Consider the following 72,089-nt stretch of genomic DNA (forward strand, 5'->3'; position numbering starts at 1 on the left):
AATTAATTAATACTAAATGTGTGAATGCCAAATGAAGCCAGAATCCCTAAAGAGGTTTTGACTTTTCCTAAGAGAATCTTTACTAGCCCTAAGGAATATCTAGATTTTCAGGCCTCTGTAAAAGTTGGGAAGGAAAGAGGACAATGTCGGAAAGGCTTCTACTAGGTTATAAGCTATGGATTCCTGGAGAACTGAGGCCACTTTATTCCTGAGTGCTCAGTTATGTGGCCCCATCAACTGAACACCTAACCAATAGTCATTGAAGTGAGAAGAAGGTGAAATACAGAGAGGACAGGAGCAGAAAGAAAGAAGTAGAAGAGCAAGGGAAAAGACTGGGGAGAAAAGGTGGGCAGAGAAGAGAGAGAACAGGAAGAAGTCAGGGAAAGAAAGCAAGAAAGTCTGAATGAGAAAGAGAACTGAATACAACCCAAGTTAGGGCTTGGTTTCTAGTTTCTTTCATTAAAGGCCTTCAGAGAAACTGTACCAAGTAGAAAGTTAGTCCCAATAGAAAGAAAAAACAAAACAAACCCACCCCCACTGCTGCTTCAGTGTGCCAACAGGAAAATGGAGCCAAGAGATGCTGAGCTCTACAGGGAATATTGATCAAAGCCATATATTTCTATTTTCTATCACAATGGCAATGAGTCATGACAGATAACTGGCCACCATTGTCAATTAGCCTCCCCAAGGGACCCTGTACCCAGCGGAATGGGTCCAAGATCATCCAACAGTCACAGGAACTAAGGTTCTCCTAACCCTGATAGGTTATAAAATGAAGCTCTGTCGATTCAATATAATTAAGAAGTCTGTATTCATCCACAGAGGGCCACAGTGGAATTTTCCGCTGAAGCCAAACTAAAATGGACACTTGAGGGAGAAGTCAAAGTGAAAAGGCAGAGAGTTTGGACCACCAGTTTTCTTTAAGGTATCAGACAATAGAGGGTGAAACTTTTTGTTGTTATTGTTAGCTTCTAAAAAAGAAAAGTGAAGAAATAGACTCTGGCTACGGGGTACCCAAGAGACCAAATGTGCCAGAATCCTAGAGAAAAGGGGCCAGGGGCTCTCAGCAACAGACTCCAAACAAGATGGGCCTAAGAACCCAAAGGGATTGTTATCATTAGCCAAGATTACACTCAAAGACTATAATCTGTGTAATTCCTCTATCCTGCACAGGAATATCAGAGATAGTTCTACATTCAAAGCCAATAAAACTGTGTGCTAAGTGCCTGCCTCCGTCTGTACCAACAGAGAAACCATGGTGTGGTGGATATAGAGCCACACAAAATCCAGACCCTATTACTCACTGGTTGGTTTGTGACCTTGGTCAAGCTCCTTCATCTCTGTAATCCTCCATTCCTCATCTGTAAAGAGGGGGGAAAGCTTCTTTCTCTTTCCATTTTTTAATATTTTTGGTAGTGCTAGAGGTTAAATGCAGGAGTATTAGACTTCAGGGAGGTAGCACACTTTCCTAGCTCTTGTAATTTTTTATTTTGAAACAGGGTTTCACTAAATTGTGGACGGTCTGGAACCTGGGATCCTCCTGCCTCAGCTTCCCATCTCTCGCCATCCAAGGGTGTTCTCTACTGCGAGACACTACGCAGCTCTTATTGTTACTTGAAAGACCATGAAAATGAGGCTGAGAAAAGATTACCCCACACGTCCAGGGTCACGGACCTGGGACAGGTTAGAATTGAATAAACACTGGCTCAACATCACATTCCACAGCCTCAGACGGTCAGCACTGCCCCTCTGGATGCCCTACAACCAGAGCTGGATGAAGACGGAGGCTTACATGATTTGTAAGCTGAAGGAGCACCCTCTTCCCCCATCCCAGAGGGATCTGCAAAAGGGAAGCCCTCCCCTGTCAATTTTTCAGCTAAGAAAAAGGCTTTTTTAAATTTTAGTTTTGTTTATCTTGTTGGCCTAGAATTATCCTAAGCTTACAGAGTGAGAAACACCAGTCTCCGCGCCCTGGTCTTCAGCAAACAGAAATATTAGCAGGAAATGCCCTCCTTGCCGGCTTTCCTCGAACCCCTCAATAGAGCAAAGGCTTGGGCACGATATACCCCTGGCTCTTCTGTCCCATCAGGGGCTACCACCTTACAATTCAACTGTCCCAGCTTATTAAAACAACAAGTTGCCCTCCATCAGAACTGCAAAGTGCGTTTGGATGGAAAATAATGTCCTTTTTACGAAGTGATTTTATAGGACCAATTTCCCCATCAGCTCAGTTTTCCTTCTGGCCGAAGCAGCCACTGAAATGAGCTTCTGGCTGGGCGTGGTGGTGCATGCTTGTAATCCCCGCACTTGGGAGGCGGAGACAGGAGGATCGCACAGGTTCGAAGCCAGCCGTGCTGGCTTAAGAGACCCTGTTTCCAAGTATAAAAAAAAGTATAAAATAGGTCTGGGAGTGTAGCCCGGAGGTAGAAGGGCTTCCAGGAACCCCAGTACCACCAGAAAGAAAGAAAGAAAGAAAGAAAGAAAGAAAGAAAGAAAGAAAGAAAGAAAGAAAGAGGCTTCTGGCTGGTGTGTAGCTCAGTGGTAGAGTGCTTGCCTAGCATGTGTGAGGCCCTGGGTTCAATCCCCAGAGCCACAAAACAAATAAATGAAACATAAAATAGTACAAAATAAATAAAAATAATGGAAGAAAAAAAAGAAATGAGCTTCTGGTGTAGGCCTTCCTGCTCCCTCCCTTCTGCTGCCCCCTCTTGGAGAGAAGGAGGAAAGTGAAACCGCTGGGGAAAGAGACAGATCAGGCCTGAAGGCAATTGTGAAACATTCGTGGAGAATCCACCACTTCTGGATGATTCTCCTTTTGTCACTTGAGTCTCTGGTATACTCAAGACTCCCCCTCTTCCTCCTCCTCCTCCTTTTCTTCTTCCTCTTCCTCCTCTTCTTCTCTTCTTTTCTTTTGGCGCTGAGAATTGAATCTATGGGGCATTCTATTTCTGAGCTACACCTATTTAATTTTTTTTTTTTTTTTTGCGATACAGGGGATGTAATCCAGGGGCATTCTACCTTCGAGCTACACCCCCAGCCCTATTTTTTTTATTCTTTATTTTGAAACAGGGTCTCCCTGAGTTGCAGAGGGCTTTGTTAAGTAGCTGAGGTTGTTTGAAAACTACGATCCTTCTGGGATTACAAGTGAGCACCACCTTGCCCGGCTTTTAATTTTATTTTTAAAACAGAATTTTGCTACGTTGCTGAGGCTGGCCTTGAACCTGCAATCCTGTCTCAGCCTCCCAAGTACTGGGATTACAGTGTGAGCCACTGTGCCGGCCATGTCAAGTCTTGTGCTCCTGGTGGGTCCGTGGGCCTCCTGTCAGCTCCTTGCCCCAGCCACTATCTCCTGCAGCCCTGATGGCTGAGAAAACAAATGAATGTCAAAGGGATCCTTGCAGGAAGTGTAACTGGGAAGGATATTTAGGGAGGAGGAAAAGTGGGAGGTTGAATCCAGATGGGTCTGTGCTGTCCACAGGCTAAAAAGTTTCTAAAATTGCATTAGAAATCTGATCTTTTTTCTGATCCTATTTGGGGGCCATTTGATTTTGATATTTTTGTTGCCTTTCCGTCACATTTCCAACACTCAAATATACAATATTTTGACACGTATAAATAGATACTCTGCTATTCAGCACCACACATATGAGCCCCATCTCCCCCACCCTGGATTTGAAGCAGGTGACAAGAAGCAGTCCCCCAGCTGCAACAGGATTGTTTTCTTTTTTTGGCCACTTTCCTAGAAGGAAGGGAATAAGGATGAGGTTTAGACTGGATGTCTGAATGTATTGCAAACATGTACATTGGTGTTAAAGGAATAAGAGCCCCATGAGTTTAGTCTGGAAAGATTTCAGAGAAGATAAATTTTGAAAATATTTGACAGACTCGTGGCTTACTTTGTGCATATTTAATTAAAAAAAACACGCTGAGATTCACAAATTCTTTCTACTTATTTGTGGGTAGTCCCAGTAGAAATGTAGTCCCAGGGAAATATTTGTTCCCACTGTCATCCAAAAACACCCCTTTCTTCTGGTGTTCATCTACAATGGTGTGAATTATTCTGTGATCTAGAACAGAGTTCACAGAAGGCCAGCCCCGACTCTGACTGTGAAGTCATCTTGTTGGCCAAGAACAACACTTTTGTTGTTGTTGTTTTGGTACTGGAGAACAAACTGAGGGACATTCTCCCTCTGAATTACAACCTCAACCTATGTATGTATGTATGTATGTATTGGTTCTGGGGCATCCTATCTCTGAACTTCAACCCCAGCTCTATTTTTGAATTTTTTATTTTGAAACAGGCTCTCACTAAGTTGCAGAGGGCCCCACAAAGTTGCTGAGGATGGTCAAGAACCTGCAATCTTCCTGTTTCGTTCTCCCAAGTACTGGGTTACAGGTATGCACCACCATGTCTACCCAGAACCAGAACTTTTTTTAAAGAAAATAATCAATAGGGAGATAAGAGACTAGGAGCCTGGTGCGGTGTTGCACACTTGTAATCCCAGAGTCTCGGTAGGCTAGAGCAGGAGGAGCATAACTTTGAGGTCAGTCTGGGTAATTTAGTAAGACCCTGTCAGAATAAAAAATAAAGAGAGCTGGAGATGTAGCTCAGTAGTGGAGGAGACCTGAGTTCAATTCTCAGTTCTGGAGTGGAGTGGTGAGGAGAGGCACAGGGAGGCTAGGCAGAGGCAGGGAGTGGTGACGCATGCCTGTAATCCCAGTACTTGGGGGTCTGAGACAGGAGGATCACAGATTCAGGGCTATCCTCAGCAAGCATTGAGACTCTCAGCAACCTAATGAGACCCTGTTTCAAAACAAAAAATAAAAATTGGGCTGGGAGATATAGTTCAGAGATAGAATGTCCCTAGGTTTAATCCCCAGTGCCACAAAAAAGAAGAAGAAGAAGAAGAAGAAGAAGAAGAAGAAGAAGAAGAAGAAGAAGAAGAAGAAGAAGAAGAAGGAGGAGGAGGAGGAGGAGGAGGAGGAGGAGGAGGAGGAGGAGGAGGAGGAGGAGGAGGAAACTAGAATAGGAAATGTCAATGTTTCTTATTTGTTATTGTTTTTTATTGTAATACACACTGGCCGCCAGGGTAAAATGTAGTTGTGACAAAGCTTGAAATCAGGCATCTAAAAACCAAAGTTCTAATTTTGTTTTTTCCACTAGCTAACTATGTGACCTCAGGCAAGTACTTAATTTCCTTCTTTAAACCTCCCTTTCATCATCTGTGCAATGAAGGCCTCAGGTAAAATTGTAAGCTTCTGCAAGTCTATAAAATATGAAAAATTAAATACATATATTCCTGCCAGAATGTCCTACATCCCAAAGTCAACTAGAAATGAATTGAGGGTGTTTTGAATTACCCTTGTTATTCCTCCAATGACATCTTAGTGGTTACTCAAGAGTTGACAGAGATGGCCTTTTGATCCATCCAGCCACATAGAGGAATTTAGTGCACAGAAAGGATGTGCCAGGTCAAGACAACATTTCAGAAATAAGATACGTCAAAGATAAAATCTTGGCACAATAACTTGTTTGTGGTCTAAGCATCTCCTCCACCAATGACTTACCTCGTCTCACTGAAAAAAGAAAATGCGAAAAGAAAGAAAAGACTTGTGCAGCCGGGGGGACGTTTCCCATTGTGTACTGTCACATGCTGTTTCCCAGGACAGGAAGTTCTCATCCCAGGTTTCTTCCTTCTTTGCAGTTGAACAGATACCTGACTCTTGTCACCAAGGGCCGCTCTTCAGTTCTCCTGTGCAATCTGTAGTGACCTCGCTATGTGGACCGGTCCTCATCTGAGTCAAGACTTTCCTGAAAGATGATGACCATCAGTGAGTTCAGATGGTCCACCCAGTTTTCTGCATATCCTACACATGTTACATTGCCATGTCCTTAAATCTGGTCCCCTCAAGCATTTAAAATTTGGATGTAATGAAATTCTATTTAAGTCTAGAAACTGGAGTTTTGCATAATTATACCAATCACTGGGATGTCACACAATTATGTGTGTATGTGTATGACTCTTTGGTTACACTGTGAACAATTTGAGGTCTAGGATTTAGACGTTTGTATTTTAAGATTGCCCAGCAACAAGGGCATTAACTGGCACATTCTAGGCTCTAAGAGATGCTGCTGATGTTCAGTTTATCACTATAGGAGAGAAAAATGTTATCTGAAATAATATGTAAACTGTTGCTATAATGGTATTTGGGTTTGCAAGTATTCGAATGTGCCTTGGGGAATGGTGCTTGTAGCTTTACTTCTTAGCTTTACTGTGTGAGAGGAGAGCACACCAGCAGGGTTCCCAAACTATTCCCACCCCAGTGCTCTTGAAGAATAAGATAAGAACCACAGTGTTTTTTCTCACTCTCCTTCTCTTTCTTTTTGGTACTAGGAATTGAACCCAGGGCATTCTATCTCCTAGCTACACCCCAGCCCTTTCTACTTTTTATTTTGAATCAGGATCTTGCTAAGTTGCTGAGGGTCTTGCTACCTTGTTGAGGTTGGCCTCGAACCTGTGTTTCTCCTGTCTCAGGCTCTCAAGTACTGGGGTTACTGGTGTGTACCACCATACCTGGCTTGTATTGTGATATTTGGGAATCTTACATTTAAATGAATTTACATTTCACCTGAAGGAACTACTGAAATCTAAGGGGGCGTTGAAGTTCATCTAGCCCTGGGATTGGCAAACTAAGGTAGGTGAGACAAGTCCAGTCTACTGCCTGTTTCTGTAAATAAAGTTTTATTGGATTGTAGCCACACACTGTTGGCTGCTTTGGTACTACAACTGCAGAGCTGAGTAGTTGTGACAGAGGCTATTTGGCCCATAAAACCTAAATGTTTACTGTCTGTCCTTCTACTAAAAAATGTTTGCCAAACCCTGATTTAGAGCACCACTCTCCTGTGATGTACAAGGAAGTCGAGGCCATGGAGAGGGAATGAGTTATCTAGATTCATGAACCGTGTAACTAAGACAACACTTTTAAGTCAGTACCATCCCTTTTTTGAATATCCTTTTCTTTATTCCCTAAATAACAAAAACTCACTTTAGATCTGATTCAGAAGAAACCAGGAAGCATTCCCTGTGTTCCTCTGCTTTGCCAAGGACATATCCATGAGCTCCTTCACAGAGCCTGTGGGTGGTGTCCTGTTTCCCACCAGGTTCATTCAAGGAGTGACAGGGCCTCAGCCTGAACCCTGCCTTTGCTCTCCTTGTTTCCACATCCCTGGGCATGTTTGGATAATTATGGTGCATGCCCCCTAATAGGCCTTCCCACAGCCTCCTTCTTAGGCAGGAAAGGATAGAGTTGCACAAATCTGGGAGCATGTGAGCATAGAGGAGTTCAGATGATACTAGGGATACCTGCCTGAGTCCTAGGGAGAAAGGGCCATGGTTAGAAAGAATCAAGAGAGTTCCACAGAGCCTGGCAGGGTCGTAGCAGCATCATACAGCACAGGGGATTTGTGGTCCTAGTGCTTTGGTGGCTTTGGTACTAATGAACAGGGGGATCTATGGTTGCTTCCTGGTGGCTTCCAGGCATTTGCGATTGCTAGAGTAGAACTCAGTGCAAGCAAGTCAGGGTAGGGTTGGAGATAAAAAACGGCTGATAGTGATAACCCAGAGGACTGTTCTACAGACCCATGTGAAATGCTCCTCGGGTTGTCCAAGAACCACAGGGAAGAAAATGAGCAGGCTGGAGGGTTCTGAGTAGCAATGGACTGAAGCAGGGCCACGCTCTCTATGATCCCAGGCTGTCCCAGAAGTTAATCCTCTCACCTGCCTAGGCCAGTTTTTTAAAAAGTGTCATAGCGACAAATTTGGGCTCTTCTCAAGTCATATCCTCTGAGTTGAATAGTAAAGCCTCCATAACTTCATTGCTGAGTTTATTAATCCTGGTTCAATAGGGCAAGGATATACTCCAAGCTGTTCAACAAGCAACTCTCGCTGTCAGAGACCATTTGCCTATAAATGCAGTCAGTGGAGTTGCTGGTATTGGCATAGCTACCTTAAACTTGAGTGGGATCCAGAGAAATGGCTTCTGACCTGGGGGCTAAGGGAGAGCAAAAGAAAACAAACAACTGTTTAACAACTAAGATTCCCTCCCATAATAGAAAATGCTAGCTTATAAATCCAGGATTTAAGCTGGGTGTGGTGGTCCATGCATGTGATCCCAGTACTTGGGAGGCTGAGATAGGATCATAGGTTTGGGGCCAGCCTCAACTACTTAGTGAGGCCTTCTGCAACTAAGTGACAACCTGTTTCAAAATAAAGAATAAAAAAACAGGGCTGGGGATATAGCTCAAAGGTAGAATGCCCCTGGGTTCAATCCCTAGTACCACAATACATACATACATATATACATACATACATACATACATACATGACTTAAGTCAGACAGAGAGAAGTAAGCCTATTTACTCTCCCTAGGTAATTCTTCCCTCTGAACTAAACAACATGTTGAGAAGTATAAATATGGTAAAAAGAAAGAAAGAAAGAAAGAAAGAAAGAAAGAAAGAAAGAAAGAAAGAAAGAAAGGTACCAAAAGGATTTGCACTTCTTTTGCGGGTCTGGGGATGGAACCCAGGGGCATTCGACCTCCGAGCTACAGCCCCTGCCCTATTTTTGATTCTTTATTTTGAAACAGGGTCTCACTGAGTTGCAGAGGGCCTCACTAAGTAGCTGAGGCTGTCCGCGAACTGTGATCCTCCGGCCTCAGCCTCCCAAATGCTGGGATTACAAGTGTGCGCCACCAGGCCCGGCGGATTAGATCACTTCTGAAAATCATTTTCTGGGCTTAAATGGAATCATATGTGGTGACTTTATTGATAGGCAAGTGGTATCTTACCAAGAATAAAGTTGTGTTCAGGAAAATTATCCAGAACTTAAAAATAAGACAAAAATGTTACCAGTGGCACTTAATGTCACACATTCTCACTTTATAACAAGCCCACCTGAGGATCACTGTTGGGAAGAAAAGTGACTTCCCTAGATTTACTAATTAATAATGATTAGGGCTCAGGCTTTGTAAAGTTAATTGTTAACTCGAGGAGATTGCTAAGTTACAAATGACTTTTGTTTGGTTGAAATGCAAATGGATTCTGTCAAATAGAAAACATAACCTGGGAGGGCCTGATCTTATGGCTGTGTAGAATGTTAACCTGTCCTGTCTAATTCTGCAAACCTACTTTCACATCCTTGCTTCCAGTGATCATAGAAAACCTTCTCTTGCTTTCTCTTTTGATTTGGCTCTATCCCCTTGCCATCTCCCTCACTAATGAGTGAGATAAATCTTTGACTTATAGCTATATGAAAATCATATTTTAAGCATTGTATACATACCTCCTCTACCTCCTCCAAAATTCACCGTGGGCTTCCATGTTTAGGAACACCCATCTTATTTTTCTATGCATTATAATGCATGGGGCTCATCTGGCTTTAATTTCTCAGCTGGGAAATTAAACAAAGTCTCTTTATTTAAAAAGCAAAGCAAAGAAAGTTTCTTTCATGTCTACTTTGAGCCAGTTCATTTCAGCACATTTCTACGTGACCTTTTGGACCCAGCGTTGGGCTGGTTACTCCATAAATTAGAAAATAAAGGTCACAGCCCCTTTCCTTAAGTAACTTACCAAATGAATGGGGAGGTACATCATGGTAATAATCATTTACTTTGAGACATTGCTATCATATATATGGCCCACGTAGCTACCTTGAACTTTGAGGTTAATCTGATTTTAGTCTAGGATCTAGGGGGGGAAAAAACGTAGCAAGAAAGATGACTGTAGCTTTAACAAGTTTCAGCCTGTCTTGGCTCCCAGCCAAAGCAATCGGCCTAGGAGATTGATTCCCCCTCCAGCCAGCATCTTGTTCAGCATTTCTGCTCATCATGCTTCTGGCAGCACTTCCTCAGAGGACTGTCCATCATTCCTAAAACCTCTCTGGCTCGCGTGATAAATCAGCAGACACATGCTGGGGGTGCAGTAGAACTAAAAAATATACCTGCTTTACCTCCCTGTTACTTTGGCTTCTCACATCAGAGAGACTCATCACACAGCCTAGCAGCGAGTCTGGAGAAGCATGTGTGTGTGTGTGTGTGTGTGTGTGTGTGTGTGTGTGTGTGTGTGTTGGGGGTGGTATGGGAGCACGTGAAGTACAAAGGGAAGATTCCTGGGATGAGTTTGAGAGAGAAAGCTTCTAAACAGCGATCCTCAAAACTCCCTGAAGTCTTATAGGCCTGTCTGCTCCCCCACTCCATTCATTTATTTTTATTTGTTTGCATGTCTTTTTAAAAATATACTTCACATTGGTGCATTTTAATCTCATATCATAATGAAGTTCTGAATGCTGGGAACATGCATACACAGTGCTTGTGAGCTTTCCCTGGCTCCCACCCGACTCCCTCCCCTTCCCCACACATGGTATTGAGATTGGTGTTGATAATTCCATATATGCACGGAACGTCAATGGAAGGATTTCCTTCATCAGGTCTCCCTCTCCTACCTCCCTTCCCTGGACTCCCTCCATCACTCCACAGGGGTTAATCTGAACTTATAGGCCCATCATTAAGGAATGTTTTGGGGAATAATGTTGATTTCCCTGTCTCTTCAAGGTGGGAAACAAAGGTCAGTGTGTGTTCAGTGTTAATACAAAGAGCAAAGGGGACAGAGCGGGCTTCACGGCCCACATGTTCATATGGAGAAGAGGCCAAGAACTGGAGGCGGGATGGGGAGGGGTGGAGACATATCTGAACATACTTCTGCTAGACAACTTTAGAAATGAAAGCCAGCTGGGGTCTTCCAGGCAGGCCCTAGAGTCCAGATAAGACTGTACAGACGATGGAAAGCCAGAGCCGTCTCCCACATCCTGTGAGTTATCAGGGCATCCGTGTGGTCTTATGGTCTGGCTCCTGCTTTGCTCCCCCGCTGAGCTCTTGTTCTCTGCCCCCTACCTTGTGGTTGTTCCTCTATTTTCACCCTGGCTTTATCCCAGGCCTGAAAGAACTTGGCCCCATTTCCTTGCTGTCCACAAAATAACCATTCACACATGGAGAGGGAGATTTATATGCAGCAACACAAGCTATTTAAAATTGAGCAGCAGATATTCCTCTTCTTAAAAGTCCCTTGGCCACCCTACCTCCTCCTTGTCACCCACCAATCCATCTTCTTTTAGGCACAGGCAGTGTGCTCTGTGGTTAGGGGCATGAAGGGCAGCTGCTTGAGTTCCTGCCCCAGTTTAACTCTCGCTGCATGCACATCCCAGGTGGCCAGGTCACCCCTCCTTGCCGCATCTCTCTTATCTGTGAAATGGAGATAATAACCCACCTACCTCATGGAGTCATTGTAAGCACGAAAGGAGACCTATGCGCCAATGAGCATGTTGAAAGATGCTCGATGTCATGAATCATCCAGGAAATGAGAGTCAAAGCCACAAGGTACCATTGCACTTAGCTAGGATGGCTAGAAGAAAAAGGCCAGATAGTAAGTATCGATGAGCAGAAGAAGACATTAGAACTCTGGTAGAGCTGCTGGTGCTGCTTCTTGGGAAAACAGTCTGGCAAGTCCTCAAATGGTTACACAGAGCCAACACATGATTCAGCAATTCCTCTCCCAGGTGTAGGCACAAAAGAAATGGGAACAAATATTCATGCAAAAACTTGTACCTGCATGTTTATAACAGCATTATTCATAATAACCAAATGGTGGACACAACCCAATGCCCATCAACTGACAAACAGGAATATAAAATGTTATATCGAAAGAGCAGAATATTAATCAGCCTCAAAAGAGAATCAAGTACTTATATAAGCTATAACATGGAAGAATTTTGAAAATATTATGCTATGGGAAAGAAACCAGTCATAATAGACTCTATCATTCTATTCATATGAGAGAGACAGAATAATGCAATCTGCAGGGAGTTGATTAGTGATTGCTTAGGACTGAGGGGTAGGGGAGGGGAGAGGAGAGGAGAGTCACCACTAAAGGACATGGAGCTTTTTTCTGAAGTTGTAATAATGTCCTAAAATTGATGGTAGTGATATTTACACAAATCTGCGAGTATTCTAGAGAGTACTGAATGTACATTTTAGATGGGCGAATTGTATGGTATGTGAATTATGTCTCAACAAAGCTGTTTTTTTTTAAACAGATGTATATTTATATTTATAATTAAGCCTGGCACATAGGAAGGTTCAGGTTCCTGAGAGAAAACAGATGGCACATTGAACTGAGTTCTTAAAAGAGATTAGTGATGGGTTTATTCAAAGAGGTGTGGGCAGGGTTAGGGCACCTGACTGTGGCTGGTGGAGTGTCCCACGGGCCGGGGGAGGGAATCCAGAGTGGGCTGTGGCAGACAGGGTGGTCTAACAGGACCTGTGGCTTTCATGGGCAATGCATCTGCTTTCTACTGCATCCGGCAGGGAGGAGCCAGGAGGAAGAGTGCCTCAACACACAACACCGGGGCTCCTCCTCCTCATAGACCCACCTGAAAGCCTCAGGACCCCCCAGATGCAGTCCATACTCATCAGCCTCCTGTGGGGTTGGGGGGAGAAGCAGTTGGTATCACTTAGCCTTCCCTTCAATTTTGCCCCCCCTTCAACAGACCCAGGATAGGAATAACCTTCTAAGGCCAGCTTTCCCCACTAAACGGTCTAATGCGCTTCTTAAACACTGTTCACTTACTAAGAGGTTTGAGTCCTCTTCTGTAGCAAAATATTTGCAGCCTTTTGCAAAGATGCCCAACAGACTTTCCTCTAGAGTAGCTGGAGAAAGAAACCAAACCTCAGAATATCTCCCCAGGCTACTCACAGAGAGCAGGAGTGGGTGGTATAGGACCAGGGGGCGGAACTGAGGGTGGGGCCAGCCTGCTGTGGTGGCAGGTGCTTGTAATCCCATTACATGTGAAGCTAAGACAGGAGGATCGTAGGTTTGCCTCAGCAACTTAGCAACACCCTCAGCAACGTACCAAAACCCTCTTTCAAAATAAAAATAAAATAGGGCTGGGGATCTAGTTCAGAGGTAGAATGCCGCTGATTTCATTCCCCAATTAACCTCCCCTGCCCTCACCACAGTCTTTGTTGGTAGGAGACAGCCATTAAACCTTCCCTTCTAAACCCTACCCCCACAGGCCTGTATTCGTCCCTGACACTGTTTCCTCTTGGAGGTGTGGTCTCTTTCTTTCATTGGCCTTTGGATTAAGGTCTGAGCAGAAAGGGGGTATCACAACCATTATAGGCTCAACTATGTACCCACCCCATTCCTATCTTGAGATCCTGATCCCAAGTATAGCAGTTTAGAATGAGACAGTATTTGGAGATAGAGTCTTTAAAAGGGTAATTATGAGCTGGGCGTGGTGGTGCCTGCTTGTAATTCCAGCATCTGGGAGGCTGAGATAGGAGGATGTTGTTGGAGGACAGCCTCAGCTACTGAGTAGCTGAGGCCCTTTGCAACTCAGTGAGACCTTGTTTCAAAATAAAGGAAAAAAAAATAGGGCTAGGGGTGTAGCTCAAAGGTAGAACATCCCTGGGTTTAATCCCCTGTAAAGGTAATTATGGTAAAATGGAGTCATTGTGGCAGCCTCAATCCAGTGGGATTCATGTCTTCCCAGGAAGGGCGGGAGGCAGGCCTACCCAGATGGAAGACGGAAGACACAGAGAGAAGTCAGCCCTCTGCCAGCCAAGAGATTTGCCTCAGAAAAAACGAAAGGGGCTGACAACTTTCAGCCTCCAGAATTGAAAACCAACTTCGGTTGTTAAGCCGTGCACCCCACAGCTCTGCCGTGGCAGCTGAGCAGGAGAGGGAACTGCTCATCCCAGGGTGGCCGCTGCCCAGCGTCTCCTGCAGCTCATGCCTTTAGGGGGTTGAAGATGAGGCCAACTGAATCGCATGGGGTTTTGCTTCCAGGCTTTGCCCTATTGTTTCACTTCGGAAGAGTGCCTGGGGTGCTGCGCTAATATTTGATTTGTATACACTCTGCTCCAGAACACTTAGGAGTCTAAGCAATAATATATTTCATTTTATTTATTCCTTTCTCTTTCTTCCTTTCCTTTCTTTCTTTTTTCTTGCTCTCTCCCCTCCCAGAACTTTGTGTGGAGGGGGGTGAGGGGTCTGGGGATTGAACCCAGGAGCATTCTACCTTTGAGCTATAACCTCACCCTATTGTATTTGTATTTTGAAACAGCGTCTGTCTAGGTTGATGAGAGTCTCATTACTTGCTGAGGTGAGGCTATCCTCTAACCTTCAATCCTCCTGTTTTAGCCTTTCAAGTACTGGGATTACAGGTATTCACCACCATGCCGGACTCATCCCCAAATCTTTTAATTTTTAATTTTGAAATAGGGTCTAAGTTGCTTAGGAACTTGCTAAGTTGCTGAGGCTGGCCTGGAACCTGCAATCCTCCTGTCTCAGCCTCCCTGGGTTTACAGGCATGTACCAACACACCTTGCTACATATTTATTTCCTCCTCCTCCTTTTTCTTCTCCTTTGTCTGTTTGAACCCACTGGCATTTTACCTTGAGCTATACTCTCAGTCCTTATAATTATTATTATTATTTTTAAATAGGCTTGGTCTTGCTAGGTTGCTGAGAGATTATGTTGCTGAGGCTGTCCTTGAACCTGTAATCCTATGGTTTCAGTCTCCCACGGTACTGAGATTACAGACTTGTGCCAACATGCCTGGCTTCATTGTATTTATTTAAGATATTTGTTCTCTTCTGAAACTTCTCCCACCTAGTGGACTGGAAACAACCTCAGTCATGGTTAGGCCTCTTCCTTCCAGTTTTGTGCAAAGGTCCTGGAGGTCTCACAGAACCTAGGACATTTAGAGAGACCTTCTGATCTGGTCTGCAGGGTCTCTGGTCTCTATTCACTGGCTCACCATCCAGGCTTCTGTGGACTCTTAATGAGGGCAATTCCACTGCCTCTGTGCCAGGCTTGGGCCCCAGGGTACTTGCAGAGCCCTTCCAGTTTAGAAGGAGCCCTGAAAACTCTTCCTTGGGCTGCTCTATCCCCTCTTCTCCACCCACGGCCTCAACCTCCAGGACAAGCCAACCAAGTTCTTTGGCCTGGAAAATGGTATTTTACTTCTCCAAAAGTTCCCCAAGGGAAGGAGAACAAAGAACTGGTTAACTTTATGGAAATCTGTGGGAACATCTCCAGCAATAAAGACAGAACACTAATTACTATCTCAGAAGATCAACCTGCTTTGTTTTGATGGAGTGTAAGGAAGCCACCATACTCTCCACGCCAGGTTTCTGCAGTGGTACAGCTGGAATCCTGTCCCCAAAGGAGCAAGGACTCAGTTGGCATTTCCTCCGGTTCGAGTTCCTATGGGGCACCCCTACCAATGATGACTGCTCATTAGATTCCTTCCTGTGCCCAAGAGCCTCCGGCTTCTTTTCCCAACCATGGGAGTTAAATCATGCAGCCAGATTTAGTCTTCGCCTCAGGTTTCATAACAGACAGAACTGGGAAATCTCCCTGCATGCCCGCAGTTAGCTGGGAAGAACTCTGAGACAGGTGTTACCTAGCATCTCCCCCTCCTGCTGACATCTCGTCACCCTGTTGTGGCTGAAAATGTAGAGAAAGAAAAACTTCAATTCCAGGATGCAAGGTGGCCACTTTCTGGGAAATGATTAGGACTCCAGGGAGATGCTGCACTCCGACTCTGAGTCTCTCATTAAAAAGCATGAGTCTGCTAGTGTGGTGCTGGGGCTGGGGCCATGCAGGTGGCCGGCCAGGGGTGCCAGGAGCCAGGTGACCTCACTTAGCCTTTGCATGGCCTCCATGTGGAAACTGCTTCCTTCAAGTGGCTCCCAGAAATCTAGCCTCTGCACAAAGCCTTCTGGGGCTTTTTTCTTTTTTTTTCCCCCCCTCCCCCTTTCTTTCTTTTCTTTCTTTCTTTCTTTCTTTCTTTCTTTCTTTCTTTCTTTCTTTCTTTCTTTCTTTCTTTCTTCTCTCTCCCTCCCTTTCTTTCTGTCTTTCTGTCTTTCTTTCTCTCTTTCTTTCTTTCTTTCTTTCTTTCTGTCTTTCTTTCTTTCTTGATAATCAGGCTGGGTGTGGTGGAGCATGCTTGCCATCCCAGTACTTGGGAGGTTGAGACAGGAGGATTGCAGGTTCACAGCCAGCTCTGCAACTTAGTGAGACCCTGTTTCAAAATAAAAAATAAAATAGGGCTGGGAGTGTAATTCAAAAGTTGAATACATTTGGGTTCCATCCCCATACACACACACACACACACACACACACACACACTCCCTCTTGTTGGAAAATTTAGGTATTTATCATCCTTTGTTTGCTCTCTCTCTCTGTGTGTGTGTCTATAAGGATGTTCTATTTGTTTGGAAGCTTACTCCTTTGTCTCATCTATAGGTACCAGGATACCTGTCCCCTTTATTCCCCCTTTAAGCCCACAGTGAGGATTTGCCACTTACAAACTGGCCTGCCAGGTGGTTGCTTGGGGTGAAAGTGTCAATATATTGGGGAAGCTTTTTTTTTTTTTGGTGTGGACTATGTGACAATGAGTGAAGAGATCAGAGTGTCCTGGCCTCACAGTAAATTAGATAACAGGGAAGGGAGCCTAAATCAGAGTGGATTACAGTAGAGTAGACTGGGGTAACTTCTAGAGACTGTCATTTGCAGGGGGCCTTGAGGATGAATAGAGTCCAACAGAGGTACAAGTGGCCACCGGGCCTTGTGGGCAAGGGAAACAGGATGGTAAAGTTCTCTATTCTCTTACCCTGCTTTATTTTCTCCCAGCATGTAGCCATATCTGAAATTATATTTTTATCTAGCTTCCAATTGTTTCTTTTCTGTCTCTCCCACGCATTCAATGAGTACAGGAAACATGTCTGTCTCCTCCACTGCTGTGTCCTAAGGGCCTAAAATAATTCCTGGAACACTGCAGGTGCTCTAGAATGAATGAATCAATGGGCAGTCCAAGAGGAAGGGAACTCCAGAATTATGGATGTGGTTTCAATCTCACAATACCACTTGCCCCCAAGAAAGACACCATTATCTAAAAATGAAGATTTTCCAGAGGTCACACACCCAATAAAAGGTAAAGCTGGGATTGAGAATTCAGGCCATCAGGCCAAAGGTCTGGATGATGCCAGGACACTAATGAAAACCTGAGCCAAACAAAGCAGAAGGAAGGGAGTTGGAAAGATGAGCCCTTGCATAAGAGGCGATGTGCAGATGAGGAGGGAGAAATTGCTTTGCAGGCTTACCCCATCTGAGTGACTTGTTCTGACCTCTTCCCCTCCTATAGTCAATCACATGAAGATAACAGGGGGAAAAAAATTGCCCTTGGCTACTAATAGGCTATTTAACTCAGGGAGACTTACTTCTCTGAGCACCTGTTCCTCTGCAAAATGGCAACAGATTAGTGGCTAGCTTTCAGGGTTGTTGTAAAATAATGTATATAAAATGCCCAGGACAGCTTCTTTTCCATAGTTAGGGTCCAATGTATTTTATTTTATTGCAGGTCTTGGGATGGTAACCCAAGGGCATTCAACCTCCAAACTACACCCCCTTCCCTATTTTTTATTCTTTATTTTGAAACAGGGTCTCACTAAGTTGCAGAGGGCCTCACTCAGTAGCTGAGGCTGTCTGCAAACCACGATCCTTCGGTCTCAGCCTCCTGAATGCTGGGATTACAAACGTGCATCACCACACCTGGCTAGGTCCAATGGATTTTAAATCATTTATTTTTCCACATGGTTTCCTGATGTCTTTTGGCCTGGAAAATAATGTTCCTCAGGGGGGACTAAAGAGGAAGGAAGTTTCAGGAAGCTGTCCACCCAGCACGGGTGAGGAATGGGCTCAAGAAGGAAGGAAGTGACAAGCTGGGCCTGGGAGAAGTGGGTGGCTAAAAGTCTAAGAAAGGACCCAGCAGAGGAAATTTCCCTCAGTGTGAGGAAACTTTGACCCCTCTGGAATAAAGATGTAGACAAGAAACCAGAATTTGACAGGATTGTGGCCAATCTCTTTTCTGCAGAAAAGATGTAGCTAGGGTTTAGGGGGCCAGGGAACCAACTGACTTAGGCCTCATATATATGAATTTGGCTGTCTCTCTAAATGAGGTTATTTATGAGTTTATGTAATTGTGGGATAAAACTTATTTAAGTTTATATATGCCATAGCATCTACTGAATATTTTCTATTTCTTAACACATTATCTTCACTCCTCTATGAAAATTGTTTTCGGATCTAGGTACAGTGGCACATTTCTATGATCCCAGTATTTGGGAAGCTGAGACAGGTTCCAGGATCGTAGATTTGAGGACAGCCTCAGCCATATACTAAGACTCTAAGCAAAGTTTAGAGGTATAATGCCCCTGGTTCTTGGGAGTTCAATACCCAGTATCACACACACAAAATTGGTTTTCTGAAATAAACATACTCTATAATCACTTTAAAAAGATGCCAACTGATAAGGAATTAAATGATACATTTTTTTGTAAACATCTAAATCCTTTTTAATAAAGAAAAGCCAGATGTAGTAGCATACACCTGTAATCTCAGTACTTAGCAGGCTGAGATAGGAGGATTGCAGGTTTGAGGCCAGCCTTGGTAATCAGCAACTACTGAGACCCTGTTCCAAAATTAAAAAACATTAAAAGGGCTAAGGGTATAGCTCGGAGGTAGTATGCTCCTGGGTTCAATCCCCAGTACCAAAAACAAAAGAAAGAAAAAGAAAAATAAAAAAAGAAAGAAAGAAAGAAAAGAAAGGAAGGAGAGAGGGAGGGGAAGAGAGTGAGAGAAAGAAGAAAAGTGCGGAGGAGGCATGTAAGGGAAGCTGGAAGGGCTAGGCTGTGGCAGCGAATGGTGGTTCCTGAGAGGCAGACCCCCTTTCTGCACTTGTTCACAGTGCCACCTGGCGTTCATAATGCATACAAGCTCAATCTTCCTCATTATTATTAGAATTTGCTGAGTAAAATCTCCACCATATTTTGGAGCGTTCTCTCAAAACCTCTTTGACATGAAAGTTATGAGCACCTAAGTAAGAATGATACAAAATAGTTTTTAATGTCTTGAAATTCATTTATACCTCTGTAATATGGAAGAGACGGTGTATGGAAGACTAGTTAAGATGTATTCAGCAGCTGGCTGTGAGTCCAGCAACTCTGGAAGTCCAGGCAGGAGGATCACAGCTCAAAGTCAGCCTAGGAAATATAGAGAGACCATGTCTCAAAAAATGATCTCAGTGATCTGAATGGATTAAGTAACGTAATTACTATTCTTATATCTCCGAAGGTCCATTTCCATTTACAGATGGCAACTGAGCCACAGAGAGTTCAAGAAATTCATCAAAAGTTACTCAGCTAAACCGGGCGTGGTGGCACATGCTTGTAATCCCAGCATTTGGGAGGCTGAGACAGGAGGATCATGATTCATGGACAGCCTCAGCTACTTAGTGAAGCCCTTTTTAACTCAGCGAGACCCTGTTTCAATATAAAGACTAAAAAATAGGGCTGGGGGTGTAGCTTGGAGGTAGGATGTCTCTGGGTTGCATCCCTAGTACAGAAAAAAAAAGTTACACAGCTAGAAAGGTAGAAAGGAATATTTCAACATGTTGCTTCTAGATGTATGTGTGTTGCAAGAAAAGCTATCTTGAGTTTTATTTGCACTGACACCAAGAATTTAATTTCTCTGGGTCAAGCTCAGTGCACTAAGGATAAACAGTGTAACAAAGGAGGAAAGCATGCCTTAAATAAGTTTACAACATGAAACATGAGGCTTCTCAGAAACACAGATTCTTTTACAATGTCCTACAATCCAGAATAATGCAAAAAACTTGATTAACCTTTGCTTGTAACAACTTTCCCCAAGAAAATATTATAATCTTAGTTCTTCTAAGAGTCCACCAATTCAGAAGCATGCTCCTTTAAAAGGATACTAATAGTAGTAAAAGCTGGTATGTATTGAGCGCTTTTTTTTTTTTTTTAGAGAAGTCATCGTCCAGTGAACGCTGTAGGTTTTTAGGGTCCTGCCAGTTGTGTTCACACACTGGCAGCAGTCCTGACTCAGCGAGTTACCTCTCCTCCCTAGGTGTCAGATGCCTTCTCTATGGGATGGGGGAAATGATGCCTACCGAAACGGGTGTGAGGACTCAGTGATTTAACACACGTAAAGAACTTGAAGGGTTTCTGGCACTTCGTAAGTGTTCCAACCTGTGTTCCCTAGTATGCACAAAGCAGATTATTAAAGAAAATTACCTTTTAACATGAAAGTCTATATTTACATACATACTGTTGGCTATTATTATCACTCAAGCAGGAAAGAATCTGGGAGAAAATATTATAAAAATTAATAATACAGTTTCACTTTTCTTTTTTACTGTTTTACTTGTCTTTGCTGAAGCAGCATGGATTATTGTTTTTTTGGTTTTTTGATATGGAGGATGGAACCCAGAGGTACTGTGCTTCTCACCTATACCTTGTTAAGTTGGGTCCTGCACTCATGTGACTTTGTGTCACATGACCTCTGCAGGGCAAGGGAGGGGCTGAAACCCCCCGCGAGAATTGGGCGTTCCCGCGAGTAAACCCTCATCTCGCGAGATGCATGCCTTTAAAAGGAGAGCCCGCGTCCTCAAGCTTCGGACAGGCGCGCGGGCCCCACGGTGCCTCGCCCTGATCCCCGGGAGAGCCGTGCCATTAAAACTTTACATGCCACGTGTACCGGACCTCTCTCGTGTTTTTCACACTCCGCCGTACTCACTTATTTTTATTTTACTCGCATTTAATTTTTTATTTTACTTATCATTTGGTGCCGAACCGGGAGAACTCTTGGGTCCCTCCCCATTTTTTTTCCTTTTTTTTTTTTCTGTTTTCTCTTTTTATTTTTACTCTCTTTTTGAGCCCCGGACTCTCCAACCCGCCAGCAGCTCGACTGTGAGGTCCCACAGCAGCGCTCCGCTTGCAGGCGTTGCTCCCACCACTGCCGCCGCTGCCGCCCCGTGCCTGCGTGGACTACCTCCTGCACGGGCCAGGACCTCTGCCTGCCGCTTGGACCTCCTAAAACCGCCGTTCCCGCCTGCCCACGCCGCCCGCCGCTGGAATGGGACCGCGCCGCCCGCGGACTGCGCCACGCCGTGCACCTATGTCTTCTCCGCGCCTGGCGTTGCTTAGACCCGCCTGCCGGGGCCGCCTGCCTCCTCCATCTAGGCGGCCGCCACTCTGCTAAACAGCCCCCAGCCCGCCAAGTCCAGCCCGTGCTCCAGCTGGTTCCTCCACTCGGACTCGCACCCTGGCGCCCTTCACCCTGTGCCTGCCCACCCCTGCTGCCTGGGCCTGGCCATTCCGGTAAGCAGCCACATGGGATTACTGGGGGGGGGGGTCGCCAGCTTTGGCCCGCCATCTTGCACACGTGGAATCACTGGGGGGCCGCCATCTTGGCCCCACCATCTTTAACCCCTCCCACCTCATGGCCTCACTGGAGGCCTCGCCATCCTTAACCCCTCCCACCTCATGGCCTCACTGGAGGCCTCGCCATCCTTAACCCCTCCCACCTCATGGCCTCACTGGAGGCCTCGCCATCCTTAACCCCTCCCACCTCATGGCCTCACTGGAGGCCTCGCCATCCTTAACCCCTCCCACCTCATGGCCTCACTGGAGGCCTCGCCATCCTTAACCCCTCCCACCTCATGGCCTCACTGGAGGCCTCGCCATCCTTAACCCCTCCCACCTCATGGCCTCACTGGAGGCCTCGCCATCCTTAACCCCTCCCACCTCATGGCCTCACTGGAGGCCTCGCCATCCTTAACCCCTCCCACCTCATGGCCTCACTGGAGGCCTCGCCATCCTTAACCCCTCCCACCTCATGGCCTCACTGGAGGCCTCGCCATCCTTAACCCCTCCCACCTCATGGCCTCACTGGAGGCCTCGCCATCCTTAACCCCTCCCACCTCATGGCCTCACTGGATGCCTCGCCATCCTTAACCCCTCCCACCTCATGGCCTCACTGGAGGCCTCACCATCTTTAACCCCTCCCACCTCATGGCCTCACTGGAGGCTTCGCCATCCTTAACCCCTCCCACCTCATGGCCTCACTGGATGCCTCGCCATCCTTAACCCCTCCCACCTCATGGCCTCACTGGAGGCCTCGCCATCTTTAACCCCTCCCACCTCATGGCCTCACTGGATGCCTCGCCATCCTTAACCCCTCCCACCTCATGGCCTCACTGGAGGCCTCGCCATCTTTAACCCCTCCCACCTCATGGCCTCACTGGAGGCCTCGCCATCCTTAACCCCTCCCACCTCATGGCCTCACTGGATGCCTCGCCATCCTTAACCCCTCCCACCTCATGGCCTCACTGGAGGCCTCGCCATCTTTAACCCCTCCCACCTCATGGCCTCACTGGAGGCCTCGCCATCCTTAACCCCTCCCACCTCATGGCCTCACTGGAGGCCTCGCCATCTTTAACCCCTCCCACCTCATGGCCTCATTGGAGGCCTCGCCATCTTTAACCCCTTCCACCTCATGGCCTCACTGGAGGCCTCACAATCTTTAATCCCTCCCACTTTCCACTCCTAACCAATCCTAGGAGTCGGCGGCCATCTTTCTGGCCCAAGCCAGGTAGCTTGGCACTTGCTCTGCCTGCCAACCGCCTGCGCGGGCCAGGACCTCTGCCTGCCGCTTGTACCTCCTAAAGCACCGTTCCAGCTTGGTTCTCCGGTCACTGCCAGGACCTCTGGCCGGTTTGCCCCACCCGCCCCGAGCCAGGCTCACTGGCGGTGCTCCTCGGGGCCCAGCCTCAGCGTCTGGCGTGTGCCTGGAAGCCATTTTGTCTCCACGCCGCGGGCCCGGCAAGCCATGCCGCCTGCGCACCCCCACTGATCCCACCTGCGCCAGCCGCCAGTGCCGTCCACACCAGCCACCGGCATCCGCGCGCCCTGGCTCCACCGCGCCCCCAGCAGCTTCTCAGCGCTTCTGTCACAGCCAGCGCTGGCCGACATCACTATACTCCGGTAAACTGCCTCCTTCCCTTGGTTAGCGGGTTCCGGACTTGGGTCTTCCGGTCCACTGGGACCTAAAAATCCAAGCGCTTGGTGACCCATTGTCCCCCGGTCCACTGGGACCATGCTGCGGATGACCAGGTCATCCTCCGGTTTTGAGAAGGAATGAAGACGTTCTTCCCTATCTCTTAACCTCTGTTTCCGAACGATTGAGCAGGGAAATCGGGGACGCCCATTTCCTGTTCTTCGTTTCCGCCCGCGAACCAATTATGGGGAGTCGAACCTTTATACTAGCAGATGCCCTGAGAGCCTGTCTGCCTTGATACGAGTTGGGAAATAGGTTGCGGTGGCCCAGGAATAGTTAGGAACTTTTATAAGCGGTCTGGTATCCTTCCAAATGCTCTCCCCCATCAGCTTCCATTTATTTTCCCGCCAGCTGCCATTTTGTGATGGCGCGTAGTCACTGCCTGGTGATGTCACAGTCGCCATCTTGGCCCGCGCCAGACTGCAATTTTGCTGGGCGGCCCGCGTGGGCGCGCCCTAGGTGCTGTGGGAAACGCCGGGGCTGGGGCGACACCCTCTGCCCGTGGGGAGTCTGCGTTGCCATTCTTGCCGGACACCAGCCCCGGGACGCGCTCTTTGTGAGTATAGGTCCGTCACAGCTGACAGAACCTTAACATAGCATCTAAGTTTTAATTCCAGAGAGAAACAGGCGGAAATAGAGCATACACTCCGACTTTGCCAAAAAGCAGATCCCTGGTAGCTGCCCTTTGGCTGGCGGTGGCGGCTCAGCCCCCTGGAGCGCCACCTAGGTGTGGAGGACTGCAACAACAACTACCTCCAGGAGCCTGCCTCAAGTGGGGCAAAGCCACGCCTACCAATCAGACTGCTCGGCGTGTGGCCAGGAGGGCCACTGGAACAGTGCCCTTGGAAAAGGGTGAGCCCCAGGTGCCTCAACACAGGGGGAGCACCTTTCCAGACCAGGCCCCGCCGCTGGCCCTACTCAGCCTGGCTGAAGACTGATGGCTCCTGGATCCCTCAACCTCCATCCTCTTTGCCAGCTCAGGGTAGCTCTCCAGGTACTGAGTAAGCCAGTCTCCTTTTTGGTCGCCTGCTCAATCTCATGATTTGTTTTTTTCTTTAATAGCCCTTGCCTGTTCAAGCCTCCTCAAGCGCACATCACTAAGCTGTCCAGGGTAACCTCCAATTCGCACTGCAGCTATGCACCCACCTGCACCCCCTTCTGGGGGACTGAACTCCCGACTCCTCCCGGCCTGGGGCCCCTGACGACGCCCCTTGACAGCAGGAAGAAGCTAGAGGGTCCAATCGTCATCCATTATCCCTACCATCAAAAGGCCGGAATGTTAAGTTGGGTCCTGCACTCATGTGACTTTGTGTCACATGACCTCTGCAGGGCAAGGGAGGGGCTGAAACCCCCCGCGAGAATTGGGCGTTCCCGCGAGTAAACCCTCATCTCGCGAGATGCATGCCTTTAAAAGGAGAGCCCGCGTCCTCAAGCTTCGGACAGGCGCGCGGGCCCCACGGTGCCTCGCCCTGATCCCCGGGAGAGCCGTGCCATTAAAACTTTACATGCCACGTGTACCGGACCTCTCTCGTGTTTTTCACACTCCGCCGTACTCACTTATTTTTATTTTACTCGCATTTAATTTTTTATTTTACTTATCATACCTCAGCCCTATTTTATTTTTATTTTGTAACAGGGTCTTGCTAAATTGCTGAGGCTGGTCTCAAACCTGTGATCCTCCTGTCTTAGCCTTCCAAATACTGGGATTACAGACATGTGCCACTGTGCCTGGCTTCTGGGTTGTTCCTTTTGTGGGGGGACCCTAGGGGCAATCTACCTTTTGAGCTGTATTCTCTACCATATTTTATTTTATTTTTATTTTGAAACAGAGTCTAAGTTGAAGGCTGGCAGTGAACCTGTGATCCTCCTGTCTCAGCCTCACAAGTACTGGAATTATAGGTGTGCTGTGCACTGTCATGCCCAGCTTCTGAGTTGCTCTTTAATAAGTCTAAAAAGAATAAGTAACTTTAAAAAAAAGATGTCTTCAAATACTAGAGGGTTAACCAGTGGGAGGAAAAGATCTGTAGCTCCATTCACAAAACTGAGACTAATGGGTGAAATCTCATCACATCTCTGAAAATCAGAGCCAAGTAGAAAGGCCACGGCAAACAGGCCACCTTGAATGTAGTCAGGTGGAGGCTGGAGGTAACCCCTTGGAGAGGACCTCCAGGTGGATCATGGGTTGAGCAGCAGACTGAATCCCAAGCCCTCCTAGCTCCAACAGTTTGGGGATTCTGATTTGTTGACTAATCTCGCTTTGAAATATGGTGGAAGGTGAAAAGCAGGTGAATACCAGCTTTCGGAGAATTGAAGTCTATTTTCTTCCCAGTTCTCTTTTCTACTAGTAATGTTGTTTCCCAAGATCCTGTGAGAGGACACGTGCCCTCCCTTACTTTGATGGGTTGTCAGAAGTGTCAGCACAGACTCTAGCACGCAGTCCTGTCACCGAGCAGTCAAGTGCCACCCCTGGACTGTCTCCACCTTGATGCCTGCAGCAAACAGGACAGGTAGAATCTTTGGACATCAGGAATAGTGAGGCCATTTTTGTCTTGACTAAATTAGAATTGCTAGTAACAGAGATCTGGCCTCAGTGGCTTAAAACATGAGAGGCTTATGTGCAGGCATCTAAAAGAGACCATGCAGGACCAGTGTGGCAGCTCCTGAATGTGTTGAGACAATCTGGCTCCTGTCCTCGGCTCCACCATTCTTGTGGACTTCAGCCGACAAGTATGTGTTCCTGGCAGAAAAAGAAGGCAAATAGGAGATACAAGAGGTTTCCCCCTCAGTTCCAAAGAACTCTCCAAGAGGGCTTGCCCAGTACATAGTATATGAGGCTTGCCCAGTCTGTCTCCCTGGCCATGCCTTACCCCAGGGGGAAGGGGCTTGAAAGTGTAGTGCTTTTGCTGGGTTACTCATTAGAATCCAGAGTTCAGAACTAGGGAAGTAGGTGGCCATGGGGCAGACAAGATCAGTCTCTTCTTTTTTCCCTCATGGTTCCTCTGTAAGGATAGTGGGGATTATTCCCTCCTTGACATATGAGAAAATAGAAAAGTCATTGTGAGAACCTGCTCAGGGCCATAGTAGAGATGTTGGCTCCGAGCAGGCTTTGAATAATGATGGAAGAAACAAAGACAAAACCCCACGAACATCCTGTGAGTGGACACCAGCTATGAGCCCAGGGCCACCTCTCCCTGGGGAGCCACACTGGCAGGTGAGAGGGGCTACAGAGGTTGCCAAGGACAAGGGCTGCAGGGGATCAGGGCAGAAGCCTCAGAGATGGAGCTCAGCGTCATTTCTTGGGTTGGCAAAAGGTAAAACAGCTTTGGCCTTGGCTCAGCTGGGAGAACAGATGGGCAGGAATTCAGCACAGCTTACAGATCAGCCAAGCAGCAGGCTATCTTCACTCTCTGTGAGGAGATTCCAGTCCTGACTGGTCACAGCCAGCTGCAGAGGCTCCTGAAGACCACAGGAGCTTAGCCAGGAGCACCTAAAAATGTGCCATCCCTAACCTGATTGTGAGGGCCATCAAGTAGACAAGTGAGGGGGTTCCCCCAGGAAGAAGGGGACAGGGGCGTTGTGCTGTACAGCAGGAGCAGGCCCAGATCTCTCTGAGCAGGGCACCCCCCCCTCCCGCCCAACGTGACATCTGCATCTAGGCCTGACTCCCTCCAAACACAGGGCTCTAACCATTGAGAGCACCACCATCTGTTTGGAGGTCTATTCTTCTCCATCCCCCTACCTCCCATAGGAATGAGGGCAATGAGGCTAGAAACAGAGGGGGACCTCAAACTACACTGAAATGCATGCTACCTGAGCAGACGTAAACACCTGCCCACATCTGAAGGGAGGAAGCTCCTGGTTGAAAGGGAACAGAAACAAACTTGGTGAGGGATAGGAATGTGTGCTCAGGTTTAGGAACAACATAAAATGCCGAGTTTTGCTGCAACTCTGGTTAGAGCACATGATACAGAAATAAGACCACAAGTTTTTAGAAACATGCTTCTCTTACCAGTGGAACACGGGTCCACTTGGGAGGGAATGACTAGACCCAGAGGAATGGTGAGCAAATCTTTTTTTCACCTTTCAAAAAGCACAACCCTGCTGGGCGTGGTGGCACATGCTTGTAATCCCCGCCCTTGGGAGATGGAGACGGGAGGATCCAGTAAGTTTGAAGCCAGCCGTGCTAGTTTAAGAGACCCTGTTTCCAAATGAAAAGTATAAAATAGGTCTGGGAGTGTAGCCCGGAGGTAGAAGGGTTTCCAGGAACCCCAGTACCACCAAAAAAAAAAAAAAAAAAAAAAAAGTGAAAGTCTGGAGTGTGTAATTTAATGATAAAGATCACCACCATACTTCTTCTAAAGGTTGAATATTTTTTCTTCCCAGTATGAGGTATTGAACCTAGGGTTTCCCACTGAGCTACATCCCCACTTTATTATTTTTATCATCATCGTCATCATCATCATCCTCATCATCATTTGGAGATGAGGTCTTGTTAAGTTACCCAGGCTGGCCTTGAACTTGCAACCCTACTGTCTCCTCCTCCTCCTCCTCCTCCTCCTCATCATCATCATTTGGAGATGAGGTCTTGTTAAGTTACCCAGGCTGGCCTTGAACTTGCAACCCTACTGTCTCAGCTTCCTGAATAGCTGGAATTACAGTGCCCAGCTCTATACTCCCTCAGGGGAAATTAAGGAAAGGGTTGGAAAAGAAGGAGAGGAGAGGAGAGGAGAGGAGAGGAGAGGAGAGGAGAGGAGAGGAGAGGAGAGGAGAGAGGAGAGAGGGGAGGGGAGGCTAGTGGTGGCAGCCCATTCCTCTGAAGGATGCACCCTGAAAGGAACAGCCTGTTTCCATGATGATACTCTTCTGGGAAGCTTCTGACACCTCACATCTACCTGCAACTTGAAGATGGGGCTCTTTGGACTATGATAATTTCCAATTCCTATGCCCTCACCCCAGGCCTTCTATAACTTTGAGACCATAGACTCATCAAATCTAAATGTGGGCTGCCTGGAGACCTGCTCATGTGGTCTGGGGGAGCTGGGCAGAAGGCCCAGCAGGCTCAGCCTCCACTTTCCTTCCCTCCTCCCTCAGCAGCCCGGCTCCTAGTCCCCACAAGGACACAATCAGGGCTGAGAGCCTTGAGGAGCCCTGCTTGGTCCTCCGGGGTGCGAGGAGTCAGCAGGGACACACTCCCCATCCCCACTGGGGCCATCTGCGCTCAATTACAAGCCCTTCGGAAGCCAGCAGAGGGCTTTCACTGCTGCTGGTTCTCTATGATTAGCTTGTTCTTGTTGTTTTGAATATTGCACATGGTGCAGCCAGCTGTGAGATGCATTCACGATTCAGAGCTTTTTTTTTTTTCCTCCTCAAAAAGTGCTAAGCTGGTTATTAGACTATGAGGAAAGAAAAAAAGTTTAAGTCTTACTTTCTGCATATGTTCTCAATGGGATGATGCTCCGTGCCATTCCCTGGACTGGGATCCTTTGTCTATTCTCTGCAGTTGCTATACAAGTACTTGGTTGCTGCAAATGAGCCTAATTAAGAAATATCAAGAGTGTGTGATTCTGGCTCATGCATTATTGTCCATAGTTCTCCCTCCTTTTCTCAGCGTGTGTGTGTGTGTGTGTGTGTGTGTGTGTGTGTGTGTGTGTGTGTGCATGTGCACACGTGCGCAGAGACCAGATGTTAAGGCATCCTTGTAATACACCATGCCGGAGATTCAGCTCCTTGCAATCCACCTAGGAGCCAGGGTCAATGGCGGGGCTTACCTTATTCCTCCTAGGTGCTGACCCAGAACAAAGCAACACTGCTTTGCTCACACTTGTCATCCTAAGTGTTCTCTGCAGGCGAGCAGCAGTTGGCTGGGTCTGGCTCCAGGCCAGCATGAAAATCACTAGGGCCACTTAATAAAGTGCGTATTTCTGGGGCTCCATTAAGGACCTGAAATTGAGGCTCACACATGTGGGGGAAGAGAGAGAGAGAGAGAGAGAGAGAGAGAGAGAGAGAGAGAGAGAGAGAGAGAGAGAGAGGAGAGGAGAGGAGAGGAGAGGAGAGGAGAGGAGAGGAGAGGAGAGGAGAGGAGAGGAGAGGAGAGGAGAGGAGAGGAGAGGAGAGGAGAGGAGAAGAGAAAGAAAGAGAGAGAGAGAGATTGTAGATTTGGGAGTCTTGTGAATCATAATAATGAAAGCTATGAGATGAACTAGAGTTCACAAGGAAAAGAATATGGAAACAGAAGAGAGAGCAATCAGTCCTTTTGCCTTGCATTTCTGAACTAAGCAAATAAACTCATTTTTTTCCTCATAATGTACAGACTCTTCAGTGAGCAGCAGCACAAACATGCCAATAACCACAGGGCATCTATGGCTACAGAAAGTTTTTAGCATTAATTTTGCTGGCTTATATCTATCAACTAAGAGTTCTGAAATTTAGGAACCAATCTTAATGTGGAATAAATGGTTTAAATTACCATGTTGAAGAAAAACAAAAATGCCTATTTAAATATTTAGAAGAAAAACTATTCTAAAAATTGTACCACTTTTTTTTATAAGCAATTTTAAGTGTGCCCAAATATAAGAGAATCTTTGCCAATTATGGGCTGTTACACAGAGGGTAATGGAAACCATGTCTGGAAAGGGAGTTGCAAATATAGAAAGGGAGAAAATTAGAATGACCCCTGTGGTGTCATAGTGAAATTGGAAGTACTAGTGTGAATTCATGGTTTCCAATCTATGGATAGGGAAGTAAATTTAGATGTTAGGGTGTGCATATATGTATGTATACATGATAAACATGTATACATACTATGCATGTTCCCAAGCTCTAGCCACTGCAATGGCTTAGGACCAGGCCAGGTGAGTGGCACCTTAGTAAACACTAAGTATGCCTAGCACTCAAATCACAGCTTTCAAAATAATTTTTCACTGAACGAAAACAAGAAAGCAAGGCTGGAATAGAGAAACCTGTATGTCGTCTTGTCAAAAAAAAAAAAAAAAACCCCAGCATTGTTGGGTGTGGTGACACATGCCTGTAATTCGAGTTACTTAGGAGGCTGAGGCAGGAGGACTGCAAACTCAGGTCAGCCCAGGCAACTTAGATCCTGACTCAAAATAAAATAAGGGTGTGTACAATGTAGCTCAGTGGTAGAACACTTGCTGTTTTAAAATAAAGAATATAAAATAGGGCTGGGGGTGTAGCTCGGAGGTAGAATGCCCCTGGGTTCCATCCCCCAGTACCACAAACAAAACAACCCCACCACCCTACAAAATGACTGTTCTGGGACCTCCAAAAGTGTCAAGGTCAAGAGGGCCAATGAAAAACTAGGTACTACATTCCAGGACATGAGCAAACACCTAGACCCCACGAGTAAAGGCAACATGTGGTTCTGAACTACATCCTTTTGCTATTCAGGACATTACTAGTACATCTGGCAAAAATGAATGGGGTCCAGGGACTGGAATGCAATAAGGTATTAATGGCACTCCCTTATTTTGATGACTGTTTTGTAGTTCTGTAGATGGTGTCCTTTTCATAGGAAGTACCCACTGATGACACAGAGATGACAGGCCCACTGGTTGGCACTCTTATCTTAGTTCAGGTTATGTACTCGTACCCTATTAGAGAACGTTTCTAAACAGAAATGCTGAGCCTGGTGGGGTGGTGTGTGCCTATAATCCCAGCTACTCAAAAGCTCAGGCAGGACAAGTTCAAAGCCAGCATGGCCAACCTAGTGAGATGTCTCAAAATAAAAAATGGCTGGGTATAAAATGGTAAGCTCCAGCATTCGGGAGGCTGAAACCAGAGGATCGCGGTTCGCTGACAGCCTCAGCTACTTAGTGAGGCCCTCTGCAACTCAGTGAGACCTGGTTTCAAAATAAAGAATAAAAAAAAATAGGGCAGGGGGTGTAGCTCAGAGGTCAAATGCCCCTGGGTTCCATCCCCAGACCCGCAAAAAAAAAAAAAAAGGGTAAGGTCAGTGGTAAGAGTGCTCCCGAGTTCAATCTCTAGTACAGTAAAAAACAAAACACTCATACCCACACATTTTTAAAAATTTTTTCAGTACTGGCGATGGTATCCAGATGGCATTGTACCTCCAAGCTACACTTCCAGCCCTATTTTTTTGTTTTTCTTTTTTTCTTTTTTCTTTTTTGTGGTACTGGGGAGGGAACCCAGGGGCATTCTACCTCCAATCTAAACTTCCAGCCCTATTTTTATTTAGTCTTTTTATTTTTGAATTAGGGTCTCAGTTGTGAAGGGCCTCACTAAGTAGCTGAGGCTGTCCGTGAACTATGATCTTCCAGTCTCAGCCTCCCGAATGCTGGGATTACAAGCATGCGCCACCATGCCTGGCACCCCCCACGTTTTAAAAGTGCAATTTCTTTTTTTGTTTTTACTTGTTATATGACTAAAAAAATGTCATTGGTAACTGGGCATGGTGGCACAAGCCTGTAATCCTAGTACTTGAGAGGTAGGAGGATTGCAGAGTCAAAGCCAGCCTCAGCAACTTAGCAAGGCCCTCAGCAATTTAGACCCTGTTGCAAAAAAATAAAAAAAGGCTGAGATGTAGCTAAGAGGTAGAATTCCTCCCCCCATTCAATCCTTAGTCCTCCCCCAAAAGTTTATAGTAATGATAAAAACAATGGTGTTGTAGATGGATATTCAAAATTGAGTTCCAACAAAATTATTTCTCGAAACAAGAGTAAAAATTATTTTATATGACATGAATTTTTATTAAATATGTTTAATATGTTAAATATGTTTTAACAAAATTAAAGCATTTATCATTATGAATTTAAAAAAAAGATCAGTGAATGAATGTACTTTTCTAGGCTGAATTAAAGTAGAATATTTATAAGATTTTTTAAAAGTTTGGCTGGGGAAAAAACGACAGTTTTACAAAATCTATGCCATCCAAAACCGAGATGACATGCAGTAACGAGAAGTATTCCAATTCCTCACACCCAGTGACATGTGTGCTTTACTTTAAAATAGTGTCAAACAAATAGGCAGATCTGAAAGAATTTACCAAGTGCGATAAGCTGATGTAAAATCATAACATAAGAATTTATGGCTCACAAAAAGATTCACCAGTAGAATTTTCAGTTCTTGAATTTCTCGGAGTCGTTCCAGATCCCTCTGGCCTCTAAAAGCTAAAGGTGGTTCACATATGACCTGAAAAGAAAGAAGTATCAGATAATACTGACTCTGCCTGGTGCTCAATGTGGCAATCCCTTTCCTGTAGAAGTAATCAGAAATGGGTCCAAATGGCACATCAATGTATCCTGACAAATACATGTTCCATCCAATGAATTCTCATTTTTCCCCGGTGATAAAGAGGTGGACGTTCTTCTTGGACTGCAGCATCTGTGCTGCCCGCTCCACGCCAGCTACAGCAGCTAGCCTCTGGGCATCGTATTTGGAATAGAGGACAGTGCAGGTCCAAGTGGCTTCTTCTCCTCTGTTGGTGGCTCTCAGCATATTACAGATTTCACTGTAGAAGTGAGGATACGTTGGCAGTTCATAGAATATTAGGTTCCTGATGCCTTTTATTGTATACCTGTTAGAATGGAAAGAGAGGTTACCACCTGAGAAGCAATTAATGAAAAAGCCACCTAAGAGCTTTAGAGGGCATCGTGTTGCTTCATGCTAAGGAAGCATACATTAGCACAAAAAGCAGAGAGAGCAAAGGTTATTTTAGTTAGAGCCAGAAGGGCTTTTGTGACAACATATTTGAATTCCTAATGTTTGGCTTAAGATAATGACAAAATAAATTTGCATTTCTTGAACCTACCCTGCACAGGCTAGATGGGATAGGAAAGACAATAGACCAATATTAAAAATCTGTCACAGAACTGAGCACTTATAACTTAATATTATCCTTATGTCATCAGGGAAAATTGAATGTTCTTTAGTGGAGATGAGGTCAGACCCCGTACATAAAACAAACTGCACGGATTATAAATGCACTCCCATTAGTCTTTTCTTGTCATCTTGTAGACATGTTAACTCCATGGCAGATGTCCCGAGTTCCTCCACTTACAAGATCCTGCCTGAGGACTCATTAGGCATCACGAGAAAGCAATTAGTTTCAACAGCTCACGCACTGCCACCTCTCCCTGCCGCAGTGCTGCGTGGTGGTGGAGGGGCGCAGACCCTGGGGACACACCGTATGTTTTGAGTCAAGGTCAGATGCTCCCGCTGGGACTCCAGCGCAAAGAGTTTATGTGTTGACAAGGTTCTGATTTTTCCTTTTAAGACTGTCTCCTACATTGCGGCTGCTGCTCTCTTGGGAATTTTATTCTTTTCACAGAGGATAAGTTTCCCTTGTCTTATCTCACAGTTCATTCTGCTCTCTGGAGACCTCCTCTTCCAAATTGCAAATTATGATTTATTATGTGGTTCAACCTTACAGTATCTCCTGTCCATAAAGAAGGAAGTCTAAAGGCTAATGAATTTAACTAAACTGTTCCACCTCACTAGTTAGCAAACACTGAGTTCTACTTCTTAGAAGGTAGAAAACTTGCTCCTGCATGAATAGGAAATTCTGGATAATCTACAGATTAGTTTTCTTGATTCCAGAGAGCTCAAACTGTGAGGTAAGCAGGTGAACTGAATTTGGGGGTGTGTGGTATATGTTTAATACCTGATTCTTAGTAGAAAAGGGAGGGGAATGTTTTAAAGTATTTACCATATTCAGTGATTTTTTTTTTGGGGGGGGGTGGGGCCTTCTACCTCCGGACTATACTCCCAGACCTATTTTATATTTTATTTTGGAAACAAGGTCTCTTAAGCCAGCTGAGGCTGGCTTCGAACCTGCGCGATCCTCCTGTCTCAGCCTCCCAAGCACAGGGATTACAAGCATGTGCCACCACGCCCGGCTCATTCAGTGATTTAAACACTCCCATTCTGACCAATTTCAAGCTAGTAACGTTGTGATGCTGAATGTAGAATTTGGAAAAGATTTTTGACCAGATTTCCTGAGTCATAATGAGGCAGCTTCAGTCGACTACCAACCACTGACTAAATTCCAAAGAGTGACAACCCCTTTAAAAGAAAAACAAAAGCCGGGTGTGGTGGCGCATGCTTGTAATCCCAGCATGTGGGAGGCTGAGACAGGAGGATCACAGTTCAGGCTAGCCTCAGCTACTCAGTGATGCCCCTTGCAACTCAGTGAGACCCAGTTTAAAAATAAAGAATAAAAAATAGGGCTGGGGGTGCATTCGGAGGTAGAATGCCCCTGGGTTCTATCCCCAGCACCACAAAAACAAAAACAAAACAAAATAAAAACAAAAACAGAACACATACTATTGCACCTGTGACAGAACATAGGAGAAAGTTCAGCTGCCAAAAAAGTGGCAGGAGGTAAACAGCCACCCTTTTAACAAATTTTAAAGGGTGAGTAGAGGCTTGAGTGACAGTTCAGGGTTCCTGGCTGTTCTTTCAGTTCACACCACTCATGAGCTCTTTCCATGAACCTCCATGGGGAGCCCTGGAGACAGACTGGAGGAAAGGAAGAAGACCCGAGGGAGCCCCAACGGTGGTGTAGACATGGGAGTCCACCTACTTCTCGGACTCACAGCCTGAAACCCACAGGAAAAGCCTGAAACAGATAGGAGAGAGGCCAGGTCCCCAATTCCAGGCAGAGTACAACACTGGTAGCAGGAAAGTAGACAAAAGCAAAACTGTCTGCTCCTAAGGGAGGGCAGTGGCCCCACACTGACCCATTCCCCATCACAGGACTTGTATTCATCAAAAAACAATAGCAGGCTGGGCATAGTGATACCCACCTGCAATTACAGTCCTTGGGAGGCTGAGACAGGAGGATGACAGGTTCAAGGCCAGCCTTAGCAACTGAGCAAGACTCCAAGCAACCTAGGGAGACCCTGTTTCAAAACACACACACATACACACACACACAAACAATAGCAAGCTCTTCCTGGGAAGGGGCATAATACAGAGGTCTGTGCCACCTCTGGGGAGCAGCTAGATACTTCTTCCACCAGGACCCCTCACAGATACCAGGTGGTTTGGACAGCCCCATCAGCAAAGTCCAGAATGAACGGGGCCTGCTAAATCTGAGTAGGACCAGAGGAACTAGCCCACCATATCATGCCTGGCAGGAAGCAACAAGCGGGAGGGGCTTCGAGGGGGAAGGGCAAGAGTGTGGAAACAGGGCCTTCTCTGGCACAGGAATCCAGGGTATGGTGAGAGCTAGGAGATGAGGACACTGAAAAAACTCTCCATCATCCATGACCCCAAACTAAGCCCTCTGTCTGCTGGAGTTTGTAGTCTATGTTTATGAAAGTTGCTATGGTAACCACCAAATCCAGACTACACTGGCAGCACCCACCAATGCTAATGCCCTACAGACATGTGCATCTATTACCTGAGCTTCCACATTCAACTCAAAATTATAGAAAACAAAACAGCAAGAAAAAGACATTAAAATAATGAGGTGTGACTCCGACTATCAAGTCCCTGGCAAGTCTATGGGATTTGGCAGAGATGGGTCAATTGAGTATAAATTATTTTCTGTGTGGATTTAATTTCTTTGGTGGGGGGAGGAGGTAGAGAAAATGGGAAGTTGCAAGTAACTGTTTTGCTTTGGTGGCGCTAGGGATTGAACCCTGGGGAATTCTACCTCCAAGCTACATTCCCAGCCCTATTTTATTTTTTTTTTGTTTTGAAACAGGGTCTTGCTAGGTTTTTGGGAGTTTGGCTACACTGCAATTGATCAATTGATGGTCTCAAACCTGTGATCCTCCTGGCTCAATCTCCCAAGTACTAGGATTACAGGTATGTGCCACCATACCCAGCTGTACACCCATTTTTTTTTTTTTTTGGTGGTACTGGGGATGGAACCCAGGGGCCTTCTACCTCCGGGCTATACTCCCAGACCTATTTTATATTTTATTTGGAAACAGGGTCTCTTAAGCCAGCTGAGGCTGGCTTCGAACCTGCACGATCCTCCTGTCTCAGCCTCCCAAGCGTGGGGATTACAAGTGTACGCACCCAGCTGTACACCCATTTTTAACTATGTGAAGTTTTCATACTAGAAAATTTTCCTTTCAAAATCAATCCTAAGGAAATTACTAGGGAAGTATATAATCAAAATATATTCATATGCATGTCTTGGAATTATTGTATAAAGTCATACTGAGGTATCTATAGGTGGCTGGTTTCAGGAAGCCCTCTAATACCAAAATACAAAGATGCTTAATTCTCTTAAGGAAAATGGCATAGTATATGCATATAACCTATGCATACCTTCCTGTGCACTTTAAATCATCTCTAGATTACTTGTAATATCTAATACAATGTAAATTATAAATTCTTTGAAAACAATTTTACTAAATTGTTTAGGGAATAATGACAAGAAAAAGTCTTTATGAGTTCAGTAGGAACCCATGAATAGGCAGGGCTAACTGTAATACCCAAAATTTTAAAACATGGTATGCCAATTAAAAAGAAACTGGGCTAATTATATACTTATATAACCAAACAATGTAATAAGAAAACTATAGTAATATATACATATTTATGTTCATAGCAACACAATTCATAATAGCCAAATTATGGAATCAAACCAGGTGTCCATCAACAGACAAATGGATTACAAAATTATGGGATATCTATATGATGGAATTCTACTCAGCAATAAAAAAAGAACAAAAGTATGTAATTTGCAGGAAAATGGAAGGACCTGGAGAACATGATGTTAAATCAGATTAGCCAGTCACAGAAAGTGAAGGGTCATGTTTTCGCTAATACGTGGAAGCTAGGGAGTAATGGGGATACCAAAGGGACTCCAGATAATGGAGGAGAAACCTCAGGAAAGCCAGGGAGGAGGTCTAACAGAAGGGGAGGGGGAAGACTGAGGTTCACTGCTGAAAATACTACCATCAACTATATGCATATAAGTGAATATACAATTTCAATCTCAGTACTTTATATCTGGAAGGGGGGAAATGGGAGGCATACATGCATACACCAAGTGCTGTTTGCATGTATGCCACTGTCAACATGATTTATAATGCACCCAAAAAAGCACATTATAAAAATACAAAGGATATGATATACCCCTCACAGATTCATTACATAGAAAAGGTACCTTTATAATGAAGAGATCTAGCAGACACACCCTGACCATGTAATTTTGATAATTCAGCATCACTAAAACACTGAAAACATTTTCGGATATTGCCAAATGTCCCTAGGGAGCAAAACTGCCCCGAGCTAAGACTAAGGAAGCAAAAGAAACAAGTTAACCAAGTGCAACACACCAGTCTTAACTGAATCTTAGATTAGGGGGTGAAACAGCTACAGTGGTTATACTGGAAACAACTAAGATTTAAATATAGATCATGTATTAGATGGTAGTATTATAGTAACAGTAAGCAGCATGACAATGACATTGTAGTTAGATTAGAAACTTTTGTAATTAAAAGCTACCTGCTGAAATATTTAGGGGTGAAGTGTCACAAAGCCTCCTACCACTTACTTTCTCTTTTGTGCAAAAGGTGTTCCGCTGTTGCCTTAGCCTCCTGAGTAGCTGGGACTACTGGCATGTACCTTGCACCCGACTTACAACTTATTTTCAAATGTTTCAAGAAGAAGAAAAAAAGGGACATGGGTGGAGAAAGAGGATATGAGTATGTGCAAGTGTGGTAAAATGCTAATAGCTTGTGGGTTCTGAGTTAAAGGGTTTATAGATGCTTATTGTTAAGAGTCTTACAAAACAAAATCTTTCCAAATAAAAAGCTGGGGGAAAACAGTATGTGATAGAGCTATATACATTAACTTAAAAATACATCCCCACAGGGCACAGTGGCACATGCCTATAATCCTAGTACTTGGAAGGCTGAGACAGGAGGACTGCAGGTTCAAAGGCAGCCTAGCAATTTAGCATGGCCTTGTTTCAAAATAAAAACAAAAAAATCTGGGAGTGTAGCTCAGAAGCAAAATGCCTCTGGAGTCAACCCACATAATCAAAAATAAGTAAAGAAATAAAAACAAAATACATCCCCAATGTGCATATATATATACCAAAATATTAACATACAACATTTAAGATACAAAAAAGATTATCCCAATGTATACAATGTGATCAGAATTTTAGTATTTTTTTAAAAAATCACCTGTAAATGTGTATGTGTGAACACATATTATTCATTTTTTAGTGGTACTGGGGTTGGAACCCAGGGGCATTTTACCTTTGAGCTACACCCACAGCCCTATTTTTTATTCCTTATTTTGAAATAGGATCTAAGTTAGTGAGAGGCTAGCCATGAACCTATGATCCTCCTGTCTCAGCCTCCCAAGTACTGGGATCACAAACATGTGGCACCAAGCCTGGCTACATTTTTCTTTTTTTAACCTAGATTTTTTGAATCCTCTATAATAATTTTGCTATATCCCTGTAATTAGGAAAAAACAAACAAAAAAACGACTAAGAAAGAAAAATTCTCTGTCCCAATATGCCTATAAAGACTAGATATCTCCTGGAAATAGAGAATATGACTAGGGTCTGTTCAAAGGGCCAAGCAGGGCCGATCCTACCCATCCTGAGCACCCCTTCTCCCGTGCCTCCTTCACCTGACCTGCTCTTCCCTCTACACACTTTTTCAGTGAGTGACAACTACAGATGTACCTTAACTCTTGAACTAAGCTGAGGACAGTCCAGATGTTTATTTTACTTGCCAACTGTTAGTAAAGCAACCAGAGCTGACCGGAAAGACCCCTCCGAATGGTCTATAAAGACCTGGTCTATTACTTTTAGAGCCTGGGATTCTCATATAGAACAGGGAATATTCAGAAACACTCCAGCAGCCTTTCCAAACCCCATAAAATCCCACCTCTAGCATTTCCAACTTGCCCCTAGTTGGCAATCATACAAGCTGCAGTAACTCACTGATACGGAAACCATACTTAGGAGGGTGAACATGGCCTAACACCTGTCTAATCCCACGAGGTTACTGGTTTGGGCTCCCCAGAGAAAATAAATCTTCAGGTTGAAAATTTTGTACTTCCTCAAAAATGAATTCACATCTTCCTAACACTATCAATTGTTACAAAGAATATAAAAACACAATTTCAGAGTTGGATATGACAGTTTAGAATATATTTGTACTTTAAAGGCTAGGGGATATAGCTCAGTGGTAGAGCATTGGTAGAAAGTGTGAGGTCCTGGGCTTAATCCTCAGCACTACACACATACATATATTTACACATACACACACATAGACACATACATACATATGCACACACATAGACACATATCTATACGAATATAAATATTTTTTTCCCAGGGTCAAATACAAAACCAAATCACAAAGGCATTGGAGAACATCACTTAGGTGATTTCTCAAGCAAAAAATCCAACAGGGCCAGGTGTGGTGGTGCACACTTGTAATTGCAGCATTTGGGAGGCTGAGGCAGGAGTATTGTAGGTTCACAGCCAGCCTCAGCTACTTAGTGAGTCCCTCTGCAACTTAGTGAGACCCTGTTTCAAAATAAAGAATAAAAAATAGGGCAGGGGGTGTAACATGGAGGTAGGATGTCCCTGGGTTCAATCCCCAGTACTAAAAAGAAAAGGAAGAAAAAAAAAAAAAAAAAGCCAGCAGGTAGAAACCCTAAGATAATTAGCTGTGCAGAACTCTGAAACACATTACTTACTGTACTTTATGTTGAGCACCAGAAATACCCATTAACCTGGTCCAGATCATAGAGCACATGGCACATGCTTGGATTTGCCTTTATAGTGACTTTGAGGGCAATATAGTTTGCAAATAAACTCTAAGATGGGATTTTCCTGTCTCTTTTTAGAGACAGGGTGTCACAAGTTCCTATGACACCATTCCCTCTCTCCTTAAAAAGTTGCCAAGATATCTGAGAGCAGTCCTCGGCTCAGCTAAGTTCACACTTGCAATCCCACTGGGAAGTTTTCCAGCCCATCCACTTTACTTAAAGGGCTTGCTTTCTTTTGACTAGCTAATAGAAGCCTAAGGGCCTTTAAGACCTAGTGAATAAACCCCCCCCACCCCCCCGCCCGCCACCAGTGCTTTCCAATATGAATGGAAACAACTTACTAGAACAAATAAAATAATAATGTCCACAAGTAGGCATTAATACTCGTTGGCCAAGCAGACTTATCTTCCAAGAAAGGAGTCGAGGAAACACTCTCCACTCAGATGACTAGTCAGTAGACCACCTAAAGAGGTTAGGTCCTGCCAGCTCTGTGCTCAAGCAGGCTGCTGCGACTCCTCCCTCAGCTTCCTGGCAAAGAAGACACGTCTGGGGGCAGCTTCTAATATCATCATAAACTAAAAGGCATGCAATGCTAAGAAGCACCATTAAACATGCTCCACAGCCTAGAAGACATCTGGCTTATCAGCTTGGCAATCTCTGAGAAAATGTAGCCTCCTCATTAATACACATGACTGCAAGTTAATGAAATCTAGTCAGAACTGAAATACACTGGATGCCATGAAATTAGGAAGAAAAACAAAACCTTAAAAAGGTCTTTTTGTGCTGGGCGTGGTGTCACATGCTTGTAATCCCCATGCTTGGGAGGCAGAGAAAGGAGGATCACACAGGTTTGAAGCCAGCCTTGCTGGCTTAAGAGACCCTGTTTCCAAATAAAAAATAAAATAAAATAGGTCTGGGAGTGTAGCCTTGAGGCAGAAGGGTTTCCAGGAACCCCAGTTCCACCAAAAAAAAAAAAAAAAAAAAAGTCTTTTTGTCAGCAGAGACAGACTTAACAAAACAGTAATATACCTCAGAGATCTGAGGCCACAAAGGGATTCAACTATACTAAAGAGTAAGAGAAAACTAATACTACTACCTCCTTAATTGGCATTTAAAAAAGTAGTAACAAAAAGGCCAAGCAACATTTTGTCAGTCATATGATGAGGAATATAAATAATGACATCCTTAAAAATATTAACCTTTAAGTTCTACCCTTTTGTTTCCTACCAACATCAAGGGCCCCACAGTGCTCGTTCTCCTGGGTAAAGAGGTCACCGTGTGCATACCTCCTCAGAAACACTGTACCTTGCAAGCCACTGGCACTGTGCTCAGCCTACGCCTTCCAAGACCACACAGCCCTCAAGGCTTCAGTCTATGCATCAGTGATAGCTTCTTTCCCTGCGTACTCACCTCAATCATCCCTGTCATGAATTATTCAACCATGGCCATTCTGTAAGAAAAACAATCAACCAAACAACAAACAAACAACCAAAAAGAGTCTGTTCAGCCTCAAAATCCTTTGGCTTCTCTCTAAGAGTAGGAGAGTGAGGGATGACTTTGTAATTCCACAAAGCCTACCATGTACTTGGAAGGAGGCCCCTTCAGAGGAGGCTGGCACTACTTTACCTTTTGTAGAAATGGAAGCGCTCTGTGAGGAGCAGAAACTGCTTCTCTCCTTGAAGGAAGAAATGTCTGGCCCTGGAGACACCAGACTTCTGAGTATACTCGCAGATGTGGGTGAAGTTCAGTTCCTCCTTCTTGAAGTAATTTCGGAGACGCACAAAGTCAAAGTAGGAGGGAATATAGATGAGTGTGTGGGACATGACTGCATCCCGGTACTGAGGCAAAATCTTGTTTATGAAAAAGTTAAACCTGATTTGGAAAGGCAAAGAGCAAAGTCAATGGTCTAGAGTTGAACCTATAGTGTATGCTGTGGGACCCCGGGTAAGTCATGTTCTCAGGTTAAGAGAAAATGTTCTCAGAGGTCAATATGATTCACCTCCTCTAAAAAAGATTGTATATGGCTAAAACTTGATATGTATATTAAAAAATAAGTGCTAATATTACTCAATGCAAAAAACTCATGTAATTCTATTATATCCCAGAGATTTATTCTAGAAGTAGAACTGAACATCTCCAATATGCTAAGCACCATTACACTAAGTAATACAATGAGAAAAAAGGGAGAAATATATGCAGAATTAAAAATATAGATCTGGCCCTGAAAGGCTTACAATTAAGTTTCTAACATGGGACGCCTTGCAGTACAAATTGGTGTAATGTGATTTTATAATGCCACAGTCAAATGGGAAGAACTGATTTATAGTACCAATCCCACCACGAGCAATCTATGAGACCTAGGCTAAGTCATCACCTCTCTCTGGGCTTCAGTTCCTCTTCTGTCAAATAGCATGATTGAGTTATTTTATCTAATTTGGTAAAGAGTAATCAATAAAAGCAACACAGAATCCAATTCTAACTTTTTATTGCAGAGTTGAATCTCTCTATATGGCCCCGAGGGGCCTGATAGGATGGTGGATTACCTGGTATCAATTACTGAAGTTAGGTTTTCAGCCTCCATCCTCTGGAAGACGTGTGGGAGCTGTACCAGTACATGACTGATGGAGCCTGTCATTGGAACGTTCCTCACAGCCACCTGCCAAGAGTCAATGGGAACTTTAGGATGGAAGCCATCCCCTTGTTGACCAAATGCTATGATTTCCTCTTATTAGATGACCCAAATGAAAAGTGCTTCATAAGACTTAGGAGAGAAATAGGAGAGAACCCACCTGCCCTTGTAAATTGACACAGTACTTGTTGAACACTGAGTTGATCTGGGCATCCTGCAGGGCCCCAAACAGCAGTGTCTGGCGATAGTACTTGGACCAATTATTAAGGCTCCACATCCGCACTCGAGAAAAGTCAACCCCATGGGAATCCAAGGGCAGTAGGTTCATGTGGTTCATCAAATGCTTTGAACAAAAATAACACTACCATTAGTGTCTACTGAGCATTTATGTGCTGGATAGAACCAAACATTTTATAAGTCTATCGTCTCTTAATTCTGCAGAGAACATACTATTGTCTCCTAAATACAGCAAGAAAACTGAGGCTCAGATGGATGAGTGATTTGCCAATGGTCAGCTGAATACCCTTAATATGAAAGTAAGCTGAAATTGGTCACCTCCTAAACTTTTTTAAAAAAGGATCAAAATGGTACCTATTGGAATATTCCTGGCTACTTTATGGTCCCCTCAATCCTAGACTTGGACAAAAAGAGAAATAATGTGAAAAGGAAAGTTGCTGTCCTTCAATGACCTGGTTTTCAAAATATTAGTGGCACAGAGCCACCTGCCTCTCTTCAAATTAAAGAATATGACAACCAAGGACATGACTTTTCCATTTTAATTATATTTTCACCTTGTATTATAAATTGAAGGGCGATGAGCACTAAGAACTTATTCCCTACTTTATAAGTATGCACTCCCCTTTATGTGTACCAAACTTTCTACAAGTTTCAAAGCTGGGGGTATAGGAAAGGTGAGTTCCCATTTACTTTAAAAACAATAATAATGCCGGGTGTGGTGGTACATGCTTGTAATCCCTGCGCTTGGGAGGCAGAGACAGGAGGATCGCGCAGGTTCGAAGCCAGCCTCAACTGGCTTAAGAGACCCTGTTTCCAAACAAAATATTAACAAATAGGTCTGGGAGTGTAGCCCAGAGGTAGAAAGCCCCTGGGTTCCATCCCCAGTACCACCAAAAAAAAAAAAAAAAAGCACACACACACACACACACACACATATATATATATATATATATATATGGTCGTCATCATCATCATAAAACTATAGTTCTGTGATAAGGATATTCCAAAGCATAGTTTTTCAGTCCTAAAACCAGTAACGCTACAGAGTATGTAAAGGAGCAAAAATATATAGCACAGCTTGGGCGTGGTGGCACATGCCAGTAATCCCAGCACTTGGGAGGCTGAGACAGGAGGGAGGATCATAGGTTCAAAGCCAGCCTCAGCAACTTAGCAAGACTATTGCTATCCTATTTCCAAATAAAAAATAAAATAGGACTGAGGGTATAGCTCAGAGGTAGAATGCCCCGGGATTCAATCCCCAGCAACACACAAAAAAAAGTGTGTGTGTGTGTGTGTGTGTGTGTGTGTGTGTGTGTGTGCGCGCGCGTATGTGTGTGCATGTAAGTAAAGCAAGGAGATGAAGTGTTCCTATAGAACAAGATCCCCTATTAAGAAATCTTATGCAATGTTTTCCCATCTCCACTGAAGACCAAACAAAAGAGAATGAGCACAAATTCTTTCTATAAGGAATTGTTAAGTGGAGATGTTTCTGGTAAGGGCTCCCATCCATCCACCCATTAGCAAAAAGAGAACTTTAAGAGGAAGAAATCTTTCCTGGAGATTTGAAGATACTGACAAGAATTTGTACCTCTCTGTACAGTTTCATTGTTGACTGATCTGTGGGTAGAAGTGGAGACAAAATATTTTTTCAAAATGAAAAATGTGGAGTGTTTTCAGGGTTTCAAACTGAGCTTTAACCTGGACTTAACCCTTTCAGACGTGAACTACTGAACTTCTTGGATGTCTAAAAAAGAATGCGGTCCCTCTAAATGTGAATGACTAGCATTACCAGAACATGCTCCCAGTTCTGCATCAGGTAAATGTCAGCTTGATCAATGATGAGAAGCTCAATAGAAGATAGAAAGTCAAAATCTCTCTTCTTCTCTCCTTCTCCACCAATGATGGTCCTCAAGCCCAGAGGGGAAGCAATGAGAATGTCCGAGGAGTAAAAGGGGGCATACAGTCGGATGCTCCTCTGAAGTATTGCCACTCCTACACAAAACACCAAGTGCCCATCAGGTCCTTAGCCACTTACAAGCCAATACCTTCTACCCTCTCAAAGCATCGTCCTCTCCTGTTATCATCCACATCTATGTTCCCTTTAGCATGAAATTGTGCCTCAAAGTACTTGTTATTAAATAAGTAAATCCCTCCCCTGCATCTACAGTCCTTTCTAGCTCCCATTTTCCCCCCTTTCCTTCACTGTCAAACTTCTCCAGAGAATTTTCTCTACATCTGTCTCTCATTCGCTTCTCAATCCACTGCTACCCAGTCTCTGATTCTCCGAACTCCACTAAAACGACTCTTGCCAAAGTCATCAGCAACCCTTAGTTACTAGTTCAATGGACACTTTTTTGGGCTTTCTGTCAAGAATACACAAGTGCGTATTAAACACACTCTCCCTGAAATGCTCTTTTTGTTGGTAATAACTTCTGTGACTTCAACACTTCTTTCCACTTGCCACTGACCTAGACTCATCTATCTTTCCATATCCTAATGCCTCTTCTTCCCTAGGCCCCTGGATTCACTGTCAGTTCTACTCTCATTCTAATAAAGCTTTTGATAAATTTATTTGCTAACCATGGCTCTAACTAACATCACCTTCATACACATTTCTATTTCTAGCTCACATCTCTTTCTTGAGTGTCAGACCAATTTAGTAACTGCTTGCTAGACGTCTGTATGCATTCCAAATGAAGGATCAGCTCTTGCCCCCTTGCACTTGACACGGCATCCATATGGAAAGGCTGTGTGGATCCTGGGCTATTTCAGCTCCGTCACCAAGATACTGCTGTGGAGGCAGTTTCCTGCCTCCCATTTTGTCTTCTATTCCAACCACCTCCCTTTATAACTAGCTTATAAATCTTACTCAGAGTTCAATCTAGTACAGAAAGCAGCAATGCCAGGATGTCTTCCCTAACCATCCTGCCCATCTTGGGTGAGGGAGTGTGCTTTAGATGCTCCCAGAATACCCACTGCATACTTATCACCCTGTAACGCCTGTTTTCCCTTTAAACTGGCTTCCTCAGCAACCACAACTTTTAGTTCCATATGCCCAGCAACTTAACAGTGCCTGGCATACTGTGAATAATCAAAGTTCATGAGTAAGCACATGTAACTGATGAATCTTTTCCTAATTTTTTTCTATCGAGGTACACCCAACCAAGTAAATGAGAAATGAATGAGACACAAGTAAAAATGTAAAAAGTTGGGTGAAAATCATTAAAGTCATGCCTGGAGAAAATCCAGGGGCAGGAAGGTGCTCTACATTGTAGACAGGATGGAAATCCATTTTTATGCACACTCAAGTTTTTTCAGCCTCTCCATAATGACCCCACCCAGCATCTGTCACTTTTGACTTCCCTGAGAATCCCTTTTAGCATCTATGTGCTACCAGCTGTAACTGTACTGAATCACTTATGTTATATGTGCATCTTTTCTACATGGCCTCAAAGACTCTCTCCACCCCATGAAGCAAGGACTGCTCCCCTGGCAAACCAAACAACGTAAGTGTAGTTTCTAAAATCAGAGTGAGTCAGTGACCCATGGGGAGAATGCCAGTTTCTAGCCTTCTGGCCTTTAGCTACATCTTAGGTCCCAGGATTTCTCAGGCTGGACAAGGAGGAATTACCAATCCTGAAGTGGTCATCAATGTTGCCCACAAACACAGCTTCATAATCCTCAGGCCTCTTGAGGTTGGGTGGTCTCTCCTCAGGATCTGATCCATATTCTTCCTGAAACCTCTTTTTGTTGCTCACAATGATTTTCTTCTTGCTGTCACCCTCGAGAAGGCTGATAAAGAGCTGTACTACACGCAAAGCAGCTTCCCGGAATGGCACCACTATCAGTACCTGTAGAGGAAATAATGGCAGTCTTGGCGGGGGTAAGAGGAACAGTAGCTCCAGGTAAACTCGGGGAACAAGGCCTCCAAAGCCCTATACACAGCAGTGGCTGCTGGTCAGGGACCACTTCCTGTGTAGAGGGCATGGTTGAGCACTAAAACCTAAGCATCCTTTGTATTCACAGCACCATGTCCAGTGGAAATTGGTCCCACAGTTCCATGGGACACAGTTCTCAAACAGAATTTGGAATTATCTTTCATCAATAACAACTCAAGGATATAAATACACAACATCTTTGAGGAGTGCTACTCATATCTGTCTCTGAAAGAGCATGATACATTATTTTTATTTAAAAGACCCACTCAATAAATGTATGAATAAATAAATGTAGTAAGTAGAGAATAAAGAGACTTTTTATACTTTTTCCAGTATATCTCCTGGTATACTTCCTAGTACATTTTTCAAAAATGATATGGCAGGGTGGGGGGGGGGGGTAGTATTTCTGAAATAAAACAATAATTCAATGGTAAAAATAGGACTCAATTTCCTAAACTTTTAAAAAAAATGCTAAGATACTGTCAAGATCAAGATGTTCAATAATTATAAATTTTGCAAATAATATAATTAGTAAACACAACTCCTGTCAAATTATGCAATTCACCAAACTATAAATATACCTCATGGGTCATCTGCTTCTACACATTGCTAAATGGAAACAGATAACCTTATAGTCCTGATGTTTGAGACTGTGAGGTGGCTTCCCAGAACAGCTATCAGCTTAGACAAAGGACTACAGTGACTCAGTTCAGGATGATGAACCAAGATTTAAGAGGGCTCAGTTACTGCCCTAGATGTGACAGTAAGTCTGGGCTTTGGTTTCTCTAGTACCAAACAAGAGGAGCCAAATTAGTATCAATATCCTAGAATCCAATTAAGCTCAATGAGCAAACTGAAAAGACAGGGCTTCTTCAATATGGAGAGAGAAAGGTTAAGAACAGTGGGACAAGGCCTAGGCCTGTGACATCCTGAAAACTGCAGACAAAATTAAGACAGTTCTTTTCCTAATAAAGCCTCAAATCCACTGGAGTTTCAACTGAAGAGTACAAATAAATGTAATCATGACTTTAAGCAACACCAACTTTGCAGCATTAGATAGGATTTATCTTGTTTTCAAAGTTTTACATATACACGGGCTTAGTGAAATGAATCCCTGATTCCAGTCCCCTCTCTGCTGCTCTTTCCCTGGTTCTGTTCAGCAAGGGCCTCTTGTCTCTCTGTCCACAGCTGCGGTATGTAGCGACTGGATAAAAGGTTCATTAAGGTCTCATATTCAGCTCTGACAACCACAGGAAAAGATTTATAATGGAGTGTTCTTTATGTATGTTCTGGGTTTGTCTTTAAGAAAAGTCTCCTGAAGTACCTCCTCTTTATAGATTCCCATCAGAACAGTCCAGGAGCCTCTACCGCACTGCTCTGATGCCACCTGGCTTCTCAGTGCTCACTTTTGAGTTCATTCATTATTCCAGTCAATGATGAAAGCACTCAAGTACCAGACACCAGTATGACAGTGCCCTGAAGTCTCTTCAAGGGCTAAGTTTCTTGCACTCACTCACCTTTGGCCTTGTTAACCCTTGGTCCCTGAAGTCATCATCGTCACCCACCCCAAGTTTCTGGCTTCGGCGTCTGCTATTATTGCCAAGCACCTGGGCATTGGCTTTGAGGACATGATTTATCACATGGAGGCAGTACACATGTCGGATCTCTTCCCCATTCTTTAGGGCAGTCCTTTCTGGGTAGAATAGGTCTTGGTAAGAATTCATAATTAAGAAGAGTTCCTTCTGGAGGGGAGTGAAAGGGCTATTTGATTTGGGAGGACCAGATAGGAATTGGCTGTTGGTCTTGGTCCAGGTGGATTCTAGAGGCTTCTGGAGATGAAGTGACTTTAGATCAATGTCCTTTGGAGGTTTAAATGTTTCCAACTTCTGAAACTTGGTTGAAAAAACAAGCTGGCCCAGGATTGGCCACTAGTGGAAAAACAGATCGAGAGCTAAGTTAGAAACGAATAAAAATACCTGACATTCATATAGCACTTTATAATTTACCAAGTACTTTCATGATTTATAGATCATCTTGATCCTCACACAACCCTGCAGAGTAGATGCAGCATTACTCATGTTACAGTGTAAGAAATTTTGAGGCTCACACGGAGGTAGGTAGGATGCAGACTTAAGTTTACCCAGGACAGGATGGAGCTGAGGGCTAGCACTCAAGGTTTCTGACTTCACATCTGAGCTCTTCAGTCTTATCAGAATTTCTCACACTGTTCTGTGGAACATTTTCTGGAGTGAAAATTCGTTCTAGAACAAAAAGGGGCTCTGTGGTCAAATAACGTTGGTCAATACCACAAAACTTAATCCGGAGAGTCACAATGTACATTAGATACTAAAAGTTCTGAAGTTTTAGGACAAGAACTCCGTTCACTTTATTTAACCCAGAATTTTTCAAATTTTTTGGAGCATAAAGCAATTTTTTTTTCTTTCCTTCCTCCTTTCTTCTTCTTTTTTGGGGACACACTCATTAGAATCCTCAAGAATAGAAGAATTTTACTTTGTGGAATATAAGTTTGATAGTTTTTTCATTCCAATAAGTTGCTGGTCTAAAAATTAGGATGTCTTCAGCAATAAAATGAATTATTGATAGATTAAACAACCTGGTTGAATCTCCAGGATGTTATGCTGAGTTTGAAAAAGTCAATCTCAAAACTTCCATAGAGTATGATTCCATTTAACATTTTTAAAATGACAAGATTATAGAAATGGAGACCAGATTAGTAGTGACCAGGGGCTAGGAAGGGAAGGGGGAGGGTGAAGAGGGAGGTAAATGCTGTTATAAAAGAGGACCAAGATCCATTCATTTAGTGCCAGAAATGTTCTGTACCTCAACCGTGGTGGTAGACAGAGGATTCCACACATATAATAAAAGTGTACAGAACTAAACACAGAGTTGAAGAGGAGTAAAAGTGGAGAAATGTTAATAAGATTTAAAGATGGCATCAATGTCAATTTCCTCACTGTATGTAGTTGTGCTGGATGTAACCACTGGGGGAACCTGGGGAAGGGATAAAACAGGTCTCTGTATGATTTCTCACACCTGCACATGCAGTTGTAATTTTGTTTTTTTGCAGTACTGGATCCCAGGGCATTCTACCTCTGAGCTATACCCTTAGCCCTAGTTTTTTTATTCTTTATTTTTAAATAGGGTCTCACTGAGTTGCAAAGGGCCTCACTAAGTAGCTGAAGCTGTCATTGAACTGCAATCCTCCTGTCTCAGCATCTCAAATGTTGGGATTACAATGTAATTATTACCTCAATAAAAATTTGTATACAAAAAAGGATAACCAACTCTGATGAACAGTAATCCTGGTGAAAACAAAAAAGCAAAACCACCAAATATCTGAACTTATCTGAATTTAGTTGTAATATCTAATTTAAATATCTGAATTTAGCTGTAAATCTATCTCAAGTATTTCAAACAAAGAGCAATGATGGTATAAGACAAACATCCCAGCTGGGCGTGGTGGTGCACGCTTATAATCCCAGCATTTGGGAGGCTGAAACAGGAGGATTTGGATTCGCAGCCAGCCTCAGCTACTTAGTGAGGGCCTTAGCAACTCAGTGAGACCCTGTTTCGAAATAAAAAATAAAAAAATAGGGCTAGGGGTGTGGCTTGGAGATAGAATGCCTCTGGGTTCTATCCCCAGCACAGCAATAAATAAATAAATAAATAAATAAATAAATAAATACATGAATAAAAACAAACATCCCTAATCCAAAAATCCAAAACACTCCAAAGCATTTTGTACTTCAGATTTTCAGACCAGGGATGCTCAACTGGTAATAACAATGCAAACATCCCCATTTTTGTAAAACTCCAAAATGTGAAATACTTCTTGTCTGTATTTGTATATACAGCTTTTCTAAACACTTACTATGTACTAGTGAGTAAACTAAATTATTTTGAGGAGGTGTTAGTGTCCCGTGTAACACATGAAAAAAGCAAAGAGCAACAAGGTAAACTTGCCGTATGTCATGTGACAGACCTTGCAGACGCTGGTTTCAATTCTGAAGCACCTGTCTCGGAAGCCTCTCGCCCATCACCATACACCCATAGCCCAGCTTCCCAGTGCCTCTTCTAGCCAAACCTGTGCCCCACTAGGCTGTTCCACCTCCCCGTGTCCTGTTTTCCTGTCTACCACCCACTACGGCTGTATACCACAAATCCCGGGAGACCTCTAAATCCAAGACTATCAGAGCTCTCTCCATTTGTGAGTGGGATAACAAGGCAACACTTACTTTTAGCTGATGGGTAGTGGTGGGATTTGTGGCAACAGCTTGAATTTCTTTTTCTTTCAGTTCTTTGCTCACGTGTTGTATAAATGGATCTAATAGAGAATGAACAATGTTGGCAATCTTAATGCAGAGGGCAGAGGTCTTCTGACCTTCCCTCTGGATGACATGCTGCTCTCCTCAGGGCCCACGCACCTGTTTTCCCATTCACTTTCCCCATTCTCTATCCCAGTCCAGAGCTTAAAAGTTTCCTGACAGGTTTATCTTCCTAAAGTATCTCTAATCACACTACCTCCCAGCTATAAAACCTTTAAAGAACTTCTCAACCTGAAATCCAGGGCTGTTTTTGTGCCTTTCCTTCCTTCAAGCAAAAATTCTAGCTTTTCTTTCACCTTATTTTTATATACCCACAGAGTATAAAATTATCCCCTGACTCACAGTAAGTATTTCTCAGGGGTCTACTGTGTCAGGCACAGTGTTGACTCCATTAAGAGGCTGTCCCTGATCCCCTAGACAGTCATCACTCTCTCCTCTCAAAGCTCCTACCCCAACCCCCATTCACGCCAATGCAAGTGAACGTATGTCAAATTTCATTTAGTAGAGGGAAAGATCCCTGAGGGCAGTTTCCATGTCTGGTTGATCTTACACTAAAATACAATAGGAATTCTCAATACCCAACTGAACTGAGCAAAACGAAAGCACTCCTCTGGGTAATCCTTAGTGCTTTGCACTAGCCACTCAACCTTCTCTCCCAGTCTCACTCAAAAAACACATAGCAGGAGCCAGGTGTGGTGGTCCACGCTTGTAATCCCAGCATTCAGGAGGCTGAAACTGAAGGATCGTGGACAGCCTCAACTACTTAGTGAGGCCCTACTAGTGAGACCGTGTTTCAAAATTTAAAAAGACTTAAAAATTAAGAGCTAGGGGTGTAGCTTGGAGATACAATGTCCCTGGGTTAGCACAAAAAAGAAAAAAAGAAACAGTTTAAAAATGAGTTAAATGTCTCATTCAAGGATCCAAATGGTAAAACTTCAAACAAAAGGCACTTTATACTAAATACCTAAGAGTGAAGACTACATAAGAATTCCATGTGCAAATATAGCCGTACAAGCAAAATGTCCAGATAAATTTTAGGACAGCTAAACTTCCTAATGTTTCCTTAAGGATTTCTAAGTTTTTAGTTTTTTTAATGAGATTTGTGCTAAAACTCTACAAATTCCATCTGGTACTTCCCTCCTGCACAACAGCAAATAGAACAAACTGAAACAAAGGACAGGTAAAATTTCAGCTTCCTTGATGGTAATGTGGGACTGGAAAAAGGCACTGGAAGTAGTGGAGGCAGTCAGGACACAGAATGACTGCCCGACTTGCCCACCCAGGCACAGGCTGAGAAAGGACCCGAGGAGAGAGACCTGTCTGGGCCTGACACAGAATGCCTTGTCCAACAGACAGCCACTTGGTCACAGGCATGGTCAAGGGACTGAGGGAGACAGGGAGTTTTTGGCTGTGGCTTTGGAAGCTCTCTTTGAGGATAATAAGGAGCAGTAGGTTGGCCACTGCTGGGTCTCACAAATCTGAAATTTTAGTGTGCTCCAATAAAGAAGAATAAGCAAGGTAGAAAAAGAAACGTGGAAAGTATTTTCTCCTTATTTTCCTTTCCTACTTGGGAAGAAAATCAGAAATCTTTCTCTGACCCTAATTTTAGAAATGTGGGGTCTAGGGAACTGGCCTTCTCTACTATCATTCTTAAGCTGTTTATTCTCTGAAACTTCCCTTCCCTTTACCCCAACACTAACTACTAAAAACACAAAAAAACTTTGAGAAATATTTGTTTCCTAGCTTTAGATCTAGCTGCCAAACTCTGTTTTTATTGCTGCTTGTTCCAGTAACAGGATAATAAACACAAATTAGTATAGAACCCCACTAAGCACCTGGTGAATTCAAACAAGTCACGCTGTGCTCTAACCTTGCGATGCTTTCAGAGAACAGTTGCTTCCGCCTTCCTCTTCGAGAAAATTGGTTTCCAAGCTGAACAGTGACTCGTGTTTTGCGTCTGTGAACTCCTCTACGGATTTCTGTGATGTGCCAGGTGGCTCTTCCCCATCTTTTCCCTCAGGGTCTGCGGATAAGGCCACATCTTCAATTCTGAGAAACACTTTGTGATATTATTTACTTATAAACATAATTATAATTCTGTTGACAAAACCATATTCTTCGACCTACACCAACTCTAATGTTCACTGCTATTATTTTAATAACAATAATCAAGTAATTAAAATGGAAGACATAGATTTCAAAATTAAGCCTGATCATTGACCCAGCATGATGGTTAATTTTGTTAGCTTTGCTGGGCTTCAGTGCCTGGTGCTTAAATATTTGGTTGAACATTTGTGATGTTTCTGTAATGGAATCCTTATTTATTTATTTATTTATTCATTTATTTATTTATTTAGGTGCTGGGTGTTGAACTCAGGGGCATACTACCTCTGATTTACAACTCCAGCCCTATTTTACTTATTCTGAAACAGGACTTCACTAAGCTGTGGAAGGCCTCACTAAGTTGTCAAGGCTGGCTGCAAACCTGCAATCCTGTCCCAGCCTCCCAAGTACAGGATTACAAGCATGCACTGCCATACCCAGCTTGTAAAGAAGTTTTTAGATGAGATTTGCATTTAAATTGGTGGACTTTGAATAAAGCACATTACTCTCAATAATGTAAGTAGGCCTCATCCATTCTATTGAAGTCCAGAATAGAACAAAATGTTGAACTCCTAGCCGGGCGTGGTGGCGCACGCTTGTAATCCCCGCGCTTGGGAGGCAGAGACAGGAGGATCGCGCAGGTTCGAAGCCAGCCGCGCGCGCTGGCTTAGGAGACCCTGTTTCCAAAATGAAAATGTAAAAATAGGTCTGGGAGTGTAGCCCAGAGGTAGAAGGGCTTCCAGGAACCCCAGTACCACAAAAAAAAAAAAAAAAAAAAAGTTGAACTCCTATAAGCTAGAAGACTTCTTCCAGAAAACCTTAACAGTGGCTCCTCCTGAGTTTCCAGATTGCCTTTGGACCTGAACTGTAACTCCTTTCTGCCAGCATCCTCCATCGGATATTTTGGACTTGCTAAGCCTTCAGAATCACGTGAGCCAATTCCTTAAAATACATCTCTTTTTATACATACCCATCTGATTAATTCTGTTTCTCTGGAGAACTCTGATTAATGCACCCAGTTTCAGTTCCAGAAACTTATTCTAAAATGGTACACCAAGATGTGTATGAAAGAATTTTCAAAGCAGCACCAATTATGATAAAAATATAAGGAAAAATGAAGTACCAATAGAATATTAAATAAACTGCTATACGTCACTTACAATTGAATACCATGTAATTAAGAAATGTGAATCCAGTTATAGACATATAAAGATTACCAAAAAATAAGTTACCAAAAAATAAGTTTTACACACACACACACACACACACACACACACACACACACACACACGTATATACTTTCACACACAAATTCATAAAAACATTGTCTGAGAAGTTATGGATATTTGTTAAAGGTGTTTATCTTTGGGTGGTGAAGATATAGGCTAACCACACTACCCTCATTCATTCATTTACTCATTTATTCATTTATTTATCTATGTGTGTGTGCGCACGCGTGTTACTAGGGACGGAACCCAGTGGCATTCTACCTCTGAGTTATAGCCCCCAGACTTTTTTATATTTTACTTGGAAACAGTCTTGCTAAGTTTCTAAGAGCCTCACTAAGTTGCTAAGGCTGGCTTTGAGCCTACAATCCTCCTGTTTTCAGAGTCTCAAGTATTAGGATTATAGGCGTACGCCACCTGGACTAGGTCATACCTTCTAAATCTTTGCAGTAAATACACACTACTTTTAAATTAAAAAAAAAAATTTCTTTAAAAATCAAAAAAAGCAAAGAAAACCAAAGCTAAAGACACACAGACCCTAAATCTAAAGCAATAAATAATGAATTTTTATCCTATTAAAATTGATCAGTTAAAATAAAAGAATGGTATATGACACATTAAAGTACTGGAAAAAAAGGAGGCTGAAAGGAAAATAAGCATTTAAATAGTAAGATGTAAAAAGGTCACCCAGATATATTCACACAGTGGAATACTGCTCCAGAAATAAAAAAATATAAACAAGTAAGACATCAACATGGATGAATCATAACATAAGCAAAAGTTAGACATAAAAGGATAAATAGTGCCAGGCGTGGTGGGGCACGCTTCTAATCCCCGTGCTTGGAAGGCTGAGGCAGGAGGATAGCACAGGTTCGAAGCCAGCCTCAGCTACTTAGTGAGGCTCTCAGCAACTTAGTGAGACCCTGTTTACAAAGAAAATATAAAATAGGTCTGGGAGTATAGCCTGGAGGTAGAAAAGCCCCTGGGTTCCATCTCCCAGTATCACCCAAAAAGAAAAGTCAGATTGCTGGTTGCCCAATGTTATGGGTGGGGAACTGAAAGCAAAAAGACAAGACTGAACTTTCTGAAATAAAAATATTTGTTATCTTTATTTTGGTGGTGATAACATGGATGTATACATTTGTCAAAACCCACAAAGATGTATATTTAAATTGGGTACATTTATTGTATGTGAAACATATCACCAATTAAGAAGTTTTAAAGTTAAAAAAGTTCCCTAGAAGTCTAAGTAAAATGGAATCCCTTTGGCTTTCAATTCCAGTTCTTCCATGAAGTCTTCCTAAATTTACCCTGATAGTGTGCAAACACTCTGTTTCTTCAACATCTTATTTCTAGCTGTTCCCTGCTTGAAAAAGTTTGTGTATTTTTATGTCTATCTTTTACAAGCCTGGTCTCCCTAAGGGAAGAATAATAACGTTTTCAATAAATTGTGAGGTCACTATGACAGAACTATGTTTTTCCAGTGTCAGAGAGTCTTTCATTAGAATAATAAAATTCCCGAAATAGTAAGAATAGTATTTCTGCAACTTTCTGGTCAGAAGGTATTATGTTTGCATCCAGATTCTCAAAATATAGTCAAACTCAACAAGGTAAAATCTCTGCCTTGGATGAACATGTTCTCACCCAACTTACACGGAATTGGACACTGTAGCCCATGGGGCACTCTATGGCCCTGGCAAAGATGATGAGCCAACACCAAAGCACTTACTCTCCTGCATCTCAGCAGACGCGGCTGCAGTTTCTTCTTCCACACTGTCATCACAACAAGCATCTTCATTATTCATTTCTGCATCATCAGCATCACTGTCTTCTTCCTCTTCTTCATCCTCCTCTTCCTCATCATCTTCTTCCTCAGCAACATTCTTTAATGAAGCAAGTAGTTTGTGGTACCCAGAAACTTGTTCTGGTTCGCTCTCTGATTCATTTTCTGAATTTGAAGTATCTGAACTCTCTGACTGAAAATTTAAAAACAAAAGTTATATTGTTCTCATCATCATCCTAAAACTATCATCAAGCCAACAATCTCAGACTTTCCTAAATAAAAATGAGCTTTGCTGCAAACATCAGGCAACCTCGTCTTTTCAACCAAACCCCAAACCAAATGTATATAAAACAGTGACTCTAAAAACTCTTCTAATCTTTGGATGCTAATACCCCACAGGAAAGAATACTGACTTTTAAAACATAGGATGTTAGAATAAAATTTAACTTATGTCCCAGATATTAGGCTATCTGTTTAAAGGAACAAAAGGAAAATTTAGAAAACAACAGCTAGTTCTTCATTTTGCATTCTATTTGTGACTCCTTTTATGCCGAGCAAAACAAATAAAAAAAAAGATACTCTCTTGGATGCACTAAAAGCCCTTTAGTAAACCTCTTTAATAGGACCTAGAAGTACATGCCTGTAATCCCAGTGATTTGGAAGGCTGAGGTAGGAGTACAAGAAGTCCAAGGCCATCCTAGGCAACATGGGGAGATTCTGTCTCTAAGTAGAAAAGGTGTATACCTCAATAGTAGAACACCCTAGTGCAATCCTCAGTACCACAAACCAAACAAAATGAAACACACACTCCCCCACAACAGGTTAATATTTCAGGAGTTTCAAACTGTGACTTGTATACTAATTGCCATAATGGATTTTTATAGAGATCTACATTTAAAACTAAGCAATATTACTAAAATAGTAGCTTACTCCTAAACCAAAAATTATGCAAATGTAGTAATCTGGTTTCCTTTTATATTTAATTTGAAAGGCAACAACTCAGAACCATTCGAAGAAGGTATAAAGTATTACCAGTTGACAAATCTGTGGTTTTGCCTCCTTTCCAGAAACCCTGAGAAGAAACAGGTAAAATAAATACTCGTTAGGGGGAAAAAAAATCTTATGATACAACTTTACATGAAAAAAAGCAGAACATACTATTATAAGTACACTATAACTAGAGTTATGTAACAACAACATATGCATTTGGACAGGGTCTACAATACGATAAACCAATAACTGGCATTTGAAAAGTTTAAAAACATTCCATGACAAAAATGAGTCACAGAAATAGACTCTCATTCCAAAGGACACAACTTAGCAAATAAAAGGCTCCAGGATTCACCTTTTCCTAATAAATGACTTTATTAGAATGTCCCTCTCAGTGTAGATAAAGTAGCCCAAAGTGGTGAACGAGCACTAGGATAACTCGTTCTGGCCACTCCAGAGAAACCCAACAATTACGACACAACCAGCTTCCTATTGCAATCGGATACAACAGTGACGCCGAAGGTCCCAACCAATTATTTTAAAAACAGAATCAACCTCGAAAGAGCTCTGACCGTACAAAACCCTGCCCAGACAAACCCTGCACAAGGTGATCTAGCCTGAAGTTTCAGGCTCAATCAAAACCAGAACCCGTGAAGAGCTGGGGCTCCCAGTGAGATGCTTTCAGCACACTTCCAGCCGAGCACTGGAGGGGGCCGCTTCCGAGCTCGGTGGGAAGAGGCGGGAGGAGCTGTCCCACCACCCCGGAGAGCTGCGGACCTGGCAGGGAAATGCCTCCGGACCTGTCAAAGAAGGGATGCTCCTCGCCGAAGTCCCGGAGATGCTTCTTCTGCTTTTTAGTCAGGGAGTTGAGCAACTGGTTTTGGCTCCTGCTCCCACGTTTGCCCATGGCCACAGCGGCAAGTTTGCCCACCTCCGGGAGTCAAATATTGCACCAGGAAGTCGTCACGTCAACACGCGCACGTGGGCTCGCGCTTTACGGCGGAAGCAGGGTGCCAGAAAGCAGATCCGTTTTACGTCACACTTGTACGACAGGAGTTGGGACTTCCGGGCGCAGATCCCGCCCCCTGCCGCGGCGCGTTCGGAGCATGCGCGCGCACGTCCCTGCAGACTCTGAACCCCGGGATTTAGGCAGCCCGGGCTGTGGGTTTGTCGGGGGTGGGTAGGTGATGGGTGGGGGTGGGGGTTTGCTTTGTACTTCCAATCGGGTTGTGGGAGTAAGCCTGCGTAAATGTGTAGTAGCAGAAATGATTGAATGCGGTGACTTTGTACTATATTGTATTAAAAATATTTACCTTCTGGGAGTGGTGGCGCATGCCTGTTATCAATGTATTTTGGAGGCCAAGACAAGGAAGGAGGGTTCTAGGCTAGTCTTATCAATTTGGTGAGGCCCTTGGCAACTGAGTGAGACTGTTTCAAAAAAAAAAAAAAAAAAAAAAGGCAGCTCAGAAGTGAAACACCTTGAGCCGGGCGTGGTGGCACACGCTTGTAATCCCAGCATTCGGGAGGCTGAGACTAGAGGATTGCGGTTCGCAGACAGCCTCAGCTACTTAGTGAGACCCTCCGCATCTCAGTGAGACCCTGTTTCAAAATAAGGAATAAAAAATTGGGCAGAGGGTGTAGCTCGGAGGTTGAATGCCCCTGGGTTCCATCCCCAGACCCGCAAAAAGTAAAAAAGAAAAAAGAAACACCTTGTCGATCTCTCTCTTTATAGATTACATATACCAACATTTAAGGGTACTGTACATCTCATTTCATCGCACAACAATATACAAATAGGTCTTGTTAATAAGGTTGATGTTGTTGATGAGGAGGCTGGTGCTGAGAAAAGTTACTAGCAAGAGAGGAGATGAAAAGCTCTTTGTCTAAGGCTGACAGGGGTTTTCCACTTAGCAGTGTTACATTAAGAACTGGATGGCAAGGCTGAGGTTTGAGTCCTCATGGGCTCCTTCATTTTCTGAGATTAGTAGCCCCTCTGGAAACAAATCTTTTCTAACATTCTTCGACAAAGCTGAAACACATCAGAGAAGTTCAGTGACTTCCCAAAGATCACCCTGAGAGTTGATACTGGAGAAGCCCCTGGAACTAAATCAAGTATTTCAAAGCTGACCTTGGACAAAGGGGGATGGAAAACATTTTAAGGGGAAGGAGCATTCTGTCTTGATCATGGTGGCTAGTTCCCATCTTGTACATAATTACCAAAATGGATCAAAATTACATTTAGAATGGCAGATTTTTAGTGTGTCATAACTTGAATAGGGAATGTAGCTCCGTGGTAGAGTGCTTACCTAGCATACTTAAGGCCCTGGATTTATACCTAGACCTGCAAAAAGCCTAAATTAAGAAGAAAAAAAAAAAAAAAGAGGGAAAAGCAAAGAAAACAGAGCTGGATTCAGTACTTTAGGGATATGTAGCATTGTGCAGGGCTGCTTGAGGCCACAGGATAAGCAGAGTAAGACATTTCCCCTCTAAAAGTAACTTAAAACATCGTGTTCTATAAAAACGAAGTGTTAAATCACTGACTGCAGAATTCACTCAGACGCTTAAGGCAAAACAGGAGCCATTAAAGAGAGTGTTCATTCACTCTGCCATGAGCAACACTTCCATGAAAAATTTAAGTTTTACTCATGCCACACTGTAGATGTTAAAATAAACCTGAAAGATGAAGGGTTCTTTCTTTAAATGCTCTTTTTTTTTTTTTTCGGTTCTACACGCCAACTGCTCCTAATTAGATTCTGAGAGGCTGCGGTGGGGAAGAAAAGCAAGGCAAAAGAACATTAAGAAAATGTGCAAACAGAGCCAGTGGTGCCCAGCAGCTGGCCCAGCCAAGGAACCCATAAACAGACATCTGTCTAGATAAAAGGCATCTGTCACTTAAGTCAACAAAAGACTGTTTGCAAAATGGCATCATAGGTTTTAAGGTGCTGGCCACAGTGTACCTTGGCTCTAACAATAAAGAGCCATAATTTTTCTCCTTTCACTATATCCCAAGTTCCCCAGCTTCTCTCCCCAGAGGCAACCAGTTCCTTGGTGCTCTTCCAGAGATCTTCTACAGAAAGCTGTATTCTTGAGCACTGGAGCTGACTCTTCTTCTCTCCTAGTTTCCACATCCTGGTGTACAGGTCTAGACTACTCTTAGGTTCAATAAAAAATACAAGCCCCACCTAAGCAGTTATCTCATGGCTTTCCTGAGTAATGGAGAACAAGCCCCTTTGCCCCCCCCCCATATTTGATAGCCTTTGATAGCCCAAGGAGAAGCCTTTGTGAAAATTGAATCTCATAGCCAAGAATCTAACCATTTTTCATACATCTGATAAAAGTTCTCAGTACAACCCACAGAGAGATGTATATGGCAACAAGTGAAAGCCCTAGGAAGCTGGTCATAGTGGCACACGTTTATGATCCCAGTACCTGGGAGGCCGAGACAGGGGGATCATGGGTTTGCAGACAGCCTCAGCTACTTAGTGAGGTCCTCTGTAACTGAGTGATAACTTGTTTCAAAAATAAAGAATAAAAAATAGGGCTGGAGGTATAGCTTGGAGGTAGAATGCTCCTGGGCTCCATCCCCAGTACCACACACACACACACACACACACACACACACACACTCACACTCACACTCACACTCACACACACACACACACTGCCCTAGGAAAACTGTAATGAAGACAAACAGTGGTTGTTTCCTTTCTTCTGCCCTCCCTCAATCTTCCCTCTTTTCCCTCCCCAGACTTTCCTTTACCTCTGCTCACCGGCACTCAGTATTTTCAGGGTTAAAAGTAGTCCAGGAAATAATCTTCTATATTCGTTTACAAAGAGATGTTAATAGATTAATAAGTTACTTTTCCTGGGGTATTTTCAATCTCTGGAAGACTCCATGGGATAATGATCTCCAGGGCTGGGAGAAAGATGTTTACCCCTTAGAACAAAAATATCAGAATATTCAGGTAGCTGTTAATAATATAATTGAAAATTCTATGAAAAATTCAAGTACAATATATATAAAATGAGACAAACTGGTATGATGAACCCCACATAACCATTATTAAACATCAACTTACCACCCCTGCCTCTGTCCCGCATTATTTTTCAAGGAAATCCCAGAAATTATACTATTTCATCTGTAAATATGTTAATATGCATTTATATTCGTGTGTGTGTGTGTGTGTGTGTGTGTGTGTGTGTGTGTGTGAGTTACTGTATATTGAACCATTGAACCCAGGGGCATTCTACATCCAAACTATACCCCCAGCCCTTTTTATTTTTTGTTTTTTGAAACAAGGTCTCATTAAGTTACTGAGAGTCTCACTATGATGCTAAGGCTGTCCTTGCACCTGTGGTCCTCTCATCTTAGCCTCTCAAGAACTGAGGTTTCAGGTGTGGGCTACTATGCCCAGCCCCTTAACATGCATTCCTAAAAGATTAAGGGTTCTTTCTTTAAGACATAGCCATAATGGCATTACTTGACTTAAAAACATAATAACTGTTTAATAGCATCACATATACAGTCAGTATTCAAATTTCTGATTGTCTCATAAGCCCTCTTCATTTTTTATTTTGAAACAGGGTCTCACTGTGTTGCTAAGTGTCTTGCTAAGTTGCTGAGGTTGTCCTTGAACCTGCAATCTTTCTGTCTTAGAATGCCAGAGGCATTCTACCTCCAAGCTACATCCCCAGCACATATATATATATATATATATATATATATATATATATATATATATATATATTTCTTTATTTTGAAACAGGTCCCACTGAGTTGCAAAGGACCTCACTAAGTACCTGAGGCTGGTCCACAAACCGTGATCCTCCTGTCTCAGCCTCCCGAATGCTGGAATTACAAGGGTTCACCCCATGCACGGCTCTCTGGCTTCTTCTCTGATTTTTTATGTTTTATTGAATTAAAATGTCCTGTTATTCTTTATATTTCTTATGAACTGGTTGTTGGATCTAGGAATTTGATAGGATATTGTTATAGTTGGTATTTTATACTTCCATCTTAATGCATATGATGTCTGAATGCCTTTCTTTTTATGATGTTACCAAACATTGATGCACAATGTCTAATTTATTAATGCATTCTAATTCTATTTTAGGAAGTGATATTTAAAAATTTTTTGATTACATTGTTTCATCTTTACTTACTTACTTACTGGCAAACTTCCCCTCTACCTAAATTTCAGCTTCCTAATAGTATAGTCGGTAGAAGAGAGAATAAATGCTTGATTATTTTCCTTCATTTATCAATTTTCAAAACAAGGGGTTGATCACTAAATCTTCTAATGACAACCATCAAGTTCATTTCTTGTTTTCAGTATCATTATGAATTCATAGCATTTCATAAATTGGTGTGTTTTAATTCTTTGCTAATATTATGACATATATGGTTTGAATGAACTTATAAAATGTATGGTTATGTAATTTCAAAAGACAAAACACTTTCTGATGTCAACTATAGAAAGTAAGCAGAGGTGTGTCTAAGATTCTCAGCATAATTTGAGGGCATATCCCAGATACTGGAGACTTTTAAGATTTGAAACATGATAAGTTAGGTGATGAAAAGTCACATCTGAGAGAGAGCCATATGATATATGCAAAGATATAACTCCAGATATGAAAATTCAGATATCTCAGCTTCTGGTTTGGGAAGATTCCAGGAAAGGCTGTGTGTGTGTATTTATGTGTACACACATACGTGTGCATACATCTGCACAGATGTGCTCATGTGCCCTCCTAGTGGTCTTAAATCAGTTTCTTACAGACTAGGCCAGATCTTCCTCCACATGCATATACACATCTCTCTTTCCACACCCAAACCAACTCGGCCTCTCCCTAAGCATGCTGGCAGAAACAAGTCCCTCATGATTCTCATGAAATTAGCTTAGTTATTCATTCAAAAAATATTTACTGAACACTTGCCATATGCCAGGTGCTCTGCTGGCAGCTGAGGCTGGGAGTAAGAATAAGATCCATGCCAACCTCTCAAGGAATTCACAGTCTTGTCTGGGAATAGAGAGACAAATACAATACACTGTGATAGATGATGAGCCAATCGGTGCTGGGTGCTAAGGAAGCCGCCATGCCAGTGTCTCCAGGCAGGGAGCATCTGCTCTTAGGCTGAGCATTTATCAATCAGAAACATTCACTGAACACCAGTATTGAACTCAGAATCAATACAGAGTCTAGACCTTAGGCCGTGTGAGTTGTTTCTAAGGACCAGATGAAGTGTGTGTGTGTGTGTGTGTGTGTGTGTGTGTGTGTTTCAAGACAAAATATGAGGAGTACAGGATAACTAGAAATGAGAAGGTTGTGTAGTCACCAGATTCCACAGGATTTATAGTCTTTAGAGAAATAAGGTAGAACAGATTTTCTAGGTAGAACAGATTTTAGAAAATGAGGTTATGTTTGAGCAAAGTACAGTAATGCATTCTGCGTGATGTAGAAATGCTCAGTGTTATTATATATGGCTGCTACTCTCCCTGTTCATCAGTTGCTATAACATGCGCCCATTGTTAAACCTAGAGCTTGGAATATAATGGCCTTTAATAAATACGTTCCCTTGTTATGATCAGGGATTTATTTATATTAGGTCTGGCCTTTAACTGGAAATATTTTATCAGTTCACATGAATCAGGCTGAGAACTAGCCTAAAATGCTATGTTAGAGGGGATAGAGTTTTATATCACCCCTCTTACTGAACTATTGGTATGACCACATTGTGTGTGTGTGTGTGTGTGTGTGTGTGTGTGTGTTTCTTTGGAGGTTGAACCCAGGGACATTCTACCTCCAAGCTATGTCCCCAGCCCTTTTTATTTTCTGTTTTGAAATAAGGTCTCACCAGATTGCTGAGAGACTCATTACTTTCTGAGGCTGTCCTTGAACCTGTGATCCTCCTGTCTCAACCCGTCTCAACCTTCCAAGATTCTACATGACCAGATGAATAATGTGTATGTGTGTGCGTGTGCATGCATTTTTTTTTTTGGTGGTACTGGGGTTCCTGGAAGCCCTTCTACCTCCGGGCTACACTCCCAGACCTATTTTTTATACTTTTTTATTTGGAAACAGGGTCTCATAAGCCAGCGCGCACGGCTGGCTTCGAACCTGCGCAATCCTCCTGTCTCTGCCTCCCAAGCGCGGGGATTACAAGCGTGCGCCACCACGCCCGGCCTGCATGCATGTTTTACAGGGATCATAGAAGTGCACCACCTCACCTGGAATTATATTCTATTTTTAAATGTTTTATCGTAAGGGCTCAGCATGCACATATTCATTCACTTATCAAACACTAAGCAATCACAATGTTCCAGGCATGACACTGGACAGCAAGGATTTATTTTATTTTATTTTTTGTGGTACTGGGGGTGGGACCCAGGAGGGTTTCTACCTTTGGACTATACTCCCAGTCCTATTTTATACTTTATTTGGAAACAGAGTCTCACTAAGTGGCTGAGAGCCTCACTCAGTAGCTGAGGCTGGCTTCGAACCTGTGTGATCCTCCTGTCTCAGCCTCTGAAGCGTTGGGATTACAAGCGTGCAGCACCACGCCCGGCTCTGCATCAAGGATTTAAAAAGCTCAGGCTGACAGGTATGGTAGTGCACACCTGTAATCCCAGTACCTGAGAGGCTGAAGACAGGAGAATCGCAGATTCAAGGCCAGCCTCAGCAACTTAGCAAGACTCTCAGCAATTTAGTGAGACCCTGTTTTAAAATTTTAAAAATAGCCGGGTGTGGTGGCGCACGCTTGTAATCCCCGCGCTTGGGAGGTGGAGACAGGAGGATCGCACAGGTTCAAAGCCAGCCTCTCTGGCTTAAGAGACCCTGTTCCCAAATAAAAATATAAAAAATAGGTATCTGGGAGTGTAGCCCGGAGGTAGACGGGTTTTCAGAAACCCCAGTACTACTACTACTACTAATAATAATAATAAATTTAAAATTTTTAAAATAGGGCTGGGGATTTAGCTTAGAGTAAAATGCCCCTGGTTAATCCCTACACACACACACACACACACACACACACACACACACACACACACACCAAACAATGACATTATTGTGGGCCTAAATATGTACAAAGGGTTTTAGGAATCTAGAGGATAAAGAGGTCTTCTGCTATGGAGGAGATGGAGAAGCTCCTGGAAAGCTGCAAAAGATGGATGGAATTAGTGTTTCTTGGGTGTACCCGTAGGGAAAGGACATTCTAGACAGAGGGAATAGGGCACACAAAGGTGTAGAGATGTGTTTGAAGAACTGCCAAGTGTACATGGCATGCAAGTGGACAGGTAAGAGGAGTGGGGCTGAAAAGACCAGCAGGTGAAGAGCCAGTCCGTGAAGGGCTTTTCATGTCTTGCTGAAGAGTTCAGGTCTAATCCTATAAATGGCGAGGAGCTGTTAAAGGGCTGCAAACAAAGGGGTTATGTGATAAGATTTAGGAAGAACCTGGAGACATTCTACCTCTGGGCTACACCCCCAGCCCAATTTTATTTTTATTTTGAAACAAGGTCTCAGTAGGTTGATAAGAGTCTCATTACTCAATGAAGCTATTCTCGAACCTGTAATCCTCCTGTTCCAACCTCCCAGGTACTGAGATTACAGGCATGTTCCATCATGCCCGCATCAGGTGTGTGTTACAGTGATAGATAATGGACTAAGCATTGGGCTTGGTGATTCACATCTGTAATTCCAGCTCCTTGGGAGGATGAGGCAGGAGGATTGCAAATTTGAGACAAGCCTCAGCAACTTAGCAAGACCCCGTTCTCAAAATAAAAAATAAAAAATAGCTGGAAATGTAGCTCAATGTTGTAAAGTACCCTAGTCCCCAGTACTAGGAGGGGCGGGGAGAACTAAGCAAATGATAAGGTGAGATTATTTACTGTAAGTAAAAAGAAGTTTAAGAATTGAACCCTGAGCCAGGTGCAGTGAAGTTGCCTGTAAACCCAGTACTTGGGAGGATTGCAGATTTGAGGCCAGGGTCAACAACTTAGCAAGACCTCATTTCAAAATAAAAAGGGCTGGGGGTATAACTGAGATGTAGAATGTTCCTGGGTTTAATCTCCAGTACCAAAAAAAAAAAGCTATCAAGCAAAAACCCCTGATCCCTGGAGCCCTGTAAATTTAAGAGGCTAGGAAGATGAGAAAGAACCTGCGAGGTGACCAAGTAGGAACGGCCATCAGAGGAGTAGGAAGGTTGGTACTGTCTTGCTTTTCCTGACAGATTCTTCTCAGGAAAGGCAGATTTACAATGGGGTAAAGATGGAGGGTGCTGGACTTGGCGGATCCTGATTCAAATCTCAGTCTCACATTCAATGCTAAATGTTTTTTGTACTTCATATTTACCACTGGGCTCAGTATAGCACCTAAAGGGTAACTTTTCACTTTGTGATTATTGATTATGATCCATTGCACTGTGGGAATATATTAAATGCCAAGAGAATTTATATGAAAGAATAAAACAAAATCTCTCACCTCAGGGAGCTTACACCCAGAGGTAGGGAGCAGTCATAAGACATGTGTTTCTATCACGATAAGTGATACCTGAGATAAATCCATTCATTAAAAAGAAATGAGTAAGCAGAGCACAGTGACACGTGCCTATAATCTTAAAACTTGAGAGGCTGAGATGGGAAGATCACAGGTTCATGGCCCGCCTCAGCAGCTTAGTGAGGCCCTCTACTACCTAGTGAGACTGTTTCAAAATAAAAAATAAGTTGGGCATGGTGACACATGCCTATATTCTCAGTACTTGGAGGCTGAAGCAGGAGGATCACAAATTATAAAACAGCCTCAGCAAATAGCAAGACTCTCAGCAACCCAGATATACCTTGCTTGAAAACAAAAAATAAAAAATACTGGGGTGTAGTTCGGAAGTAGAATGCCCCTGGCTTCCATCCCCAAACACACACACACACACACACACACACACACACACACACACACGAGAGAGAGAGAGAGAGAGAGAGAGAGAGAGAGGGGGGGGGGGAGGAGAGGAGAGGAGAGGAGAGGAGAGGAGAGGAGAGGAGAGGAGAGGAGAGGAGAGGAGAGAAAAGGGTTATTTGGGCTCCCGGTTTTGGAGCTGTCCATGATAGGTTGAACCTTTTCTTTGAGTCCTTTTCTTTGGGTGAGGCAGTACACCTGGCCAAGAAGTGGAAGAGAGGGAGGAAGTGTCTCCTTCAAAATGTCATTCCCAATGACCTGAAGACCTCCCACTAATCCCCACCTCTTAAAGGTCCTGCCACCTCTCAATAGCATCATTCTGTGGAACAAGTCTTTAACACGTGAGCCTTCGGAGTACATTTAAGAGCAAGATGATTCTCCACAATATCATTATATGATAAATTTTTAATGATATTATGAGCCATGCACTGAGAGAACAGAGAGGTGGAGTGATTAATTCAGTCTGGGATGGACTGACTTGAATGTGATATTTTTGTTTTTCTTTAGTCATCAATAACACATCATCTAATCTAAGAAAATCATGCTTTTCTGAACATCATCAATGAATCCATGTGACGATTTATGAGAATTCTTTTAGAAAAAAGGAGAACAAATCCTTAGAGTACACACTGTGGCTCTACTTTTTTATTTTTCAGTGTTGGGGATCTAACTCAGAGCCTTGGACATGTTAGGTAAGCATTCTACTGCTGAGCTATACCCTCAGTCCTATGGTCTTGCTTTAAAAAAAGTAAATTAAGAATTGCAATCTTGAATGAAATTGGGTCTAAAACTCACAAACATTTAGACTAAGTAAATATTTTCCCACTTTTGACTATCACCAAATCACTCCTCGGTAGAGCCTGACACTCCAGCCTCAACCACTGAGCCTATTATCTGGTGTGGTAAGCTTCAGTGATCTTAATCTTTTTCTCTGGGCAATGATTTACACTCCGTTTCAGGGGCAGCTTTTCTTCTTCATAGAGTGAAGCCCCTAAAACATCAGAGTTCCTCATGCTAACTTTAACAACCACACATTTCTCCTAAGAGTTTCTTTTTTGTGTGTGGTACTGGGGTTCCTGGAAGCCCTTCTACCTCCAGGCTACACTCCCAGACCTATTTTTACATTTTTATTTGGAAACAGGGTCTCCTAAGCCAGCGCGCGGCTGGCTTCGGACCTGCGCGATCCTCCTGTCTCTGCCTCTCAAGCGCGGGGATTACAAGCGAGTGCCACCACGCCTGGCTCTCCTAAGAGTTTCTGTCATCTTCCTGTGCATTTTTATTTCTCCTTGGTTTATCCTCTATGCATTTGTTTTGATTAGAACTAAGCATTTTAGAAATAAAATTGAACTAAAAATGTCTTTGTGAATTTATTATAAATTCTTGCATTGAAAATTCCCCAAAGGCAGGTTGCCAAAGTATAATTCAGTGGTGAGTGCAGTAGAGTACTAGGCTTCTTCTGAAAACCTGTAGCTCCTCTAGCTCTGTCTGAAGACACAACTAGGGATTTTGGAGCCAGGTAAATGTTTGGATAAGTCTGTCCTGTAATTCTAATGTAATGGTAATTGTGAGCCCCTTAATGACTGAGGTGTGTTAGGGTCCGAGAGTCACCCCCTTACCCAAATAACGAAGGACACACCAAGGTTGCAACTCACAAGCAGAGTTTATAGTGCTGCAGCTCTCACTGGCATGCCAGGGTCGAGACTCCTTCACTAGCTTGACTGTCAGTAGAGGAATTGCCCAGCAGCTACCAGAGGGAGCCTCTGGCCGAGCTAGCGTTCAGCCTCAGTAGACAGCAAGGAAAGTGGTCGGAGCTCGACCCTGAGCACACTTCAGGCTCTATTTTTATAGCCCCTGGAGGGGTGGTTACACACGTCACAGCCCGCCAAAAGGTAGGATATAACCAATCAGATAAAAAGGTAAACAAGTACAACCAATAATTTCAAAAGAAAGCACACACACACTTGAATTACAGCAAATAGTCTTAAATGACAGCCTTTCTACGTCACTGCCCGCCAAAGAGTGACTTTCTCTTTCATGCTTGGTTACTATGGCAACCTTCAGCTCGGCCCCTGAGTACTGACCGTTTGAGGAGCCCTCCGGGTGCTTCCTTGAGATAAAGTTGCGGTGAGCTTGGGCCTCACTTCCAAGAAAAATAGCTTCATTCCCTAAATTACTTTATACTATTTTAAAATATCTCAAACTTTAAAAAACAATTCTTAACATCAAGAATTTTGAAAAACAAGTCTATCCTTAAAATAATTTCTAATAGTAACCTAGGTTTTTAAATTAAAACAACTTTTAACATTAAGGTAGCTGGGACATAAGCAAGCAGTTTCACAGAAGCCAGAACTCAGGCAGTTATCATAAGCAGGAACTTACAAGTTGTACTTTATATTGGCAAGTGGGGTTACCGAAGCAGAGACTCACAGTTAATTCTTCACATTTTAATTTTATCAGGAGAGGGGAATGTTTCCTTACAGTACTCTCACATGTTTTTGTTACTCTCTTACTTCTACAAGGGTCCTATTTTAATTCTAATATCCTGCTTTCTTATTTCTAGTAGATTCCCTATACTAGTATTGTCAATATCTTAGATTCTTCTTCCTGCATTCCTTCATTTCCCCCTTTTTCTGTTTATACTGAGGATTCTTCCTCAGCTGTATTTGTGTCCAAAAGGTCATAATGACTTTTGAGGACCAAGAGTTGTACCGCGCTTACACGGTTTTTCACAAAGGCTATGAGTTGATTTATAGCACATGGGCCTATGATAAGAATAAGAACTATAACGATTAGGGGCCCAGCCAAGGCCGAGAGAAGGGTCACCAACCATGGGGAAAAATTATACCATGATTCAAACCATCCTTGTTGGGCCTCCCTTTCCTTTTGACGTTTTTGTAATCCTTCCCTCACTTTAGCCATGGAGTCACGCACCACTCCTGTATGATCCGCATAGAAACAGCATTCTTCACCTAGAGCAGCACATAGTCCACCCTGCTTGAGGAACAAGAGATCTAGTCCTCTCCGATTCTGGAGTACAACTTCAGAGAGGGACGTTAGGGATTTTTCCAGTGCAGAAACAGACTGCTCCATGTGCGCTATGTCCTTGTCTATTGCCGACCTTAAGGTAGCCAGGCCATGTTTCTGGGTGGCCAAGGCGGCGATTCCTGTCCCTGCTCCCGCAAGCCCAAGTCCTATTATTACTGAAACAGTAATAGCAGTAATTGGTTCCCTTTTAGGTCTACGAAGGGCTCTTAATTGGCTTATTTGTGTTCTCTCATTCCAATAGTTAAAGGGGACATCTCCTCTATAATATAAGAGGCGGGGCACTATCATTACAATCATACAGAATTCTTGGGAGGGATCGAATACTGTGGTGGTGATATGGGAAGTTATCCCAGTTGAAGAACAGGCCCACCACAGATCTTGTTTGGGGCTTACCCAGGTATTGGCACTCCAATTTGGAGAGGGCAGGGAGGTGGCACACAACTGTTGTTTGTCCTGAGGGACCTTCCCCACACATGTTCCTCTACCTGCTATTTCAGTTATTGAATTTAAGCCCACAGGCTGCTGTTTCCAATTGGTTGGGGTTTCCTTGCTAAAGTTATATGTCCCTTCTATTCCTACTGCTTCATAGAAAGGTAAGGTGGGTTCATAACATAGCCAACATGACCCTGTATAATTTGGAGCAGTGTGATTAAGGGTGTTATAAACGGCCTTAGCCATCGACCATAGTGGGGTGGTCCACCCCGCCTTTAGAGCTATTGAGGTAGGGGTGGTAGTGGTCGTGGTGGTAATAGGAATTCTGGTGACTAGCTTTGGGCCTAGTTGGGCAGGTTTCCTAGCAGGTTCTGCCGGTTGTTCTACTGTTAAGAGTAGTTGGGCAAGAACCGCACGGCCGGGTATTATTGTTGTAAAGAAGCTAGGAACCTCAGAACCCATGTGCATTCCAACTACTTCAGTTGTAGGGGACAAGACTATACCCCAAGTGAACCCTCGCTCCCATCGATTTTCTGCTTTACCCATCTCCGTAAAATGGATTTTGACTATATTAGCCTCCTCCTTAGAGCCTTCAATTGGATACGGGTTAATGAATTTCATTAATATTAAGCCCGAGTTAACTAACCCCCTTTGGTTTTGTCCGTCTGCTGCGATGACGCAATCCCAATGAGCACAATGGGATTTTTGTACGCCTCCACATTTTTCCCTTAAGTTTACCGATTGATGTTCTGGACATACCCAAAATCCTTTCTTTCTCATGTCCTCACGGGTTATAAGTTTTCTTTTAGGGTCAGTTATGGCATTAACACCCCCCATTATTGTTTCCAGATTAAAATATAAGTCCGGAAACCACGTCAGTGGGGGCGCCACCTTGGACGTTGAATTCCATACCTCATGGGTTACTGCATTTCTAAACACCCAAGTTTGTTTAACCGGCCTATGCGGGTTACCAAAATGGGGAGGGTTCAAGGGAGTAGCCTCAGTCTGGTTCAGCATCATTCCGAGGAGAAGAGACAGGAGGAGAGGACCCGCCATCATCCTTTCTTCTGGTTAGATGTAACTTCAGTGGGTTGGAGAGATGTCTCTGGACGGTCCACTCGTTGGTTGCTTTCCTTATCTCATTAGGTTGTGCTTTTCTTGCATGGGAAAAGTGCACCCAAGGTCCAATGCCGTCAACCTTTAAAGCAGTAGGAGTGGCAAACAAGACAACATAAGGTCCCTTCCATCGAGGTTCCAAAGTCTTTGACTGGTGTCTTTTGACCCAAACCATATCCCCTGGGATTATGCCATGTTTTGGGTTCGATTGTACATCCTTATCATGATAGGCCTGAATAAGGGGCCAGATTGTTTGCTGGACTGTAGCCAGGGCTTCCAGCATGGTTAGATAATTTGGAGCCAGATTTTTCTCCCCTGGTGGCGCCATGGCGCGCTGAATGATGGGAGGAGGTGCCCCATACATGATTTCGAAGGGAGTTAGGCCGTGAATGTATGGGGAATTTCGAACCCGAAAGATGGCTAAGGGAAGGAGTGTCACCCAGTCACCGCCAGTCTCTGTTACCAATTTAGTTAAGGTCTCCTTTAAGGTCCGATTCATCCTCTCTACCTGCCCA

General features: G+C 43.6%; 1 protein-coding gene across 2 annotated transcripts; it reads right to left on the reverse strand.

Moving 5' to 3' along the window:
* Positions 1–32,347: 32,347 nt before the first annotated feature.
* On the reverse strand, positions 32,348–57,940 carry UTP25 (UTP25 small subunit processome component; the record flags this gene model as incomplete). 2 transcript variants are annotated; one of them, XM_080699531.1, is made up of 12 exons in its annotated part: positions 32,348–32,591; positions 41,408–41,653; positions 42,325–42,437; positions 42,571–42,753; positions 44,437–44,639; positions 46,279–46,498; positions 48,103–48,513; positions 50,842–50,930; positions 52,802–52,972; positions 55,990–56,236; positions 57,076–57,115; positions 57,834–57,940. In XM_080699531.1, 12 exons carry the CDS (start codon positions 57,938–57,940, stop codon positions 32,348–32,350), a joined length of 2,274 nt encoding a protein of 757 aa, XP_080555657.1. The 2 variants fall into 2 exon arrangements, with proteins under 2 accessions (XP_080555657.1, XP_080555656.1); XM_080699530.1 differs by having other exon boundaries at positions 52,802–52,980; positions 55,986–56,236.
* Between the last annotated feature and the right edge of the window lie 14,149 nt (positions 57,941–72,089).

This window comes from Muscardinus avellanarius, assembly GCF_963383645.1.
Source record: "Muscardinus avellanarius genome assembly, chromosome: 7".
NCBI classification, from domain to species: Eukaryota; Metazoa; Chordata; class Mammalia; order Rodentia; family Gliridae; genus Muscardinus; species Muscardinus avellanarius.